At 53.7% G+C, this 70,606-nt stretch overlaps 1 protein-coding gene across 1 annotated transcript; it reads left to right on the forward strand.

The window, feature by feature from the left end:
- Positions 1 to 20,148: 20,148 nt before the first annotated feature.
- On the forward strand, positions 20,149 to 57,900 carry CFAP100 (cilia and flagella associated protein 100; the record flags this gene model as incomplete). The annotated part of the gene is made up of 16 exons (XM_082663548.1): positions 20,149 to 20,155; positions 21,475 to 21,588; positions 33,543 to 33,643; positions 35,423 to 35,609; positions 37,132 to 37,199; positions 37,272 to 37,435; positions 37,624 to 37,704; positions 38,086 to 38,267; positions 38,502 to 38,534; positions 38,611 to 38,734; positions 40,737 to 40,785; positions 40,863 to 41,014; positions 54,466 to 54,601; positions 55,720 to 55,925; positions 56,922 to 57,015; positions 57,787 to 57,900. 16 exons carry the CDS (start codon positions 20,149 to 20,151, stop codon positions 57,898 to 57,900), a joined length of 1,812 nt encoding a protein of 603 aa, XP_082519674.1.
- Between the last annotated feature and the right edge of the window lie 12,706 nt (positions 57,901 to 70,606).

Genomic DNA, 70,606 nt, shown 5'->3' on the forward strand with positions numbered 1-70,606 from the left:
GCGCTGCTAGTCTGCTTTCAGCGCAGCGGAGTCGGCTGTGCAATCGACGCACGGCCAGCGGGCCAAACCGTACGAAAGGCGTTCCGAGAAGAGCCGCTGTCCCCGACCAGCCACCCTCCCCATCGCCCTTCCCGAAGGCCAGTCCCAGGATATGCTGAGCAGAGAAGCACGTGCATTTTTAAAACACAAAACGGACTGTCACGCACACTCACTGGCTTCACAGTCTCTCCAGGCTTGTTCCAGCTGGGCCGGTGGGGATGTTCCCTGACCCATCAGTCAGCTCCACCCTGCGGGCCGTCATCCCTGCCAGCCCCTGCTCCTGGGCGTGCCCTCTGATGCCACGCCTGCAGCGGGTGCCCTGTGGGAGCAGAAAGTCTGGGCAGGTGCGGGTGGGGGATCAGGTCAAGGATATTTGCATTTTTAAAGTTGGATTAGTGGCAAGGAGTCCTTGATGCTTGACGGGAGACCCAAAGGCAGAGCCGGTTAACTGATGCCACACCCCGCGCACTGGAAGACCCGCTCCAGTCCTCGTGCAGGGGGGTAGGGGCTGAGGGGTGGGAATCATTGCCTCCCCCCTGCCAGGTGTGCTCCCCGCCCTGCTTGGGTAACTGCTGGTCCGGCGCCCAGTTCTTCCGATCTTCTTCTCTGGCCCAGCCCCAGCCAGCCTCAGGCCATGCTCCTTCCTCAAGACCAAGACCTCTTCAACCACCTGGAAATGGCCCTTTATCTGTCCCGGTCCTGGCTGGACTTTTTCCCATGCCTCTGGCCACGTTTTGCAAAAGCAAATGTTTCTCATACAGCATTGGGCAAGTTGCCACTGTTGGAAGGCCACGGAAATCCAGGGGCTTGGACAGCTAGGGCCTCAGAAGTCAGAGGTGGTCTGTGGTCTGGGCACCAGGGCGTGGGGATCTGGGGTGCAGGCCGCCCCCGTCAGTGCAGCGGCTGTCTAACATGTGCCTGCATCAGTCCCAGCTGGGCAGCAGGAGGTTAGCAAACCTCCTGAGTCTCAAGCCTCACCCCCAGAAAGGCTGGTTCGGGGCCTGGGAATCTGCATTTCAGGAGACACCCAGCTGGTTCTGAAATCCACAGCTCCGTCACCACTCCTCAGAGTCACCGCTGTGTGCCGGGTGGCGCCCTAGGCATTTGGGCCACAGCAGCAAACACACAGGCAAAGATTTCTGTCCTCAGGAAAGATGAAACAGACAGTGGAAAGGCTCAGGCAGTAGAGGAGAGGGCAGGTCAGAAGGGAGACAGGCTGTGGAGAAATGAGAGGTGGGGGCGAGTGTCTGCTGGGGGCCCAGCTGCAGGCGTGTGCTGCAGTTTGGAACCCGCAGCGGGAGCAGGCCCCGTTGAGAAGGTGACGGCAGCCTTGAAGGCAAGGAAGCAGGCAGTAGCAAGGTCCTGAGGCCGGCAGCCTGGAGAAGCTGAGAAGTCAGGGAGGCCAGTGCGGCCACAGCAGCAGCCCGGGGAGAGCCACCGGAGGGCAGGGGTGGGGAGGGAGGAGCCAGACCAGGTGGAGACTCTTAGGTCTGAGCAAAGCAGCACCGCAGGTGAATCTATAACAGACCCCTCAGCGGGCCGGGAGCACAGGCAGGGCCAGGTGCCTTCCGAGTGCTGAGCCAGTATTAACTCATCTAATGCTCACACAGCCTGGTCCCCTCGTGGTCCTTGTGTGGAGGAGACCGAGGCACAGAGAGGTGCAGTGACTCTCCCCAGGACACACAGCTCGAAGGCAGCTGAATCCTGATCTGATCCTTCAGGTCGTCTGAAGCCGGAGCCCATGCCCTTGACAAGCCACACTTTTCAGGTGGAAAAGTCACAATTCCCGCCCTGAGCGAAGACGTTCGTAAAGAAACTGGAACACTGGGGTCTCATCAGAGAGGTGGGCCAGCATGGGTCGGAGTGTCAGATAGGGAGCGGTCCGGGGTGGGAGCATGTTGCAGGCAGCTGGGCTGGAGATGGGGCCATGGGTGCGGGGAGCACAGCACTGGCCATGGAGGGATGCCCTGGAGGAGGTGGGCCTGCGCTCAGGGCCTCTGGGGGCTGGTGACCACTGGGAAGGCGGAGCGATGCCAGGACCCCCAGGCCTGGCTCAGAGCCTCCCCGGCTGTCTGGCCTTCACATGCTTTGACCTGTCTGGGCCTCAGTCCCTGTGAAACAGAGAAGAAAGTGCCGGCTCCCTGAGAGGAGCCTCCGGGCCAACGGGCTGGATCTCCACTGAGAGGTGCAGATCTGGGCAGCTCCCTGCCTTTGGCAGACAGGGACCTGCTCGCTGGTCGTGGAGTCGTTTGTCTCATTCTTCCCCCAGGACGTTTCTATCACTCTGAGGCTGGGTTTTGAGGGTCAATGTGTCTTTGAAAGTAATTTCTAATTCCCAGGAAGCTTTTAGGGTTTCAGTGTTTTATCTCGAAATACATAAAAAGGCCCCGCGTGTGTTTTCACCTTCATTTTAACCGGCGCACTGGGGGTGTTTTCCGATCCACGCAGCCCCTTCCTTCCTGACTCCTTTCTTCCAGGCTCGCTCTCACTACACACACCCAGCGCCCTCCCTGTTCTGCTCCCCGTGGCGGGGTCCCCTCTGCCTGGGGCTGTTGCTGCCACCCTTACCTCCTCAGGCCTCTGTCTCAAAGACAACTTCCGCTCGCTGACCAGTGTTCAAAGAACCACCCCCGTCCCCCGCCACCATCCCAGCGCCCGCCAGGCTTGCCTCGGACCCACTGCCCCTTCTCCTGGCCAGCGGCCCACTGGGCTGTTAGGCGCTGTCTCTCTCTCCAGAGAAGGTCAGCTCTTTGAGGGGAGGGACTCTTGCATCTTCTGTTCTTTGCTTCGTTCCCAGCATGCCCGGTGTGTGGGGGGTGACAATTCAGTAACTCTTTCTTGAACGATTGAAGGAATAATCTCACCCTGCTCAGGCTGCGGCCCACCCCTGGGAGGCAGTCCAAAGCCCCTTCTTCGGTGCCAGCACCAGCACCCGCTCGGACCCATGGCCGGGGCAGAAAAGGGCCCGTCTGGGCCCGGGCTTCCTGCGCCCCCTGCCTGGTTCCGGGCTGCTCCACACACTCCCCGGGTGACCTCGCCTTCCTGCTCCATCTGGGTCCCTGGCGACTCGGAGCGGCTCGTGGCCTCGGCACAGCGAGGGCCAGCACAGGCCTCACAGGGCTTTGCTCTCCAACTTCCCATCACCCAGGTCACCAGCCCAGTCTGGCAGAACGCGCCCAGAGAAGCAGACCCACCGCTGGTCTTCCAGCCTTCGGGAAGGCTGCCCGCTGCCACGTCAACGTACGCTGCTGTGAACAGGAACAAACGTCAGGCGCTGGGAACATGTGGGATGCCCACCCTCTGGTACAGTATCTTAAAATTTATTTAAATTGATTGACTAGATCATGTTCTCAGGCACAGGGCTCACCGTCATGTCTTCAAGTCTGCTTAGCCAGTAGCTGGCATGAAGAGGGGCGTTCCAGTCACACAGGCTACATAACAAATACCCCACAACTGACTGGCTCAAAACAATGGCAGCGGGGGCTTCCCTGGTGGTGCAATGGTTAAGAATCCACCTGCCAATGCAGAGGACACGGGTTCGAGCCCCGGTCCGGGAAGATCCCACGTGCCGTGGAGCAACCGAGCCCGTGTGCCACAACTACTGAGCCTGCGCTTTAGAGCCTACGAGCTACAACTCCTGAGCCCACGTGCCCCAACTACTGAAGCCTGCGCACCTAGAGTCTGTGCTCCGCAACAAGAGAAGCCACCGCAATGAGAAGCCCGCGCACCACAACGGAGAGTAGCCCCCGCTCGCCACAACTAGAGAAAGCCCGCGCGCAACAACGGAGACCCGACGCAGCCAAAAATAAATAAAGAAATAAATTTGTTAAAAAACAAAAAAACAATGACAATAGTTATTTTGCCCTTAAATCTTCAATCTAAGTAGGCTCAGTGTGGACAGTACGCTTCTGCTCCACTTGGCATCCGCTGGGTGATTTGAAGTCTGGAACCTGAAATTATCTGAAGCCTTGGTCACTCGAGTCTGGGATTGATGCTAATTCTTGGCTGACGCCTTAGCTGGGGTTCCCAGCCAGGACACCCACACGTGGCCTCTCCACGTGGCCAGGGCTTCCTCACAACAAGGAAGCTGATTTACAGGACTGAGAGTCCAGGAGCGAGAGTCCGGAGGAAGCCCTATCACGTTTCATGACCTAGCCTGGAAAGTCACACCACCTGACATCTGACGCCTTCTGTTCGTCAGGGCTGTCCGAGGACCTGCTGAGGCTCTAGGGTGTCCTGCTAAAGAGTAGCAAGGTTATGGATGCGCGTTCGGGCCTGGACATCCTGCTCTATTTTTGGAAGATATTATCTGTCAAAAGGCGCTGCAAAAGGCGTGCAACATGCCGGGAGAAAAATGACTCCTGCTTAGAATTCTGTGCCCAGCCCAACTGTCGAGCAGGTGACTGTCTGGAAATGCAAGTCTTCCTCCCGTGACTCTCTCAGAAAGCCACTAGAAGAATGCTTCACCAAGGCAAGAACGTAGACCCGGGAGCCGGAGGCGCCTTCTTGCAAGGAGGGAGGAAGGGAAGTCCTAACGTGACAACCAGCCAGGAGGCAAGAAATCAGGCAGTCAAGGTAAGAGTAGCAGGGCAGGCGGTCCCAGGAGGGATCTGTGCAAGAAAACACACACACCTGGGCTTCCCTGGTGGCGCAGCGGTTGAGAGTCCGCCTGCCGATGCAGGGGACGCGGGTTTGTGCCCCGGTCCGGGAAGATCCCACATGCCGCAGAGCGGCGGGGCCCGTGAGCCATGGCCGCTGAGCCTGCGCGTCCGGAGCCTGTGCTCCGCAACGGGAGAGGCCACGGCAGTGAGAGGCCCGCATACGGCAAAAAAAAAAAAAAAAAAAAAAAAGAAGTGATAGTTAGAGCTGTTGTAATGATGAGTGATCATGACATATAGAATCAAACAGAAGATAAAGGAACCAACGGAATAAAATGGGGCCTGGACACGGTATGTACAGATAGTTCATATATGGCCACGATCGAAGTGCAGATAGAGGAAAGGATAGACCTTAGTATATGGCACTGCAGTGATCCGCTAGCCAAACAGGGGAAAAGTGAAAGTGAGCCTCTGACTCACACTGTACGCAAAAGTAGTTTCCAGGTGGATTAAAGACAAATATGTGGCAAGCAAATCTATAAAGCCTCTAGAAAATGAAGATATTTGCGACACATATATCGGACCAGGGATGAGCGTCTAAGGGATGAGTACCGAAGGACTCCCGCAAACTGTCAGGGAAAAGACAGCAACTCCACAGGAAAATGAGCAACGACTTCCAGAGACGCTGCACAGAACAGGGAGGCCGAGCGCCAAGAAGCGTAGGGAAAGAGGTTTCACCCACCATCCTCGTCCACGGGGACATGCAAACTAAGAGCACACTGAGATGGGACTCCCATCAGACGGCAAAAACGACAATTCAGAGTGTTGGCAAGGCCGCAGATCACAGGGACCTTAGAATCCCTGTTGGTGGAGTGTGAACTGGTACCACCACTGTGGGAACATCTGGTGTTAGCCAGTAGAGCAGAACGAACACCCATCTGCGGACCAAGCAGCTCCACCCATACCTGTGCATCAGGTGGCGCGTACAAGATTGGTTTCTGGAGCATTGTTTGTACAAGAAAAAACTGTACAGAATCCCAATGCGATCGGCAGGGACTTCCCTGGCGGTCCAGTGGTTAAGCTTCCGCGCTTCCACTGTGGGGGGGCACAGGTTCGATCCCTGGTCGGGGAACTAAGATCCCGCATGCCCCGAGGCATGGCCCCAACAACAACAAAACACTAATGCCATCGGTAAGATAGATAAATAAATTGTGCTGTGTTCATGCGATGAAATGCGGCCACGTGGCAGTGGACGTGGGCGAGCCACAGGCACGTGGACATACCCCCTCCCAGTGCTGAAAAGGAAAGCTAATCCCCAAGAATAAGGACAAATGCTTCCATTTCCACAAAGTTCACCCACCATGTGCCAGGGAAGACTCAACAAACTCTCTCAGAATACAAAGGTGGAGGACAAACTACACAGCCGGGGGGAGCACAGCCCAAAAGCCGGGATGGGGCCCGACCAGGGATTTCTAAGGAACTGGCCACAGTCTGGCTCTTGACCTGGGTATTTGTTCCTTTGTAAAATTTTTATTCTTTGAATTGTACATATATTTTATACAGTCTTCTGTATAATTTATGTATTTCATAATTCAAAAAGTGGACAAATGAGGAAGGTGGAGGAAAATGGAGGATTTAATTTCAGGGAGAACAGACAAAAACGTAATGTCTCACAAGGGAACCACACTGATCTAGGCATCAATTGGAAAAGGCTGACTCCCCAACCCTGAAGCAACTGTGGGGACTCAACTGACACGTATCTGAAACTGATAGATTGAGAAATCAAAGCTTAAACAGGTTATTTAGGAATATGGAGAAATAAACCAGAGGAGGCAGCCCGAAGAGTGTGCAAAGTGGGCAAGGAAGTGCTGATTTTTATTATATGGTATAAAGGAATATTTGTTGAACACTTAATAAACAGTTGTTGGAGAGATTGCAGACAGGTCCTTGAGAAATGCATATTAAAATGATATTTGGGATTTTGCTTCCCATCAGATTGGCAAAAATGAAAAAGGCTGGTAACACTCAGTGTAGGTAAATATCGAAGAAGCTAACAGTTTCCAGCGACACTGGTGGCAGTGAGATTGGCACAGGCGAGAAAAGAACAGAACAAAAGGACACAACCAAAGGGCAACTCGGCAGCACCGATCTGGACTTGAAGTGAGCCCAGCACTCCTTACGCATTTCCGTACAGGGACAGCCCTTGCTGATAACAGAGGGGAAACCCGGAGGGGGTGCACGGATCTCCGGTGGGCCAGCCGTTCCACACAAACGCGAGTGGCCACCACGTGCCAGGCCAGGCACCTCGAATCGGCTGCCTGGCGACAACTTCGTCTGAAAAGCAAGTCCTGCGACAGTGGGGGTGGGAGGATCCCATTCCCCAAAGGATGGACGCCCCCTGCAAAGCCGAGGGTTCTGGAGAGATGGGAGTGCGGCAGACCCCTGACCATCCACGCCTGCCCCCCTTCATTGGTGTCACTGGGATTTTTACACCCATAACATATTTGTGCATTTCTTGTCTGTTTATCGAGTGCTTTAAAATGTCTGTGAGTCCAGGGTTGGGTTTGGAGTTGGTCACATCCGCGTTGGGTTAGGTTTCATTGCTGTTGGTAGATGGGGGTTTGGGGTTAGAAATGAGGTTTTCACTAAAAGGCCCAGCAGAGTTGGGGTAAAAACGCCTCGGGTTAGTGTTTGGGGAGGACGGGGTTGAAAACGTGAGCCTGAAAGAGGATTCCGAATCAATGAAGTTTCGGATGGCGCCCAGGCTGCGGCGGTGCTGGAGTTTGAGGTAGGCTGCAGATCTCCCAGCAAGGTTTAAACTGGCGGGGGAGGGTGTTCGCATGTGGGCGCAGGGGCTGCCCAGACCTTGATGTCCCCCGCACCCCCTCCGGCATCTGCCTGCGGCTGTCTGCAGCAATCCAGGAGGGTTGCCCGGAGGCGGCCGCGTCCTCGCCCGCGGGCGCGCAGGACGCCGAGCGGAACCCCCGCCCCACTCCCACCGCCAGCCCGAGAGCAGCGCCGCGGGACGCGCGCTCGCCCGCCGACAAGGTCTCCGTTTGCGCCTGACGCGGGCTCTCGGGGCAGCTTGTTTACCAGCCTGAGTCACCCGGGAACCTTTGACCGCTGCCTGGCACAAAAGGTTCTCCTCCTGTAAGTCCCCTTGGGCAGAAAGGGCATTCACCAGGGCCCGGGACTCAAACTGGTGCAGGGCGACACCCCGCGGTGGATTCGGACAGCGCGGCCTCGCCGCTCCGCCCGTTTCCTGCTTTGCCCACCTGGGCTCTAACCACCACTACGTGCATCGGCCTCCTTTCCTTGCAGCAAATCGGATCGTGCTTTGCCTTCTTTGTGTCCCTGGGGAGTGATGAAAGACCCCAGTCGCGGCAGGAGCAACATTCCAACCCTCCGTGACCTGGTGGGCTGCGGCCTACCTTCTCCTGGGGCCCCCGCCAGCCTCCGCTCTCCCGCCACTGCCTTTACCACCACACTCTCTGCACCCCAGCCTCAGAGGGTTACTGCAGCTGCCTGAGCTCCACAGTCTTCCCTGCTCCTCCAGTGCCCTATGTGGACCCTGTGCATCCTTTAACGAGCTCCCAGTGAAGTCACCCCGGGAGGCCTCCCCTGATGATTCAACTCCGGCCAGCTGATCTCACTCCGGGCTCCAAGACTTTCCTTACGGCTCACTTAACACTGTTTCTCTTGTACTGTAGCCAAATGTGGATGCCAGAAATCACCCCGCTTTCTCCCCAGACGCCAATCGAATTATCTGTCCATCTGAGCTGTCAGGAAAGCAGTCTGATGACAGTGACATAAAAAGCATGCCAGGCCAGGGCACCACAAGGGCACGTGAGGGCACTGGGGTGGGGAGGGGGCCCTGAGGGGAGGTGGGATACTGCTTCAGACTCACTTCCAGGACCTGGCAGCTTCCCCTGGTCCGGCAGACGGGAGTAGTGTAGACCACAGCCGGACTGGAGCTTAATGGCAGGTGAAGTGGAAGCAGCGCACGTGGGCCATATGGCCCACGAACACCCCGGCTCACCGCGGGGTAGACTTTCTCCGCACCCTGCAACCTCTGAGACTGAAGGAGGAAGAAAAGGAAATCCAGATGCAAGAGGCCTGGGCAGTCAGGCGTCTGACCGCCATGGCGCCCATCCAGTCCCGAGTGGGGGTCACCGAGAATCCCCCTGTGTTTCTGCTGGCTGCGTGGCTACTCCTTCCTGCTTCCACTGTAAGCCTACAGACACCCCAGGGGTATCAGTGGATGTGTCCCATGTGGTCTGCATCTGTTTACTGCAGGAGCTGTGCCACACCTGGGAGAGGGGTTCTGAGGGTCTAGGAGGCCCCCCGAGGCTGACAAGCACAGGTGGGGCTGGGGAGGGACGCTGCTTGGTTGGGTAACCCACAGAGTCCACCTCCAGCCGCAGGCCCCACGACCTGGCCCTCCCCAGCTGCCCGAGCACCGTCTCTCGCCAGGCAGGTGGGAAGAGGCTTGGGTGGCATTGACGGGCTGGGCTGTGGAGCCACACTGCCTGGGTTTGAATCCCAGTTCTGCCTCTTATGGGCTGTGGTCTTGGGCAAACAGCTTCAAGTCTCTGACCCTCAGCTTCCGCATGGAGATCTCGGCCACTCTGCTGGGATGCCCTGTAGACCTCTGCAGTCAGACTAACCCCTCAGGCCACACTATGATCCAGGCAGACTAGCATTTTTGAGGCCCAACTGGGTGCTGCTTCTGTGCTAACACACAACATCCCTCCAGGTCGTTGTTATTGTTCCCACTTTTTAGGTGGAGAATCTGAGACCCAGAGCACTAGAGTAACCTGCCCAAGGTCACACAGCCAGTGAGGGTCAGAGGTAGGATTTGGACCCAGCCTGGACTGATGCCACAGCCTGTCCCCTTGGCCAGCAAGGTCTCCTGCCCCTGTCAAATAGGTGTGACTCAGAAAACAGAAGCCCTCGGGGGTTTCATAGAGAGGGAATTTAATACAGGGAATTTGTCACACACACGATGGAAGTAACTAGATACCAAAATGGGGATGAATTGTGAGGGAGGGGACAGATGCTCTGGCTCCACTGCGTCTCTCGCCCCCCAGTCTCTCCCCCGCTGGACCCACCCAGGATCCAGAGGAGGCAGGGCTAGGACGTGTTGGCGGCTGGACCCGGAGGATGCAGGCCGTGACTGCACAGAGCAACAAAATGCTCTGTTCCAGGGATGCCTCCTAGGAGGCCAGCCCTGAACTGAGTCTTGAGAAATGTAGTGTCAGCGAGCAGGACCCTATAGGGCCTTCCTGGGACAACACCCCCCTCCCCACGTCCTCCACCTGCCTCTTGTCTGTAGAAAAACTTTACCCGAAGAATATATTTAATCAGAGAAATGAGAGAATGCGGAAAGGAAGGAAAACAGTCAAGCAAGACAAAACAATGATGGTTTAGCCATTAAACAAAGTCAAGGACCTTTAGTCCCTCCTCAAGGGCTATAGACACTATTCTGAGCCATGTCCCTTGGGCTGTTTTGCAGATACTGAAGCCCCCACCAGGTGGGAGAAGTTAACTGCCTGCTGCCCACTAGCATGTAGGCCCAGACTAGCTGGAACCAGAAGGTTGATGAGGCCGACTCCCTGTTACCTCACCACCAGCCAATCAGAAGGATGTCCACGAGCTGACCACGCCCCCACAGCCCTCTCCTCAGCACGGAACCCCTTCCTCTTTCCCCTATAGAATCTCCGAGCAAAACCTGGGGAGTGGGGAGCTGGTTCTTTGGGACGTGAGTCCACTGTCTCCCCAGGATTGCCGGCTTCCTCAGTAAAGCCACCTTTCCTTTTATGCAACACTTGTCTCTCAGTATTGGACGCTTGAGCAGCAAGCAGTGAACCTGGGTTTCGTAACACTAGGAGTTTGACAGGAGAATAAAGGTCATTCCAAAGAAAGGGGTGGATAGAAGCACAGGCACAGAGTCGGTTTTGCAGGAGTGACCTGAGACCTGGCGCCATGGAAACACACCAGCTCCTGTCCTCAGGCTGGACCACCTGTACCTCTGACACCCCTCCTGGGCTGGGGGCCCCATCTTAGGAGTCCCCACTTCCCACCTTAGAAGATCTCTCTCCCGCCTCTCTTGCAGTCAGGGCGGAGGTGGGACCCTTAGGCTCCTGCCTATGAGACATGAAGTGTGGGCAGGTGACCCAGGTTCTGAGGATGAAAATCACACATCAGGACCCCCATCACAGCCAAGGGGTCTCCTCCAGGACACACCTGCAGCCGGCTTTGGGCTCGCTCCTGGTCACACCATCTCTCAGCCTGGCTCCCACGCCCTGCAGATTCGGGGAGCCCCCCTGCCCCTTTCCCCTTTAACCGGCTACTGTTGATTTCTGTTTCTGTTCCCAAGAGCTCTGACTGCCACACCTTCTTCGAGGAAAATAAGCTCACGTGTTGTTAACAAGGGATTGGATTTTCTCCTTTCGGTTGCCTTTTTTCCAGATTCCTAAAGTCTCGTTAGAACAGGTGTTGCTTGAGATGAACCCTCTCAGAACTCTGTGCTCTCCCATCTCAGTCGCTGGTTCACAGAGCCTGTTGTGGCTTCTAGACCCCAAACTCAGTGCCCAGCTCTCTCTTCCGTGGCTCTGACAGCTAGCAAGGAGGCTGGGCTGCAGAGTCAGGCAGCGGCTGGATCAGTAGATTGTGAGAGTCCCGGGGGTGGGGGAGACACTTGTCTGCTCAGGGCACCCGACACCAGCTGCTGTAACATATACTCCCCCATACATACACGCGTGTGCACACACACACAAATCCCATGTGTGGCTTAACACAATAGAACTTCCTGCCTTGTACGAAGAACACCGTGGTTACTGCCTGTTGGGTCCCACCCCTCCAGGGGTGATTCAGGGATTCTCGCTCCTTCCACCCGCGGGTTTCCCCCCTCCCACTCGTGGAACTGGTCTCCCCACCCACTAATCCCGCCTTGGGCAGACCCAGGAGCTGCTGGGACTCCCACTGGCACTACAGTACTGGCCTGTCTGCAGACTGTCCAGAGGACCGCAGAGGGCCCTACATGCCCTTGTCAATCTATAAATCCCCGAGATGCGTGGGCAGAAATGGTGGCCACGGTCAAATCTCAAGGAGGGGCCTCCTGCTGTTTTGGGGGGAAAGGGGGCCCTCAGCCGGGAAGGCAGAGGGCAGGCCCTGGTGCCCGTGGCCACAACAGCTGGTGAATCTGGGCGATTTAACCGGGATCCCTCCCTCTTTTTACTGACAGATTTGTCACTCTGCCTTTATTTTATGTCTCATGCACCGTCTGGAGCGGTGGTTCTCCAACCTGAGCCAGCACCGCAGTCACCTCCTGGAGGGCTTGTTACAGCCCAGATCTCCGGGCCCCGCAGCCCCCATAGCTTCTGCTTCGGCCAGGCAGAACATCTGCTTTGCTAACGAGTTCCCAGCATGTGTGATGCTGCCGCCCGATACCACACTTTTAAGAGCCGCCCCTCTAGAAAGTGAGGTCCACTCCGCAGGAAGGACCAGGTATATTTTCGTACCACGAGCAACCTGGTGCCCGGTGAAAAAATGAATCAGAGAATGAAGGAAAATGAGCAGAAGGGGGGCGGAATGGTGAAGACCGAGAAAGGAAAGAAACCTGGGCCGGGCGCTTGCTCTGAGCTGCGCAGCCCCCCTGCGGCTCGTGGGCAGCAGGGCCCCCGGAGCCTTTGTGACGTCACAGCCCCGCCTGCCGGGAGAATGGTTGCCATGGCGACGTAAACCGAAGGCCCGGGCTCGGGGAGGCGAGTCCAGGTGCGCAGAGGCTTCGGAGCGAGCGCGGTCGTGCGGATCCCGTGAGTGCGCGCTGGACCCGGGCTGGGGGCGCGCGGGGTCGGGGCGTAGTGTGTGCGGGGCGGGGCCGCACACCTCGGGCGCCCTTCCAAGCCCCCGTTGCAACGCTCTCCCCCTTCTTTGCCCGTACTTTACTGGCCTTATCACATACCCAGCCATCTGGGCACCCTTCTTGCCTCTCGGCCCGGTCACCCTTGCCGTAGGCCCGACGGCCCACACAGGGGTGTGGGGGGACCCCGTCCTGCCCGAGTACACGGTTCCTTTCGTGGAGGCTGCAGCCGGAATGTGGCTGGAAGGGTGCAAGTTTTGGAGTCGAGGAACCTTGGACTGGAGTCCCAGCCTGGGCCCTTCCTGGCTGTGTGCCTTCGGACAGCTTGCCGCTTTGCCTCCGCCTCTGCAAAATGCAAACTCGTTCAGTACTTAAGAAGCGCCATGGCGGGGCCAGACGCTTGAGAAGGCACGAATCAGTGCCTCACCCCGTCCTCGTGGAGCTTACGTTCTAGGGGCAGACAGGCAATCAACCGATTGTCAAAGTGATAAATCAAGTATTGGTAATCGGTCAAATGGGAGTGGATGGGGTGTTGAGAAGATGCTTCTCCGGAGGGGTGACGCTTGAGCTCAGGTCTGGGTGTGGGGGAGGCCTGATCTGGGAACAGGAAGACTAGGTAGGGCGGCTGGAACCGAGCCGAGGAGGGGAGCGAGGTCGTACGGAACGCCAGGAACTGCAGGTGTGGGCCTCGTGGCGCGCCCTCAGGGAGCGCCGCTGTTCCCAGCCACCCCGCGCGTGGGCCGGTGGCTGGGGGCGGGCCCAGCTGGCTCAGGCCGCGTCTCTCTCCCCAGGTTGGAATCTGCTTTAGCCAATTGCAAGCTTATCGGTGAGCGCTCCCTCCTTCGCCCGGATGTCAAAGGTCCTGCCTCCTCTGGTCTCCAAGGGCATAAGTTTCAACAGTAAGTTCTGGGCTGGGGTGGGCTCTCTCAGCGTCAAAGGCAGCCTTGCGGGTCTGCACAGTGAGGTCTAGATGTAATCAAGGGCCACAGTGATTCTAAATCAGGCCGCGAACCAGAAATCCCAGGTTTGCCAGGTTCCCTAGAAACTGCATGTTTTGCTTCCTAGGGCCACTGTGACAAAGCCCCGCCCCAGGCCTGGCGCTTAAATAACAGAAGTGTGTCTTTTCACAGTTCTGGGGCCCAGAGGTCCACAATCGAGGTGTCGTGGTCAGGGCTGGTTCCTTTCTGCGGCCGCGAGGGGGGTACTCTGTCCTATGCTCTCTCGCAGCTTCTGGGGGTTTGCTGGCGGTCTTTGGGGTTCTTGGGCGTGTGGAAGCATCAGCTCAGTGTGTACCTTCGTCTTCACGTGGCGTTCTACGTGTGTGTGCTCCAAATAGCCCCTTTTTCTTGAGGACAGGAGGCATATGGTATTAGGCAACCACAGTAGCCCAGCATGACCTCGTCTTAGTTACATCTGCAGCCACCCTGTTTCTGGACAGGCTCACATTCTGAAGTCCTGGGAGTTAGGATTTCAGATATTCAAAAGCATTCGTTTTGGGGGGGACAGAATGCACCCCAAACAGGCTTTGAGGAAAGCGCCGCCGCGGAGGTGGGGCTCAGCTTTGCGCGGACCCGCCCCCGTGCGAAGCTCCTCCCCCTCTGGAGGCACACGTGCGCGGCCAGGTGCTCCCGCTGCGTGGCACGTGAGAGGCCGCTGGGGCTGAGGGGGCGGGAGGGGCACAACGTCCGCTGTCTGCACGCTGTGCATTTCTTCAGCTTTTGGTTTAATTTTCCTGTGGTTCGGATTCAAAAGTGTGTCGATAGCCGCCCTTGTGAAAAGCCCTACCTGCCTCCCAACGTGGCGGCTGCTATGTCTCCGTCTCCCTCCACGCGTGACACCCGCCACGCTCACGCCTTGTGCACGTACAAGCAAATGCGCAGAGGCGGCCTGTCCTTTCTCGCACAAACGGCCACACAGCAGCGACGCTTCCCGGGCCTTGCTTCCCGTTGACCCAGACGTGGTGGAGACAGCTCTTTATGACCACGTCGAGCTCCCTTACACCCTTAGTGCTTGCGGCAAAGAGCGACCCCCGTGTGCAGGTAGCAGAATTCTTTAACCAGTTCGCTGTTGGTGGGCTGCTCTCAGCAGCGGTCGCGCGTTTACACCGTGTGCTCTGCCTCTCACTTACTCTGCTCCCTAGTAAATTGAAAAACGAAGGCTGAAATGGGGTTACCAAAAAGAGAAAAAAAAAGATAGCTCTGCAATGTTGACAGATAACAAATCAACTCTAAATGCGCACCCAAAACAATGCAGCACAGGTGCGCTCACAAGACAGTTGAGAGCTTTATAAACGATGCCGATCGACTCTATGGTCCCAGGGGCTGGTTAGATGGAGGGCATCCTGTGGCCCTCAAGATTCTGTGATCATACCCGTGGAGGTGACAAGCAAGCAGGAGGCGTCCCTGAGCTGGGTTGAGGGTCTGTGCATTAGGGAGGAAACCAGGCCAGGCCGGCACGGCCAAGCCGACAGACCCAGGGCATTGGCAGGCTGGGCTGGGCGCGGGAGCTGAGCAAGGCCGGTGAGGGAAGTCGACCTGGGTGAGGGTGTGTCGACTGGGGCTCGAGCCAGGAAGACTGCTGAGCCTGGCATCCTGGGTTCGGCCACAGGGGCTGGCGACCACGGTGGGGGCCAGGAACAGTCTGAGCCCTCTGGAGGGGAGGGGCTTGGGGACACTGAACTCCGAGTCTGGGCCAGGTGCGGACAGGGCGTCTGGACCCCAGCCGCAGACAGAGGCCGCGGGCAGGGGCACTGGCGTCAGACACACCTAGTTGCTCAGGTCGCCTCGGTCAGCCTCAGCTGCCCCATCTGTGGAGGAGGAACAGCCTGTCTTCCGAGGGCTGCCGTGGGGCGGGAGGGCTGGGCACACGTGCAGCTCTGCCAACCGTAGGCGCATCCATGTTGCTGGTGCAGTGTCTGCACCGTTGCTGTTAGCACGCCCACCGCCTGTCTCCAGGGCCTGGGCTGCGTCTGCATGCGTGGGGCCAGAGTTGGACGAGATGCTGCAGGATGAGGGGTGGCTGGGGGTGTGGGCAAGGACTTAGCTGGGATGGAACACGGGAGGAGTGGGCTCTGGGTTTGTTCCTCATTTGCACGTGCTTAGTTAGTGCCGGTGTGTGTGGGCATGGGTCCTAGGCCCTGGGGACTCAGGTGAGTAGCGCTGATGGAGTTGCCCGTCCTGGGACTTAGGTTGGGGCGAGGGACGCAGACGCTGGGAATCCAGCGATCGTTCTGTATCTGCTGCAGCCCAGGGGGCGGGGAGGCCTCTGGGAGGAAGCGACATTCGACACCTGTGGGTCACTGTCCTGAAAGATGAACGCGTGGACGGGTGTCCTAGGCAGTGGGCGAGGCCAGCGGAGGCCCTGATGTGGGAATGGGCATGAGGGCTGGCGGAAGAGACAGAAGGCCAGTGTGGACCAGCGTGCAGGGCCTTGTGGGCGTAGGGGGACCGCTGGGCTCCGTGGGGATGACGGAGAGGGTTTGAGCAGGACACAGCCCGGTGTCTGGGTTTTATGACTCTGTGGCTGGGGTGCCATTCCGTCCCCCTTGGGCAGGGGGCCACTGGCCGCGGCTCCTTCGAGACCCTGGGCAAGGCCTGGCCCTGGCACAGAGGGCAGAGCATGCCTGGTGGGACCTTGGCCTGGCAGAGCGGCTGGCAACGCCAGAGTGGGCCCCAGGTTCCCCAGTCGGGGCTGGCGGGGGCAGGGCTGCAGGACCCCAGTGCAGAGCCCCGTCCGGGAGACCTGGCCTGCAGCTGGTCCCCGCATCTCTGGGGCTCCTCGCGGGGCCGGGGCCTGGGGGCCATCCCTTGAGCGGCCGAGTGTATTTCCCCGTGTGGGTGGGGGGCAGGGGATGCTGGGAGGGGTCCTCCCTGCTGAGGCCTGGCTGTCGGCCTGCGTGCTCCACCAGCGCGTGTGCACGTGCCTTCCCGCGCCGCTGCTGACCCTGGGCATGGGGGCCGGGTTCAGTCGTTGACTTTGGTGGTTTAGGAGCCCTGTTTTTTTTGTTTTTTTTTAAAATATCTTTGTTGGGGTATAATTGCTTTACAATGGTGTGTTAGTTTCTGCTTTATAACAAACTGAAGCAGTTATACATATACATATGTTCCTGTATCTCTCCCCTCTTGCGTCTCCCTCCCTCCCACCCTCCCTCCCCTCCAGGCGGTCACAAAGCACCGAGCTGATCTCCCTGTGCTATGCGGCTGCTTCCCACTAGCTATCTACCTTACGTTTGGTAGTGTATATATGTCCATGCCTCTCTCTCGCTTTGTCACAGCTTACCCTTCCCCCTCCCCATATCCTCAAGTCCATTCTCTAATAGGTCTGTGTCTTTAATCCTGTCTTACCCCTAGGTTCTTCATGACATTTTTTTTCTTAAATTCCATATATATGTGTTAGCATACGGTATTTGTCTTTCTCTTTCTGACTTACTTCACTCTGCATGACAGACTCTAGGTCTATCCACCTCATTACAAATAGCTCAATTTCGTTTCTTTTTATGGCTGAGTAATATTCCATTGTATATATGTGCCACATCTTCTTTACCCATTCATCCGATGATGGGCACTTAGGTTGTTTCCATCTCCGGGCTATTGTAAATAGAGCTGCAATGAACATTGTGGTACATGACTCTTTTTGAATTATGGTTTTCTCAGGGTATGTGCCCAGTAGTGGGATTGCTGGGTCATATGGTAGTTCTATTTGTAGTTTTTTAAGGAACCTCCATACTGTTCTCCACAGTGGCTGTACCAATTCACATTCCCACCAGCAGTGCAAGAGTGTTCCCTTTTCTCCACACCCTCTCCAGCATTTATTGTTTCTAGATTTTTTGATGATGGCCATTCTGACTGGTGTGAGATGATATCTCATTGTAGTTTTGACTTGCATTTCTCTAATGATTAATGATGTTGAGCATTCTTTCATGTGTTTGTTGGCAGTCTGTATATCTTCTTTGGAGAAATGTCTATTTAGGTCTTCTGCCCATTTGTGGATTGGGTTGATTGTTTTTTTGTTATTGAGCTGCATGAGCTGCTTGTAAATCTTGGAGATCAATCCTTTGTCAGTTGCTTCATTTGCAAATATTTTCTCCCATTCTGAGGGTTGTCTTTTGGTCTTGTTTATAGTTTCCTTTGCTGTGCAAAAGCTTTGAAGTTTCATTAGGTCCCATTTGTTTATTTTTGTTTTTATTTCCATTTCTCTAGGAGGTGGGTCAGAAAGGATCTTGCTGTGATTTATGTCATAGAGTGTTCTGCCTATGTTTTCCTCTAAGAGTTAGATGGTTTCTGGCCTTACATTTAGGTCTTTAATCCATTTTGAGCGTATTTTTGTGTATGGTGTTAGGGAGTGCTCTAATCTCATACTTTTACATGTAGCTGTCCAGTTTCCCCAGCACCACTTATTGAAGAGGCTGTCCTTTCTCCACTGTACATTCCTGCCTAGGAGCCCTGGTTTTAAGTGACCCAACCTTCATCTGGGGAGCTGCAAGATCGGGCCGGGCATGAGCACAGCTGCTCTGTGCCGGGCTGGGGTGCAGAGGTCGAGGACACGGAGGCGTCGCCCGCTTTCGGAGAGTTTTGGGGGAGGGTGATAGGCAGCTGTCCTCTCTGTGCTCGTCCCGTTCGCGCCACTGGCCGCCTGTGCTGCTGGGACAGACCTGCAGGGTCCCCTGCCCAGAAGGCCCTCCCCCTGAGGCTCCGTCCCCCTCACTCCCTTCAGGAGTTTATTCAGCGTGAGGCCCCGCAGTGAGCCCCGCGTGCAGTTCAGTCACGGGGCGGCCGCACCTTCCCCGCGCTCCTCCTCGCTGTGCCCGGCTTTGTTCCCTCCTTAGCACGTCCCCGACCTGCCTGGCCTTTCCCTACTTACCTTGTTTCTCTCTCTCCCCAGTAGAGTGTCGGCTCCATGAGGGCAGGGGCTGCTCTGTACCTCTTACGCTGCTGCGTCTCCGGAACCCGGCACCTAAAAAGCCTTCAGTACAATTCTGTTAGGCTGCAAGGTTTCCCCAAAGACCAGGCGCTTTCATCAGTGCCTTTCAACACCGTGCTGAGGTTCACCAGGGCATTCAGACAAGGAAGGGAAGTAAAAGGGCTTCAGATGGGGACGGAAGAGGGGAGACTCTGCTCACAGATCCTATATGTAGAGAATGCCCAGGAATCCCCAAGAAAGCTACCTGTGCTAATACATGAATTTAGCAACATTGCAGGGTACAAGGTCAGCACTCAGGAATTAGTTGTGTTTCTATACACCAGCAGTGCACCATCCGACATGGAAATTAAGGGGCAGTTCCGTCCACACTGGCGTCTAGAAGAACAAAATATCTGTGAATGGGGTGACGTCACGGGAGGCGACCCAGCAGGAAGACCTGGGAGTCACTCTCTCCACACAAACGAGCATTGAGCAGGCAGGAACTGTCAGAACCCCGGACGAGCTCCGCGGCTTCCAGGAGAGAACTAAATGGAGAGGCTGGGAGATCCTGGTGACCTTTGGCATTTGGTGGAGGGGCTGCCGGTCCCCAGTCTCCGGTCCCGGAGCAGTGGGGAGGGTGGCCTGAGTTCCCGCCGTGGCTTGTGGGTGCCAGGGTGGGCAGCAAGGACCTCGTCGTCCCAGATGGGGGCTGTGTGTTTCATTGCTGAGGGGCCGCGCAGAGGCTGGTCATTATTTCAGCCCCACAGCTGCCATAACTTCCCAGCCATGTCTGTCGGGGGATTTAGGAACGGGGCCCCTTCCCCGGCTTTGGGAGCCAGACACTTAAGGAAAGCTTTGATGAGAGGTTAATATCCGAAATACACGGAGAGCCCTGAAACTCAACAACGAGTAAAAACAGACAACCCAGTTAGAGAGTGGGCAAAGAGCTTAATAGACGTTTCTCCACAGAAGAGGCGCAGGTGGCCAACGAGCACACAGCAGGCAGAGACACGTCGCTGGCAGGGGCTCCCCGCTCCCTTCCTCTTGGGCTGTGGGCGTGGCTGCTTTGGCGCTCCCCGTGCCCCACTGAGCCCAGGCTGGCAGGGGAGCTGGTGGCCGGTGTACAGTTGCCTGCAGGGGAAGGGTGGGCATCCCAGGAGCTAAAGGCTTGTGACTTCCCTGTACCCGAGGGCTGTGAGGGAACACTCACACCCCTGCACGTTCTCCTTCGTTTGTGCCAGTTCCTCAACTGCTTCCACTGGGTACCAGGACGGCTGTGGGCCGAACCAGCCTCGTGAGGTTGGGATTCAGGGGTGGAAGGCAGAAGGAAGCAACAGGTGACTCGGGTGATTTCAGAGAGGAAGACAGGAGCTGGGAGAGAAGGAAATTCACACTGTCCGGTGTGGCGGGAGTCGGGGAGGCCCTCTGTGCAAAGGCCCTGGGGCAGGAACCATTCGTCCTGTGTGAGGGGCCCAGGGAGGCTGGGTGGCTGAAGTGCGGGGGGCAGGGGACGAGGCAGAGCGGCTCAGCGAGCACCCCCCGGGGCTTGATCTGGGCAGCCGCCCTCCACGTGCACATCCATTTAACCGTCCACATCCACGCCCTGTGCCCACGGAATGACACACCAGCATCCACCACACCTCCTCTACTGAGGGCTAATTCCCTTCCCAGTGTTCGCTTTTTCCTCCGGCGCGGCAGTTGACACCTGTGCGTGATTCCCACGTGTCTCTGGGATAAACTAGAAGGGGGATGGCGGGTCAGAGGGCCAGGCACAGGACCCAGGCTGGCCGCTCGGAACAGCACCCAGGAAGCAGAGCTCAGGGCGGCGCTGGGGGTGGCGGGAGGACGCCTGGAACGCACCCCTCGTTCTCTGGTTCTGCCAGAGGGGAGAGTGGAGCTGGGGGCCACCGGGCAGCACCCGCTATCTCGAGGGTCTCGCCCTGATCCCTGCGGAGCCCCAGCCCAAGGATGGGGAGGGCCTGATCCCATTCACAGCCCCGTCGGGAAGCACAGATCCACGCCTTTCTCTCGTGGCACCGGGGCCACGGGCGTTTCCAGAGGGCAGCACTGCCCAGGGGGTCGGGGCCGGCAGGCGTCGGGCCTGTGACGTCCCCGCTCGGCCTCGGGTGACACCCAACTCTCGCGTCTTGTCTCCTCGGTTCCTGAGGAGCAGCACGGGTGTCCCGAGCTTTGTGGGGACTGGACGTGGCGACCGATCTGGGGCTGAGCCTGGGGAGGCGCCGGGCGGTGTGAGCTGCCGTCGTCCCACGGGAGAGAGGGCGGCCGGACGCCGGGAAGAAGCCGGGCGGGGGCAGGACGTGGGAAGGGCGGGCGTGTGGGCGCGGGCCCCGGTGGCGGGAAAGGCACGTCGAGGATGAGCGCTGGGCCTCGGGGGTCAAGCAGGGCCTGGGGGGCAGCGGAGGCTGGTGAGGGGCAGGTGCTGAGGGGAGTAGGAGGGGGCCCGGGGGCACGTCTGGGGGAAGCTTGGGGCACCGCTTTTGCTGAGATGCAGGCATCTGCAGGACCTTCTGGGGATGCCTGGCGAGCAGAGGAGCTCTGGGGGATTCAGTGCTGATGTGGGAGCGTCATCCCAACAGACCAGCAGGTCCCTCTCCCCCTCGTCATCCCCTTGGCTCCAGCAGTCCCTTTGCTGCCTGCCTGCCGCTGGTGCTGTGGTGTCAGCGGACAAGAGAGCAGTGGGCAGGGGGACTCCGCGTCTTCCGCTGCAGCCCTCGGAAGCCCTGGGAGGCTTGCGGCCCAAGGGCTGGCTGGGTGGGCATCAAAGGCTTACGGGCCGTGGCCTCCATGAAAAACAGTCCCGCTCTGCCCTTAGGAGCAAAGAGAGGGGTGCCGAAAGGGACGCACAAGACGCCTTCTGTGCGCCAGGCACGTGTGCTAGGAATTTTTGTGGCCATTCTCTTGCACAATTCTCACAGCCTCCTGGCAAAGTCAGCATAATCCTCTCCAATGTGGAAACTGAGGGTCAGCTGGTAGGGGAGACCGTGGGACTGGAGTCCTAGTATCTGGGGTCTCCCCAGCCTCACACTGTGTTCACAGCTGTACCAAGCCGATGAGTCATTTGCTGTGGCCCTTACTTTTGTGTCTCCCCAGAGAAGAGCCCGGAATCCGTGGACAATAGTTCTTCTTCAGTCATTGAAGAAAAAAAGAAACATGGGGAAAAAACCAAAGGTAATTCTGCAGCTGGGAGTTGAGGTCCCAGTTGGTGGGAGGCAGACTCCCTCAGCACCCAGATGCCTTCAGACCTAGTTTTCAGTGTGACAGACAGAGAGAAATGCTTCTGTTTCCATTCGGAATTGGGTTACTGAAACGTGAAATGATAGGAACATAAACCACAAAGTAGGGTTTATTTTTCCTCCTGTAATGAGAAACGTGGGAGGCAGACCAGGGCTCCATGGAGCTCCACCAATGGCAGTTCTACAAAATCTTCCAGGTCACCAGGTCCCAAGTCTTTCTGATCCACCATCTTTATTTTCAGGCCTTTCAACCACAAGGTTGTCACATGGTCACAAAATGGCTGTGGCAGCTCCAGCCATCATATCTGATTCCAGGCAGGGAGAAGGAGCAAAGGGAAGGGCAAAATTGCCCACCTGCTAACTCAGATCTTGGAAGACCTCTTCCCCAGAAGCCCCACCCAGCAGTTTCTGCCTACACTCCATTGGTTATGGGCCCATCAGTATCTGCAAGGGAGTCTCAGAAGTGTAGCTTTTCAATGAGGCATGTGATTGCCACCTGTTAGGAGAAGGAAGAGGAGGCAGCTGGCTGCATGTGCCTCATCCTCTGAGCCCCTGCTGTGTCCTCCACGCCTTGGCTTCCTGGCCTCCCTCCTGGTTCCTTTGCTGTCCCCACCCCCAACCCGGCCTTACAGGCCAGTCTGATCCTTCTGCAGAGATGTGCAGATGTGAGCATTTTCCCCGAGCCTGCCCTTCCCAGGCCGAGCTCCCACCCTGGGGCCAAGCTTCCCAGTCCACCCTGCCCCAACCCCAATTCCTCTTCGTTTTAGTTACCAAAATCCAAACCTGCCCAGAAGTAGAGACTGAAGTCCATGAACTTGTGTGCTCATTGCCAGGTTGGAGGCAGACAAGGTTTTGCCACATTTGCTTCATCTGTCCTTTTTCTCTGTTTTTTTGGTCTTTGCCAGAATATTTTACTTTTTTTTAATTTATTTTTTTATTGAAGTATGGTTGATTTACAGTGTTGTGTTAATTCCTGCTGTGCAGCAAAGGACCCAGTTATACACATATATACATTCTTTTTTATATTCTTTTCCACTGTGGCTTATCCCAGGATATGGAATACAGTTCCCTGTGCTATACAGTAGGACCTTTGGTTTATCCATTCTATATGTAATAGTTTGCATCTACTAAGCCCAAACTCCCAGTCCGTCCCTCCCCCATACTCCCTCCCCCTTGGCAACCACAAGTCTGTTCTCTATGTCTGTGAGTCTGTTTCGGTTTCATAGAGAGGTTCATTTGTGTCACATTTTAGATTCCACATATAAGTGATATCATATGGTATTTGCCTTTCTCTTTCTGACTTCACTTATGTGATAATCTCTAGATGCATCCACATTGCTGCAGATTTTGCCACAATATTTTAAAGTAAATTCCAGATACGTCATTTCATCCCTACAGTGTGCCTTTTTCAAATGTAGGGATCTTTTCTTACAAGCCCGTAAGCAGTTAACCAGGCCATCGTCAGATTTACCCAATTGTCTCAAAAACGTCTTCCCATAGAACACTTACTCCAATCGGGAGTCAGATGAGACCTGAGCATCTTCGGTCTCTTTGAATCAAGCTGAGCCCCTTTCCACGTCTTTTCATTTTCTGTGCTTGTAGAGAAATGGCGTTAATTATCCTATAGAACGTCCCCGAGACAAACGTGTCTGTTCGCTTCCTGATGGTGTCACTGAAGCTGTTTCTCTGGGCCCCCCATTTCCTTTGGCTGGACATTAACCCAGGATGATTGATAGGATCCGTGTTCCCCTGTGTCTGCAGACTCCTTCCTGGGTGGGCTCTGTGCTTTCAGCTGTCTCGTGGTGGACCACCCAGTGACCTGCGGGTTCAGGTGTGACAGCCTGACCCTGCATCGCACATCCCACCAGCCATCCACCTGACAGTTTCTTCTACCTGTGATGTTTGCACTGAACTGAACGTTACGTTAAGGGTCAGGGGTGCACACTGTGGTCTGTCTGTGTTTCTTCACTGAGGTATCGTTCATTACAGTGAAATGCACAAATCTCAAGGCTACAGTTTGATAAGTTTTGATAAATGTGTACAATTTTGTGTCCAGCCTCCACCCCATATTCACCATCTAGAACTTTTCCGCCCATTCCCCCCAGGACAGCCCATGTTCTGCTCTCACCATGGAATCCTCTTATCTGCTCCTGACCCTTGTGCAAGTGAAATCACACCCTGTGCTCTTTTGCCTCCGGCTTCTTTCTCAGCATCACATCGGACATGCGCGTAGCAGGAGTCCTTCGCTGTTGTGGTGCGTATTCTGCTGTGTACCTACGCCAACAATGTGTGTATTCTTTTACAGGTGAACATTTAGGCTGCTTCCAGTTATTAGCTACTCCAAATAATACTGCTGCGGACATTCAGTGTTTTAAAAATTTTTTACTGGAGTATAGTTGATTTACAATTGTTGTGTTAGTTTTAGGTGTACAGAAAAGTGAATCAGTTATACATAAACATACATCCACTCTTTTAGATTCTTTTCCCATACAGGCCATTACAGAGTATTGAGTATAGTTCCCTGCGCTATACAGTAGGTCCTTATTAGTTATGTATTTTATATGTAGTAGTGTGTATATGTGAATCCCAATCTCCCAATGTATCCCTCCCCCCACCTTACCCACTGGTAGCCATATGTTTTGTTTTCTGCATCTGTAGCTCTATTTCTGTTTTGTAGATAAGTTCATTTGTACCCTTTTTTTAGATTCCACATATAAGCAATATATATTTGCCTTTTTCTTTCTGACTTACTTCACTCAGTATGACAATCTCTAGTTGCATCCATGTTGCTGCAAATGGCATTATTTCATTCCTTCTTATGGTTGAGTAATATTCCATTGTATATATGTACCACATCTTCTTTACCCGTTCCTCTGTTAATGGACATTTAGGTTGTTTCCATGTCCTGGGTATTGTAAATAGTGCTGCAATGAACATTGGAGTGCACATATCTTTTAGAATTATGGTTTTCTCTGGATATATGCCCAGGCATGGGATTGCCTGGGATTGTTTTTTAAGGAACCTCCATGCTGTTCTCCATAGTGGCTGCACCAATTTATTGATACGTTCCCACCGACAGTGTAGGAGGGTTCTGTTTTCTCCACACCCGCTCCAGCGTTCATTGTTTGTAGAGTTTTTGATGATGCCCATTCTGACCAGTGTGAGGCGATACCTCATTGTAGTTTTGATTTGCATTTCTCTAATGATTAGTGATGTTGAGCATCTTTTCATGTGCTTGTTGGCCATCTGTGTGTCTTCTTTGGAGAAATGTGTATTTAGATCTTCCGTCCATTTTTTTGATTGGGTTTTTTTTTTTGATATTGTGCTGCATGAGCTGTTTGTATATTTTAGAGATTAATCCCTTGTCGGTTGCTTCATTTGCAAATATTTTCTCCCGTTCTGAGGGTTGTTTTTTCGTTTTGTTTATGGTTTCCTTTGCTGTGCAGAAGCTTTTAATTAGGTCCCATTAATTTATTTTTGTTTTAATTTTTATTACTCTAGGAGGTGGATCGAAAAAGATATTGCTGTCATTTATGTCAAAGAGTGTTCTGCCTGTGTTTTCCTCTAAGAGTTTATAGTATCTGGCCTTACCTTTAGGTCTTTAATCCATTTTGAGTTTATTTTTGTGTATGGTGTTGGGGAGTGTTCTAATTTCATTCTTTTACATGCAGCTGTCCAGTTTTCCCAGCACCACTTATTGAAGAGGCTGTCTTTTCTCTATTGTATATTCTTGCCTCCTCTGTCATAGTTTAGGTGACCATATGTGTGTGGGTTTATCTCTGGGCTTTCTATCCTGTTCCAATGATCTATAATTCTGTTTTTGTGCCAGTACCATACGGTTTTCATGCATGTAGCTTTGTAGCTACATTCAAATTTAGGGAGCCTGCTTCCTCCAGCTCCATTTTTCTTTCTCAAAATTGCTTTGGATATTCGTGGTCTTTTGTGTTTCCATACGAATTATAAAATTTTTTGTTCTAATTCTGTGAAAAACGCTATTAGTAATTTGATAGGGATTGCATCGAATCTGTAGATTGCTTTGGGTAGTATAGTCATTTTCGCAGTATTGATTCTTCCAATCCCAGAACATGGTATAGCTTTCCATCTGTTTGTGTAATCTTTTATTTCTTTCATCAGTATCTTATAGTTTTCTGAGTACAGGTCTTTTGCCTCTGTAGGTAGGTTTATTTGTAGGTATTTTATTCTTTTTGATGTGATGGTAAATGGGACTGTTTTCTTGATTTCTCTTCTGATCTTTCGTTGTTAGTGTATAGGAATGCAAGAGATTTCTGTGTGTTAATTTTGTATCCTGAAACTTTACCAAATTCATTGATGAGCTCCACTATTTTTCTGGTAGCATCTTTAGGATTTTCTATGTATACCATCATGTCATCTGCAAACAGTGACAGTTTTACTCCTTCTTTTCCAATTTGGATTCCTTTTATTTCTTTTTCTTCTCTGATTGCCATGGCTAGGCCTTCCAAAACTATGTGGAATAATAGTGGCGAGAGTGGACATCCTTGTCTTGTTCCTGATCTTAGAGGAAGTACTTTCAGTTTTTCACCATCGAGTATGATGTTATCTGTGGGTTTGTCATATATGGCCTTTATTATGTTGAGGTAGGTTCCCTGTATTTGCACTCTCTGTAGAGTTTTTATCATAAATTGGTGTTGAATTTTGTCAAAAGCTTTTTCTACATCTATTGAGATGATCGTATGATTTTTATTCTTCAATTTGTTAACATGGTGTATCACACTGATTGATTTGCATATATTGAAAAAATCCTTGCATCTCTGGGATAAACCCCACTTGATCATGGTGTATGATCCTTTTAAAGTGTTGTTGGATTCAGTTTGCTAGTATTTTGTTGAGGATTTTTGTGTCATGTTCACCAGTGATATTGGCCTGTAATTTTCTTTTCTTGTGACATCTTTGTCTGGTTTTGGTATCAGGGTGATGGTGGCCTCGTGGAATGATCTTGGGAGTGTTCCTTCCTCTGCAATTTTTTGAAAGAGTTTCAGAAAGATAGGTGTTAACTTTTCTCTAGATGTTTGATAGAATTCTCCTGTGAAGACATCTGGTCCTGGACTTCGTTTTTTGGAAGATTTTATATCACAATTTCAATTTCATTACTTGTGATTGGCCTGTTCATATGTTTGATTTCTTCCTCGTGCAGTCTTGGAAGGTTGTACCTTTCTAAGAATTTGTCCGTTTCTTCCAGCTTGTCCATTTTATTGGCATAGAGTTGCTTGTAGTAGTTTTTTATGACCCTTTGTATTTCTGTGGTGTCCATTGTAACGTCTCCTTTTTCATTGCTAATTTCATTGATTTGAGTCTTCTCCCTTTTTTTTCTTGATGAGTCTGGCTAAAGTTTTATCAATTTTGTAAATCTTCTCAAAGAACCAGCTTTTAGTTTCATTGATTGTTGCTATTGTTTTCTTTGTCTCTATTTCATTTATGTTTGTTCTGATCTTTATGATTTCTTTCCTTCTAGTAACTTTGGGTTTTGTTTGTTCTTCTTTCTCTAGTTGCTTTAGGTGTAAGTTTAGGTTGTTTGTTTGAGATTTTTCTTGTTTTCTTAAGGTAAGATTGTATTGCTGTAATACTTCCCTTTAGATCCTGCTTTTGCTGCATCCCATATGTTTCGGATTGTTGTGTTTTCTTTGTCATTTGTCTCTAGGTATTTTTAAATCTCCTCTTTGATTTCTTTAGTGATCCATTGGTTATTTAGTAACATATTGTTTAGCCTCCAGGTGTTTGTGTTTTTTACAATTTTTTTTTCTGTAATTGATTTCTAATCTCACAATGTTGTGGTCAGAAAAGAGGCTTGATATGATTTCAGTTTTCTTAAATTTACCGAGGTTTGATTTGTGACCCAAGATGTGATCTATCCTGGAGAATGTTCTGTGTGCACTTGAGAAGAAAGTGTAATCTGCTGCTTTTGGATGGAATGTCCTGGAAATATCAATTAAGTGTATCTGGTCTAATGTGTCATTTAAGGCTTGTGTTTCCTTATTAATTTTCTGTCCAGCTGATCTGTCCATTGGTGTAAGTGGGCTGTTAAAGTCACACTATTATTGTGTTACTGTCGATTTCCCCTTTTATGGCTGTTAGCATTTGCCTTACATATTGAGGTGCTCCTATGCTGGGTGCATATATGTTTACAGTTTTTATGTCTTCTTCTTGGATTGATCCCTTGATCATTATGTAGTGTCCTTCCTCGTCTCTTATCACAGTCTTTATTTTAAAGTCTATTTTATTTGATATGATTATTGCTACTCCAGCTTTTTTTTGATTCCCATTTGCATGGAATATCTTTTTCCATCCCCTCACTTTCAGTCTCTGTGTGTCTCTCCAGATCTGAAGTGGGTCTCTTGTAGACAGCATTTATACGGGTCTTGTTTTTGTATCCATTCAGCGAGCCTGTGTCTTTCGGTTGGAGCATTTAATCCATTTACATTGAAGGTAATTATCGATACGTATGTTCCTATTGCCATGTTCTTAATTGTTTTGGGTTTGTTTTTGTAGGTCTTTTTTCTTCCCTTCCTCTTTTGTTCTCTTGTGGTTTGATGACCATCTTTAGTGTTGTGTTTGGGTTGCTTTTTCTTTCTTTTTTTAAAAAATAAATTTATTTATTTATTTATATTTGGCTGCATTGGGTCTTCGTTGCTGCACGTGGGGGTTTCTCTAGTTGCGGCGAGCAGGGGCTACTCATTGCGGTGGCTTCTCTTGTGGAGCATGGACTCTAGGCGTGTAGGCTTCAGTAGTTGCAGCACGTGCTCAGTAGTTGTGGCACACAGGCTTTAGAGTGCAGGCTCGGTAGTTGTGGTGCGCGGGCTTAGTTGCTCCACGGCATGTGTGATCTTCCTGGACCAGGGATCAAACCCATGTTCCCTGCATTGGCGGGCGGATTCTTAACCACTGTGCCACCAGGGAAGTCCCTGCTTTTCCTTTTTTTGTGTGTATCTATTGTAGTTTTTTGGCTTGCATTTCCCATGAGCAGTGTATTATATACAAGGTTGTTTTAAGTTGCTGGTCTCTTAATTTCAAATGCAATTCCCATTTCCTGCATTTGTGCTCTCCTCTCTCATGGTTGCTGGTTTTGATATCATACTTGTGTATGGATGATTTCCTGCCTTTACTGTATGTTTGCCTTTACCAGTGAGCTTTCCCATTTGTTCTTTTCTTGTTTCTACTTGTGGCCTCTTTTTTTTTTTCCCCTCCTGCCTAGAGAAGTTCCTTTAGCATTTGTTGTAAAGCTGGTTTGGTGTGCTGAATTCTCTTAGCTTTTGCTTGTCTGTGAAGCTTTTGATTTCTCTGTTGAATCTGAATGAGCGCCTTGCTGGGTAGAGTAATCTTGGTTGTAAGTTTTTTCCCTTTCATCACTTTAAATATATCCTGCCACTCCCTTCTGGCCTGCAGAGTTTACGCTGAAAAATCAGCTGATAACCTTATGGGGATTCTCTTGTATGTTATTTGTTGCTTTTCCCGTGTTGCTTTTAATACTTTTCTTGGTATTTAATTTTTATTAGTTTGATTAATATGTATCTTGGCTTGTTCCTCCTTGGGTTTATCCTGTATGGGACTCTATGCTTCCTGGACTTGGGTGACTATTTCCTTTCCCATGTTAGGGAAGTTTTTGACTATAATCTCTTCAAGTATTTTCTCGGGCCCTTTCTCTTTTCTTCTTCTTCTGGGACCACTATAATTCGAATGTTGGTGCATTTAATGTTGTCCCAGAGGTCTCTGAGACTGTCCTCATTTCTTTTCTTTCTTTTTTTTAAAATGTATTATTTATTTATTTATTTATTTTTGGCTGCATTGGGTCTTTGTTGCTGGGCATGGGCTTTCTCTAGTTGTGGCGAGCGGGGGCTACACTTCGTTGTGGTGCACGGGCTTCTCACTGGGGTGGCTTCTCTTGTTGCAGAGCACAGGCTCTAGGCGTGCAGGCTTCAGTAGTTGTGGCACGCGGGCTCTAGGCGTGCAGGCTTCAGTAGTTGTGGCATGCGGGCTCTAGAGTACAGGCTCAGTAGTGTGGCACACGGGCTTAGTTGCTCCGCGGCATGTGGGATCTTCCTGGACCAGGACTCGAACCCGTGTCCCCTGCATTGGCAGGTGGATTCTCAACCCCTGTGCCACCAGAGAGGCCCCGTAGATGTATTCTTGATGCGTTTCTGGGGAGAGGTGAACTCCACGTTGTCCTACCCCTCTGCCATCTCGAGGGCCCCCCGCTGTGAACATTCTTGTGTGTGCCATTCTGGGGCTGTTTCCCCTGGGTGTGAAGGGAGGAGTGGAATTGCTGGCTGGATGCTAAACTTTCGTAGTTGCTGCTGAACAATCTTCCAGAGTGACTGTAGCAGTTCACAGCCCACCAACAGGTGTGAGGGTTCCAGTTGCTCCACACCTCTCCAACACCAGGCACACATACTTCCTTTCTGTATTACCTGATCCTTTGGGTGTGCATTAGTATCTCACATTCCCTGTGACCAGCGAGGGGTATTACTTATGTTTATGGGGCATTGATGACTCTGTGCTGTGAAGCACCTGTTCCTCCTGTTTCGGCCCACTTTTCTATTGGGTTGTCTGTCTCCTTATTTTAATGATTCCTAGGAGCTCTTTACATATTCTGATTACAAATCATTCGCCAGTTCTGAGTATTGCAGATACCTCCCCCTGCTGTGTGGGTTGCCTTCCCTCTCTTGGTGGTGCCTTTTAATAAACAAAAGTTTCTACTTTTGTAGTTCAATTTACCAGTCACTTCCTTATGGTTAGTACTTTTCAAGTCCTGTTTTAAAACTCTTTGCTGACCCCCAGGGTCATGAAGACATAGGTTGATTGTATCTTCTCTGCATTCTTTTTTCATTTCACAAGAAGATCTGCAAACCATCTCTAATTGATCGAACTGTATCCATTTTGTTTGTAGGTGTTTTGGATTTTCTACCCTACTCCATCACCTTTCTTTCCAATCCTTACACCTTTTATTCGTTTTCTCGCCTGTGGCATCCTGAGGACCCTCATTACAACACTGCTAAGATAGGCATCCGTGCCTTGTGTCCAATGTTGGGGGGAAGTATTTTACCTAGCGGTTTCTTGTGGCTACACGGATCGGTTTCCCATTGCTGCTGTAACAAATTACCACAGACTCCGTGGTTTAAAACACACACGTTTATTAGGGTTCTAGAAATCAGAAGTCCAAAATGAATGTTACAGGGCTGGAATCAAGGCGCCTCCAGAGCTGGCTCCTTCTGGGGCTCCAGGGGAGAATCTGTTTCCCGCCTTCTCCAGCTTCTAGAGGCGCCTGCGCTCCTCCACCCCCGAGAGCAGCCTCTTCCCGTCTCCGTGGCGTCTCCCCAGCTCTGCTTCTGCTGCCACTCTGCCTGCTGCTGTTCCAGACCTCCGTCCTGTAGGGCCCCTTGTGATTACATTGGGCCCATGTGGATAATCCAGGACCATCTTCCTGTCTCAAGGTCTGTGATCACATGTGCAAACCCCCTTTCTATATAAGGGAACACAGTCACAGGCTGCAGACTAGGGCACGGACGTCTTTGGGGACCATGAGTCAGCTCACCATTCTTCCTTTGATCAGATCAGGGGTGTCTGCTTCTGTTCCTAGGTTGCTAAGACTTTTATTCAAAGTAAGTTTTGAATCTTAAAAAACACTTTTCCTGCCATCTATTGAAATGATCATATAATTTTCTTCCTCATTCTGTTAATGGGGTGTAGTACGTTGCTTGATGTGTAAATGTTAAACCGACTGAGTTTCTGGAACAGTCTGCCTGGAATGATCACCATTCTGGGTTTGGGGCTCGTCTTCACATCACCCATTGATTCCCTTCGCGTTAGTGCTAAACATTCCCTCTTCCCCGAATGCAGTTGCAGTTTCTGCTTCGGAAGCTGGTCTCGGAGTAGCTACTTACGGCTGCGTGGCCTTGGGGAGCTTCTAACCTCTCGGTGCCTCTGTTTCCTCACAGGGGTCGCAGTGTTTCCCACCTCATTGGGTCGTTACGAACATTAGTCCTTGCTAACTACTGCAGTTAACCTCTTCCACAGAGGCGGGCTGCGCTGCCAGAAAGCAGGGTGGAACTGACACAGCCCCTGCTGACTCCCTCCCATGGGCTGGGGCCAGGAGCAGATAAGTTTTCTCTATTCTTCTCAGCCTGAGCACAACTCAGTTTTTAAAACTCTTTTCTGATAGGAGCTAATTCTTACAGAAAAGCTGAAAAAAGATTTTGTAGCGTGCCCGTATTTAGGCTTCTCTGACCCCTCCTCATGAGGGATGCACGTCCTGGGTACGTCCGGGGTCAGCATGCAGACTCCTCTCACCCGGGCTGGTGTGGAGGCTGCCAGGCTTCTCCACTGCAAGCTCGTTGCGCTGTGGGAACTGACACACGTCTTGTGTGGAGGTGCTTGGAGACTCTTAGGGCATAACTTCATGTCCCTTTAACGGCATCCTCTTTCTGGGGGTGAGGGCGTAAAATGGGACCGACCTCCAGGAAGGCAGGTCGACCTAAGTCTCTGAAGCCTGGAAACTGCTCACAGCCCTCTAGCCTCCCTTCGGAAAGTCACTCCGAGGGCCAGTCAGCAATGGCGCAGTGGAGGACTCAGGACGTCCAGGGCGGTGCCGTGGGGCCCGCATTTGCCATGTGAGTGTGCCGCGTGAAGAAGTGAGTTACGGTAGCCCTTAATATTTCCTTATGCTGTCCACAAAGAGTTAGTAACTTTAAAGTGTTTCGGTTTTTTTTTAAGGAAGATATAGAATTATCAAAAATGTGTATTGAAAAGTATTAGGAAAAAAATACCCCCAGAAATGTTATCAGCAGTTGTTTAAAATGGAGGAGTTCTTTTTTATATATGATATTTTCTTTTACTTTCGAATTTTTTTTTTTTTTTTTTTTGCGGTACGCGGGCCTCTCACTGTTGGGGCCTCTCCCGTGGCGGAGCACAGGCTCCGGAAGCGCAGGCTCAGCGGCCATGGCTCACGGGCCCAGCCGCTCCACGGCATGTGGGATCTTCCCAGACCGGGGCACGAACCCGTGTCCCCTGCATCGGCAGGCGGACTCCCAACCACTGCGCCACCAGGGAAGCCCGAGATTTCCTTTTTTTTAACAATGAACCCTGTTTCTTCTAAATCAAGGGTAGTGGGGGAGGAAGCAACATAGTTTTACGCCCTTAGTTTGGTGCCCTGGGTTCCATCTTCTCTGACACCGGGAGCTGTGCTGCGGGAATCTCCCCCTTACTACCGGGTCCCAACCTCTCTGACACCGGGAGCTGTGCTGCGGGAATCTCCCCCGGTGAGCTGTGCTGTGGGAATCTCCCCCTTACTACTGGACGGAGGCAGCAGGATTGGAATCCTTGGCAGCCCTCACGTCCCAGATTCCTGCCCTGCCCTCCCAGACTTCAGGCACTCTGCCCTCACCAGCTCCCAATCTCAGCCTTCCCCTGGGAGGCTCAGGGAGACCCCTGCAAGGACAAAGCGCAGGGCTCCCCCTGCCCCCTGCAGGCAGGTGCCTCAGCTCCAGGGTCAGCTGCTTCCATCACTTACAAAGGGCAGGTGGAGCTTCTCTCCCCTATGGACTGGGGGTTCCTGAGACTTTAAGCGAGAGAGGACAGAGGGCCAGGAACACAGCACAGGTCTGAGACACAGGAAGGTCTGTGTTCACAAGGTCTCTTTCAGATGGCAGGGACAGAAGCCCGAGTCCAAACAGGTTAAACCAGAGCTGGAAGGTCCAGGGGTGGACTTCAGGCACAGCTGGATCTAAGAGAACATGCGCTGCTCGCTTGTGCTTTCGTGGAACTCCCTTGCTGGGCTGGGAGGGTGCCGGGACCCCAGAGGCCCAGATCACCGGCTGGAAGAGCTGGCTTGTTTCTCCAGCGAGGCATCTCCCTCCCCAGGGTCTGCGATTGTTCCCGACCAGTCAGCTAATCCTTTCCATGTGTCTGGGGACCTGGATGTCTTCTTGCTCAGACACCAGGAGCGGAATAAGTCTCTATCAGTGAGTATCTGTCGAGGAGTAGCCTGCCCGCAGCTCCTTCCTCCCTCACACGGCAGCAGCCACACTGCCCTTTGCTCAGGTCACTCTCTCACTCTGGAATAGTCAATGGCTCACCACTTGCGATGAAAACCACTCGCAACTGCCTGGCCCCAGGTCTCTTGTCCCACTGTCTTACCAGCTTCATCACCACTGTTCCTGGGCTGTTGTCAGGGTGGGGGAGTTTCTGTGGCTACAGCCTCAGCCAACATGCCTTAACTTCTGCTGTCCCCTGCATGAGGCGCTGTCCCCTCCTGAGACTCTCCCTGACCTTCAAGGCCCTAGGAACCCTCCCGCATGCTCTAACCTTGCACAGTCCCCCTCACTGGAATTCTGGGAGGCCAGACACACACACACACACACACACACACACACGCACACGCCCCAGGCCGTGTTTCTGGGACACACTCTCACACGCACAGGCAAGGCCTGCGTCCCGGGCTCCCTCATGGGCTGACTGTGTCCACCCCGACTCAGGGCTCAGCATGTGAGATTCCTTAGAGCAGTGGCTCCCTCTGTGACCCCGAGCAGGACCAAGGACACACAGGGACATGCGGGTCCTCCAGCCCCGCCCCTGTGCCTAGGATCCAGGCGGTGCCGTCGGTGTTCCCCACCTCCTGCCTGGAAGGCGGAGCGACAGAGGCACAGAGCCACTCTGAGCGGCACTCATGGCAACACGCGCACACAGGACTTCCCCTTTCTCCACCAGTGCCAGCACAGCCTGGACGTTCTTCTCCCAGCCTGACGCAGCCTCAGGGAGCCTCTGCCTTCCTTCCAAAGCCCCTGTCGCCACCTCACACTCCTCCGCCCAGCACAGCCCCGACCTCCTCACACTGACCCCAAGCAGCTGCCCCGTGTCTTTAAATTGCAGACCTTCTGCCACTGGAATTCTAGCGCGTGACATTTTCCCACCTTCATTGTACACGGACGTGCAAAGTAGGGTCCCGCCACAGACTAGAGGTGGAATAGGTGTTGAACGCGGCAGGGCCAGCAGGAAGCCAAATGAAGACCCACGCGAGGGCTTATCTGATCGGGCAGCAAGATGCCCAGGACTTGGACAGCAGGAGGGGCTGGGCACGAGGCCTCAGAAGAGTCCCTCGCCCCACCCTATCCCGAGACCCCCCCCAGTGAAGGGCTGGGGCCGGATGCAGTCCTGGGGGTGGCTGGCCAGAGGCCAGGCAGGGTGGAGAATAGGCAGGGAGGTGCAGAGCCCCGCGTGTGACCACGGGCTGCCCACAGTGAGTAGGGAGCTTGCAGATCAAACTTGGGATTTCCAGTTGCTTTTGGAAGCTCCGAGGATCTAGTTTCCCTCAACGTCGGTTTGTCAAGATTTAGCAAATCACAATACAGGACACTCAGTTTAAGTGTGAACTTCAGACAAACGAGGATCATGTCTAGTGAGTGTGTCCCTGCACCACTGATCTAGAATGCGTATCTGAGCTGGCATCCTGTGGTTCATCTGGCGCCCCGCCTCCCTGTCAACCGCTGGGTAGCTGTGCTCAGGTACCCAGAGCAGTTCCCGCAGGCTCACAGCCCCAGGGTCTTCTCCGCAAGTCACTCCGCACGTGCGCGCCGCCACACCGGCCAAGTGCGCGCCTCCGCGCCGTGCGCGCTTCCGAAGCCCCCGCCGCCCCCGCTGCCCCGGACGGGGAGCCGAGGAGAGGACTGGTGGGCGGGAGAGGGGTGGGTGGCTGGCCCCGCCCGACCCCGCCCGACCTCGTTGCCCTACACGGCCCACCCCAGGATCGGGAGCAGAAGAAGAAGCAGCGGGTGCACGAGAAGATGACCTACTCGTCCAACGTGGCGGCCAAGCACGCCAGCCTGCGGCGCGAGCTGCAGCTGGAGGACGAGGTGGCGGAGCAGGGGGCGCGTGCAGAGCAGCTACGCATCTTCCACGAGCAAACGGCCTGGAAGCTCTCCATGACCCGAGGTGTGCCCCTCCCCCCGCCCGCAGCCCTGACGCCCCAGAGTCCCCTCTTCGCCCTTGCGGTCTGAGCAGTGCGTTTAAAGGGCTCGGGAGATGCGGGGCTGTGGTGCAGTGTGCGTGTGTGGCCGGGGTCTTCTCTGTGCCTGACCTCTGCCTCCTGGGGTACAAGGATGAATTCCACATGGATTGCTGCTCTAAAAGCCTTTGCATCCCAGCATTGCACGCACTCCGAATGCTGACCTGCAGTGAACGCAGGCGGGACAATGTATAAAACGTAGGCGCTTCCCTTGGCGGCGAGCATCTGAGCTTCAGCATCGAGTGGCTTCTCTGTCCCGCAGCTTCCGCTCCTGGCTGGTAACAGCACCAGACTCATGGGTGGTCGGGTTCAGCGTCTTCAGACACTGCAGGTAGTGAGAGGAAGCTGTGTGTGTGGCCTGTTATTATTTTGGGGACCCTGTAGGAAACCTCAAGTACTAAAAGTGCACTAATACTCTGCCAGTGAGACATAAACCGGTAAACTAGGAAGAAGCAATTGAGACCAGAGAGCCCTGGGCCCCATGGGCTACAGGGGCCCTGAATGGCAATTTGAGCGTGGAGAGACCGCCAGCCTCTACCCCTGACGCCCGGGGCTGCTTGTTCTGGGTAGGAGGCCCTGAGCTTGCTTGCACGTTCTGTGTGTGGAGCTCTGCACCAGGGAAGCAGCGCTGCGTGTGTTTTGTCTCTGCCTCACTGTCCGTTTCTGAGGCGTGGGAGCGGCAAGGGGCACCTGGGTGGGGAAAGCTGGACCCAGCAGGTCTGACCTCCCGTGAGGAGCCCGGGGAGGCCAGGCCAGACCTCAAGACTGAAAACGGAACTTGTGTACACACCGGCTCCTTCGGGAAAGGAGAGGAGTTGAGGGAAAAGGCCGAGAGCCCCGCGGTTCCATCCACAGCTGGAGGCCTTCCTCTCCAGAAAGGCAGGGAAGGAGGCCCGCATGGGCCTTGAGCCCAGCTGCGATGCCTCCCTACTTGTACTCCGGAAGGTACACGTAACTTCCGCCTGGCTGAAACCCTGCCAGGGTAGACTTAGCTGCTGCCCACATTGTGTGCTTAGGGAACCCCAAGGAGAGATCACGCTGCCCCACCTTTCTCTCACCGCCCCCATTCTCTCGCTGTCCTGGCCCATAGACCTTTTATTATTAAGTCCAGCCCGGTAAAACTTCCAGGGTGGGCGTGTCCAGAGCTTCATTCCAGGTGAGAAGGGTGCTACAGCAAGAGAGACTCGAGTCAGACATACGGAAGGACTTCCCACCTGGCCAGTCTCTAGCCATGGAGGCTGTACTATGTCAGCAGAGCCTGCTTTCCGTTTGCTGGAGCCAGAGCTGGCTCTCTCGCAAACCCTGTAGTAATCTGGGCCTCACAGCCAGGTGTAGCACCAGGCCGGCAGGCCGGCTCCGCACTGCCTGGCTGTGCCCACCCAAGGCTGCAGGCTTGGGTCTCTCTCCCACTTCCTGCCCGCCCCAGATGCCTCGTGCCTCTTGTTGCAGAAAGGAAGATGGAACCTGATGACATACACAGCTACATCACCCAGAAGCGGCAAACATTCCTCCTCCAGGTAGGCTGGCTGCCCCGCGGGCCCAGCGGGCTGTCCCTGTGCGGAGCGTGACTCCCGCTTCGGTGCCCTCAGTACGCCCTGGATATGAAGCGGAACGAGATCCAGCGGCTGGAGAGGCTGGCGGCCAAGGAGGAGGCCAAGCTGGAGCGGGCGGAGAAGTTTCTGGAGAAGGACGCTGCTCGATTTGAAGAGTTCCTCAGGGAAAACGACCGCAGCTCCCTGCAGGCCCTGAGAGCGTGAGCTGCCCGGACCCCAGCCTGTGCACACCCACCGCCCACCCAGCCCGACCCCAGCCTGGCACACCCACCACCCAGCCAGCCAGGCCCCTCCTTGGCAGCTCCCCCGCCTCCCGCCTTAACTGAAGGCAGAGTGCACGCCCCTCCTGCACACCCTGTGATTGGCTCCCTCCCCGCCCCACCCCCAGGGCTGAGAAGGAGACCAGAGCGAAGATGGAGACGATCCTGGAGATCCGCGATCTGACCAACCAGATCACGATCGTCAAGAGGTGAGGTCAGGCGCCAAGCTGGCCCTGCGCCCTCCGGGCCAGCACACCTCCGGGAGCCGGAGGAGCCCCACACAACACACACCTCTGAGCCTCGGCTCTCTAGGGACCCCAAGCCCTGTGGGGCTTTTCAGATGAGGTGACCGAGGCCAGGAGAGAGTCGGGGGCCTTCCTGAGGCCACACCACCGGGCAGGGCTCGCTCCACCCTGAGAGCGGCTGCAACTCGGGGTGTGAGCCGCGCTGGTCCCGGCAGGGCGGCCTCCTTCCCCGCACACGGAGTTCCGGCGCCTGTCCTTCGGGAGGCCTGGGAGCTCTGGGCCCGGCCTCCCCTCCTAGGGGCCCAGGGACGGAGCCTGACTTTGCCTGTCCCCTCCCGGGTCTAGTGAAATCTCCAAATTTGAAGACACTCTGCAGCGTTACAAGATCTACAAGGATTTCCTGTACAAGCTGTCGCCCAAGGAGTGGCTGGAGGGACAGGAGAGAAAGCGCTCATCTCTCACAAGCACCAGGGAGGCGGTCGAGGCCTCCGAGGAGAACGTGCTGTTCTCTACACTCGGGGACAAAGGTAGCAGGAGAGAGAGGGCGTGCCGGGTGCTCCTAGAGCCTGTGTCCAGCTGGCTCCAGGCCCCTTCCCCTGCTCGCAGAGCCCCCCCCCCCCCGGGCTCAGCCCACACACTCCTGGGAGAATCGCCGACTGTCAAAGCAAACCTTCCTCCTGCCGCTGAGGGGGACCTCGGGGAGGGTCCTGGGGAACTCTGTGCCCCTGAGCCATCTGAGAGTCCTCCTGTGCTTCCTGTAGGACCAGAGATCAAGGGCCAGACAGATCTCAGAGGTATGTGGCTGCCCCAGGTTGGAGGGGCCCTGCTCCGGGCTGGGGCAGATGGACAGCCCTCCTCTGCTTCCTCCAGAGGAGCAGGGCCCAGAGAAGGCCACCAAGCTCCTGCAGGTGCCGCAGCTGAGGCAGGTCCGGCCCAGCACTGTCAGCCACCAGGGGGGCCCCCGGCCCAGTGGGCCTGGCAGGCTGGGCCCCAGGTGAGTGGGCTTGGTGGGGGGCGGGTGATGGAGGTGACTGGCCTGCTGCGGAGCGGCCCCCAGTGGCTCCGGCCAGAGGCACCCCAGCCGGGGTGAGAGGGTCAGGAGGGGCTGTTTCTAGCCTGGACGGTCTGGAGTCAGACTTAAGCCTGAAAAGCGAGATGTTTCCCAAGCAAAGCTTTCTTTTTGTCTGATTTGGTGAACTTGAGTTGGGGTGGCCCAGTTGGGCGCTGGTGGGACAGTCAAAGGTACACAGATGAAGCAGCTAGGTGGCCGCCTGGGACAGGACGCACCTGCCCACGCCCTCTGTGGCAGGAGTGCCGGCTGGCGGCTGGCAGAGCCTCCGAGCCTTTCAAGAGAATCAGGAAGTCTGGATTTTCATATGGAAGTCCCAAATTTTAACTGTGACAGTTACTTTTAAGTCTTTAAAAAAACATGGTAAGGGACAAGCAAATCAAACAGATCCAGACCCGGTGACTTGCCCCGTGGTCCCTCCGACACCCACCTCTAGGACCCCCAAGCCCCCCGGGCTCTCCTGGGTCCCTTCCTGCAGTGCCTCTCCACCCCGCCTCCATGCCCGCTGTTCTCCAGCTGTGACAGGTGACAATGGGACAGACCTCCTGCCCCACTCCCTCCTCCGTGTCCCCTCGCTCCTCCAGCCCAGCCACCCCAAACCCCGGCCCCTCCTGCAGTGCTGCCCACGCAGCGGAGAGGGGACTGGGGCCTTGAGCAGCCAGGCGAAGCTGGAGCCCTGGCTCCGCTTCCAGCACCTGCCCTCGGGGCCAGGGCTGCAGAGTCCAGGAAGTTTCAGCAAAGCACGGCCATGATTGCACTTGGGTCTCCTGCTACTTCCTTCTCTGATGCTGTAGTGTTGTGGACATATCACCAACTGCACAAGCCAGGCAGCAGGTTGACTCTGGTCCCAGGAACCCCTGTCGGGGGTGCTGTTTCCAGCTGAAGAGGTTACGTGTGTGTGCTTCCTCGCCCTACGTTGCCCTCAGCCCTGGAGCTCCCAGCAGCAGGCTTCTGTCGGGACAGACCCTGAGAACAGAGGTCTGGGCCCCGCCCTCTACTAGCCATGTGACCAGGGCCACTGAGCACGTGTGGGCAGGTTGTGGGCTGCACGAGGCACTCGGCCGAGAGGGCAAGTGGGGGCTAAAGTCCAGCCCAGCCCCAGGCTCTGTCCTCCTGGAAGGAGGATTCTTAGAAGGGCACCTTCTGGGCCAAGGGTGTCCTAGCGGTGACCTCGGCAGGTGACTGGCTCTCTGAGGAGCGTGTTTCTCATTTGCCGAATGGGCAACAATGTGCAGACGGGGTGGGGCGCAGGCCTGGGAGTGTGTTAGCTGTCGGCGTGGGCCCTGCGCTGTCATCTCCGTACTTCACGATGGTTGGGGCCTGGAGTCTCTCAGGCCTCGGCCCAGCTCTCCCCGGCTGCAAGCCCCCCTCGCCAGCTCCGGGGCCAGCAGAACCTGCGTGTCTGCATAGGGTGCAGGCTGGAGCAGGCCAGGAGGGGTGACGAAAGCGGGTTTGAGGTCGGTCCAGGGCCCCCTGCAGTGTTGCGGCCCAAGCAGCCTTTCCTGTGGCCTCTGGGCCCGCCCAGCATGGTCCCTGCCCCGTGGCATGCGTGTCACAACAGCTGTGCGTGGGACCAGCAAGGACACGTGGCACGGCCGAATCTGACAGAGGAGGTGGGCAGAAAAGGCGCACGGTGAATGGGGAGCCGCAGGTGCACAGCTGCTGAGCACCCGGAGTGCGGGAAGGAGCCGGTGGGGAGGGGCAGAGCTGCCTCGGGATGGGGGCTCACAGGCCCCGAGGGCGCGAGCTGTAGTCTGGCCAGAATGAGAGGAGCTAGTTGGGTGCTGACCCTCTCCCCCTGGCTGCCGTGTGACAGCTGGGGGCCGAGAGGAGCCCGGCGCCACCTTCTCGGCAACTTGAGGGACAGAGGAGGGGGCGAGGGGCGGGCGTCACGCCCTCAGGCCTCCCCGACCCCGTGTCTCCGCAGGGCCTGTTCCACCCTCCCCGTGCAGGAGGACCCAGACAGCGACGGGGAGGTCAGTGCCCGCTCTGGGCGGGGGCCGCAGGAGCCGGGCCCGCGCCGTCCAGCAGCTCCACATGGCTCTGGTTGCAGGAGCTGCAGCTGTACTTCACGGAGCCCCAGCAGCTCCTGGATGTCTTCGTGAACCTGGAAGAGCAGAACCTCTTACTGGTCCAGAACACCCAGGAGATGGAGGAGGCCTTGGAAGAGCTGAGCTTCACCCTGAAAAACACCCAGATCCGCATGTAGGTCTCACGCCGCCGGGCGCCCGGGCAGCGAGGGGGCTCTGTCACTGGCTTTCCTCCTGGGACCTCCCACAGCAACTGGGAGCTGGGCTGTGCACTCCCCGCCCTGTGCATGGCTTCAGTTTTCTGGAAAGCTCCATTTGCAGACTTAAGGCCTGGCTCTGGGAAGAGGGTGTGTCTTCTTGGGCGGGGGGCTGGGGTTGGGAGCGGGTCAGGCCCCTCCCCACCCTGGAGCAGCCTGTACGCAGAGGGGGAGATCTCCAAGACCCTCTCGCGCAGGGCCTTATTGCTGACACTAGGCCCCCCAGAGCTGGTCTGGGCAGGGTCAGGCCGGGGCACCACGTGAGGCCTGCTGGGAGCCAGGAATCATCCGTTTATTCCCAGACAGTGGCTGAGCGCCTGTTCTGGGTCAGGCTGGGGTCTAGGCTCTCCAGGGATAAGGTAAGGCCCTGCCTCGTGAGCTGACAGCCCGTGGGAGCAGACTTAGAGGCTCACAGATTTGACTTGTAGGTAGTAACACATGCTAGGAGGAAAAGAAAGAGTGACGTAAGAAGAAGGCCGAAGTGGAGGGTCGCAGCAGATGGGAGAGGGGAGGGGAGGCTTCCAGGGGAAGGCGTCCTTTAAGCCAGGCACTTCCTGAGCAGCGGGAAGCCACGTGGGGATCTCGGGGGAAGAGGGCTGCACGCCAGGGGAAGGCACGTGTAAAAGCCCTGAGGCGGGAGCCGGCCCGAGGCTGTGAAGTCCCGGGGGAACCATGTTCTTCAGGGCTCAGTCTTGCTGGGCTGCATCTACCCTGGAGAATTTCCTCCTGAGGGGCTCCAGAATCATACAGAAACGTAGGCTCTCAGGAAGGACTGTTTCCTGGAACCTGGGAAGTGGCAGAGATACAAAGCGAGATGAGCTGGGGAGAGGCAGGCGGCCTCCCAGACTCCAAGAACCTGCTAGAGGACATACACATGCACCCATAGGCCTCACGGCAGAATCCTGGAGGGGCTGTCTGGTAGCTGGTCTTCAGCCAGCTGAGCCACCCCCAAGATCACCAACAGTTTATTTCCAGAGGAGTCACAGCCCATATGCATTTAACTTACATGAACTCAACCATCGTTTCTAAAATAAAATAAGGAAGAAAGAAAAAAGAAAAAGAAAACTTCGGGACTTCCTTGGTGGTCCAGTGGTTAAGACCTCGCCTTCCAATGCAGGGAGTGTGGCTTCGATCCCTGGTCAGGGAGCTAAGATCCCGCATGCCTCACAGCCAAAAAACCAGAAACTTAAAGCAGAAGCAATATTGTAACAAATTCAGTAAAGACTTTAAAAATGGCCCACATCAAAAAAATCTTTAAAAAAAACTTTAAAAATACAACAAATAAACAATCTGAGTAGGCCTGTCTTTTAAGGAAATTGTACTAATAATTAATAACCTTCCATGGGCTTCCCTGGTGGCGCAGGGTTTGAGAGTCTGCCTGCCGGTGCAGGGGACACAGGTTTGAGCCCTGGTCTGGGAAGATCCCACATGCCGCAGAGCAACTGAGCCTGTGTGCCACAACTGTTGAGCCTGTGCTGTAGAGCCTGCGAGCCACAGCTACTGAGCCCGCATGCCACAACTACTGAGCCTGTGTGCCACAACTGCTGAGGCCCACACGTCTAGAGCCCATGCTCCACAACAAGGGAAGCCACCACGATGAGAAGCCTGTGCACTGCAACAAAGAGTGGCCCCCACTCGCTGCAACTAGAGAAAGCCAATGTGCAGCAACAAAGACCCAACACAACCAAAAATAAATAAATAAAAATTTAAAAAAACAAAAAAACCTTCCAAAACACAAGTTACCGGGGCCAGATGGATTTACTGGTGAATTCTACCAAACATTTAAGGAAGAGATAACAGTTTTCTACAGTCTCTTCCAGATGATAGAAACAGAGGGAACACTTCCTAACTCCTTCTCTAAGACCAGCATTCAGCGTTAACCTACCTAGTAACAAAACCAGACAAAGACATTACAAGAAAAGTACAGTATCTCTCGTGAACAGAGAGATGTAAAAATCCTCAACAAAATGTTAGCAAATTGAATTCAACAACGTATAAAAAGAATTATACACCACGATGAAGTGAGATTTTTCCCAGGTATGCAAGGCTAGTTTAACATTTGAAAATCAATTAATGTAATCCACCACATCAATAAGCTAAATAAGAAAAAAGCACATGATCATATCAATGGATGCAGAAAAAGCATTTGAGAAAATCTAATACTCATTCATCATAAAAACCCTCAATAAACTAGGAATAGAGGAGAATTTCCTAAACTTGGTATAAGATGTCTGCAAAAGCCCTACAGCTAACGTCATACTTAAAGCTTTCTTGCTAAGATTAGGAACAAGGCAAGGATGTCCTGTGTCACCACTCCTTTTCAACATCGTACTAGAAGTCCTAGCTAATGCAACAAGGCAAGAAAAGGAAGGAAGAGGTATACAGGCTGGGAAGGAAGAAATAAAACTTTCTTTGTTCACGGAACACATGGTCATCTGTGTAGAAGAAATGAAAGAATCAACAAAAAAAACCTCCTGGAACTAGTAAACTATTATAGCAAGGTTACAGAATACAAGGTTCATATACAAAAGTCAATCACCTTCCTATACATTCGCAATGAACAAGTGGAATTTGAAACTGAAGATGTATTAGCGTCCCCCCAAATGAAATGCTTATGTAGCTAACAAAATATGTACAAGATCTATATGAGGAAAGCCATGTTTATGGGTAGGAAGACTCAGATATGTCAAAGTATCGGTGCTTCCCAGCTTGCTTTACAGATTCAGTGCACTCTCCACCGAGATCTCAGCAAGTTTTTTTTATGGATATTGAAAAACTGATTCTAAAATTTATGTGGAGGCAAACGACCTAGAAGAGCCGACTCAGTATTGAAGGAGAAGATCGAAGTTAGAGGAATGACACTACCTGACTCCAAGACTTAATTGGCAAGAGAAAAGACATAGAGAGCAATGGAACAGAATAGAGAACCCAGAAATAAACCCACGTAAATGTGATCAACTGATTTTTCCCAGAGGGGCAAAGGTCGTACGATGGAACAAACAGTCTTTTCAACAAATGCTGCTGGAACAGCTGGATGTCCACATGCAAAAAAAAAATAGGAATCTAGACACAGACTTTACACCCTTCACAAAAACTAACTCAAAAATGGATCACAGACGCACATCTAAAATGCAAAACTATAAAACTAGAAGAAAATATAGGAGAAAACCTAGATGACCTTGGGTACGGTGATGACTTTTCAGACACAACGCCAAAGAAGACGGTCTGTGAAAGAAAGAATTGATAAGGTGGACTTCATTAAAAATATAAAATTCAGCTTTATGAAAAGCAATGTCAAGAGAATGAGAAGATAAGCCAGAGACTGGGAGAAGATATGTACAAAATGTATGATAAAGGGCTGTTGTCCAAAATATACATTGTTAAAAATTTAATATTGTTAAAAAATTGTTAAAATTTTAATATTGTTAAAATTTCACAATAAGGAATAAGCAACCTGATTAAAAAAATGGGCCAAAGATCTGAACTGTCACCTCATCAAAAAAATAGTCAGATGGCAAAAAAGCACATGAAAAGGTGCTCGGCGTCATAGGTCCTCAGGGAAATGCAGATTAAGACAACAACGAGAGGGAATTCCATGGCGGTCCAGTGGTTAAGACTCCGAGCTTTCACTGCCGAGGGCTGGAGTTCTATCCCTGCTCAGCGAACTAGGATCCCACAAGCTGTGAGGCGTGGCCAAAAACAAACAAACAAAAAAACAAAAAAATCCCGAACTACCATTACACACCCATCAGAATGACCAAACTCAGAGCACTGACAGCAGCAGGTGCTGGTGAGGTTGTGGAGCAACGGGAACGCTCGTCATTGATGGAGGTGCAGCCACTTTGGAGGACAGTTGGGCAGTTTCTAACGAAACCAAACGTACTCTTACCTTAGGATTCAGCAGCCATACGCCTTGGTGTTTATCCAAGGCGTTAAGATCCTAGGTCTACATCAAAACCTGCACATAGATGCTTATAGCAGCTGTAGTCATAATTTATTCAAAACCCGAGAGCAACCAAGATGGCCTTCAGGAGATACAACCAGACGGTGGAATGTTATTTGGTGTTAAAAAGAAATGAACTGTTGAGCCGTGAAAAGACATGGAAGAAACTCAACTGCATATGACGAAGTGAGAGAAGCCAATCTGAAGAGGCTACAAAACCGTATGATTCCAACTGTATGACAGTCCGGAAAAGGCAAAACTATGGAGACAGTGAAAAGATCAGTGGTTGGGCTTCCCTGGTGGTGCAGTGGTTGAGAGTCCGCCTGCCGATGCAGGGGGCGCGGGTTCGTGCCCTGGTCTGGGAAGATCCCACATGCCGCGGAGCGGCTGGGCCCGTGAGCCATGGCTGCTGAGCCTGCGCGTCTGGAGCCTGTGCTCCGCAACGGGAGAGGCCACAACAGTGAGAGGCCCGCGTACCGCACACACACAAAAAAAGATCAGTGGTTGCCAGGAGTTGGGGGGCGGAGGGATGAATAGGGAGAACCCAGGATTTTTAGGGCAGTGACGATACTGTATGTGACACCACAATGATGGGTAAAGCCCACATCCATAGAATGTACACCACCAAGAGTGAACCCCAGTGTTAACTGTGGATTCTGGGTGATAATGATGGGCCCATGTGCGTTCATCAGTTGTGGTAAGCGGACCACCCTGGCGCGGAATGTCAATAGTGGGGGAGGTGGGGGGCAGGGGAAATTCGGGAAATCTCTGTACCTTGCACTCGGTTTTGCTGTGAACCTAAAACTGCTCTAAAATATGAAGTCTGTATTCAAAAAATATATACAACAGCAAATGAGCAGTGTATTCCCACAGTGGAAGCAAGAGTGGCCGTGTTAGAGACAGTGTCCTGAAACTCTCAGGAGTGCCACAGTGGAGCCAGGCAGAGCCGCCAGGGCTGGGCTCACGCCATGTCACCAGCAGGCGAGCGGATGGACAGTGCGGCCTGCCCACAGCACTCTCGTTGGGTGTCCACCGCTGCTGTGACAAATTAGTGCAAACTGAGGGGCTTAGAGCAACCAGAGCTATCCTCTTACAGTTCTGGAGGCCAGAATCGCGACACGGGTCTTGCTGGGTTAAAATCAGGGTGTCGGCAGAGGCCCTGAGGCAGAGCCCTTTTCCAGCTTCCAGAGGCCACCTTGCCCTTGCATTTGGAAGCCAGCAGTGCCAGCGGAGGCCTCCTCCCCTCACATTGCTTGACTCTCTTTCCTGCCCCTGTCTTCCGTTGACAAGGACCCTTGTGATTACAATGCGTCCAACCAGATAATCCAGGACCATCTCTCCATCTCAGGGTTAGCTGGCTAACAGCCCTAATTCCATCTGCAGCCCTGGTTCCCCCTTGCCAGGTAATGTAACGTATTCACAGGTTCGTGGGATTAGGGCACCGACATGTAAAGGGGGCCGTTACACGCCGTACAAATCTACTGAGCAGTAAGAAGGAACAGACTATCACGCCAGCCAGTGATGCGGGTGAGGGAGAGAAGCCAGGCACCAGAGAACACCTACTGTCTTATTAATCGGGAGGCTAGAACCAACTGTGTGTGTGATCCATTGCTGCGTCGCAAATTACCCCAAAACCCGGTGGCTCAGTCTAACACACATGTATTATGTCAGGCTTTCTCTGGGTCAGGGACCTGTGCACGGCTGGGCTGGCTTCTCTGCTCCGGGGCCTCACGGGGACTGCTGTCCAGGTGGAGGCTGGGCTGCAGTCGTCCCAAGGCTCTGAGCTCCGAGCTCGTGCACGCGGCTGTTGTCAGGATTTGGGTCCTGGCTGGTTCTAGGCCAGAGGCCACCCTCAGTCCCTGCCACGTGGGCTCCTGGATAGGGCAGCTTGTGTGCAAGCCGGAAAGCCAGTGGAGAGAGTCTCCTAGCAAGACGGAAGTCAGGATCCTCTGTAACCTGGTCACAGAAGGGACGTGCTGCCCGCGTTGCACTGGTGAGAGCAAGTCGATGAGTTCAGCCTGCGTTCAGGGTGTGAGCATCTTTGAGAAGCCAAAGTGAATGGAGACTTCAGCCCATCAGGTGCCTTTGGTGGGGGAAGGGGAGGGAGGAGACCGAGGGGCACGAGGAAGTTTGGGGGTGTGAAAAGGCCCTGTGCCTCGATTATGCTGGTCCTTACACAGCGTGTACGTTTGTCTAGCCCCGCCGTATACACAAAATGGTACATTTCTGATACGTAAATTAAACCGCAACCACAAAATATTATTTGGTGAATTCAGGACTTTTTAAGGCTGACTTGGCCAGTCGCCCCTGTACATTGACTGGGCGCCTAAGGTTGCAGGACGAGCCGACAGGGCATCATATATTCTCTGTCAAGGGCACCGCATGTGAGGAGTCGCATGTGACCCTGAGGGCGAACACCTCCTTGAATTGCACGCTGGCTCCCTGGCTCCCTCCCTCAGGTCCCAGCCCTTTCCCTGCTGTGAGTTGCTTGAGACGCTCACTCCCTGGGCCCTCCATTCAGGGTCAAAGAGAGCCCAGACCAGGAAGATGGGCCTGAGACACACAAGAGACACAGGACAGGCTGAGGTAAGGACAGAGCCTGAGCGCCAGGGTCAGTTCTGTGTCTCCAGACAGGGCAGAGGTGATGGGACCAGAGAGGAGCCAAGCGGAGGTGCTCAAGCCAGAGGGAACCCGAGCCCCTCCCAGCTGTGCCATAGTGACCACAGGAGCAGGAAAGAGAAAGCCTCCGTCCCTTCCTGGAAACCGTGCAAACCTGCCTCCAAGAAGGACCAGCCCAACCAGGAAGTCAGAGAATGTGCAGGAAGGAATCCAGCAGAACCCCAGACACCATCGCTGGAGGTGAGGGTCAGCCCTGCAGTAGCTGGGGCCACCGGGCCAAGGCCAGCCACACCCAGCAGGAAGTACTGGCCCGTGCCGGCCTCAGCTGAGGCCACACGCTGTGTAGGCTGAGTCTTGGCAGCCACGCGAGGCACCTGCAGCCCACGACTGCCGCTCAGTCATGGAAACGAGCCTCCACGGCCCGGTGGACACCAGCCCGCACGTCAGCCTCCAGCCCAGGCTCCATCCCGACACTCGATTAAAGCGACACAACTCACCTTAGGTCCCGGGACTGGACTTGCACTGACTCCCAGCTCTACAGAGAAGCCAACAAAAACTGTCATCGGAAACAGGAGAGAAAACATTCACGAAGGGGATGAGTTTGAGAAATCCTAGTAAACGTAGACGCTGTGAGAATTAGGAGAATGTCTTAACTCCTCTCTGGAGAGGCTTCACCCCGCCGGGGAAAGAACCATCGGGGCACAGGAAAGCCCACCGGGGTTAAGGGCATGATAAGGACTGAACACGGCCGGCAATCAGGCGGGCAAAGTGGGCAGTAGGCTGGGACAGCTACCAGAGCTCCAAGAAGAACAAGGTGGCACTGCAGGAGAAAGGGCAGGGCCCAGGGCTACGCCTGCAGGTGACGAGTGGGAGGAATTCCAGGTGCCAACAGACGGAAGGCAGGAGAGGCAAAAGCCAGTGCGCTGGCAGGTGAAAACCGCCCTGGACTGAACCCAAGGCCCAGGTGCAGGGACAGGAGCTCACACTGGACACCTCCACAGGGATAAGACCGAGAAGAAAAAGCTACGATGCTGGAGCAGACGAGGAAGACAAACAAAACCCAGGTCCTATAAAGGAACCAGAGCCAAGCGTGTGTCATTCGTTTCCTCCAGAATCCTAATGCCAGGGTCTAGGTGAGCACGGCTCTCAAGTTTGAGGGGTGAGAAGGATCTCTTCTTCTTTTTTTTTTTTTTAGCAAGCCTCTGTTACCGTAATACTGGCTTTTGTACTTGCTGATGTATTTACCTTTATTGAGATTTTTATTTGTCCACGTGGCTTCAAGTTACTATCAGTAACCTTTCCTTTCACCTGGCAGGACTCCTCTGGGCCTTTCTTGCAGGACAGCTCTAGTGGTCACCAAGTTCCTCAGCGTTTGTTCATCTGGGAATGTCTTGATTTCTCCACTTTTAAAGGACCCTTTTGCCAGATGTAGGATTCATGGTTGACTCTTTTGTTTTTTTCCTTTGAACACTTTGAATATATTGGCCTCTGTCTTCTGGCCTGCACAGTTTCTAATGAGAAATGTGCTGAAAAGCTTATTGAAGGTCCTTTGGATGTGGGGATTCGCTTCTCTCTTGCTGCTTTCAAGATTCTTTGGCTTTCGATTACCCTGTGATCGTTTGTTATAATGTGTCTCAGTGTAGGTCTCTTTGACTTCCTCATACTTGGAGTTCCTTGAGTTTCCTGGATGTATATATTCATCCAGTCTGCAAACTTTTCAGCCATTATTTCTTCAGATACATTCTCCGCCGCTTTCTCTCTCTTCTCGCCCACAATGCGTATATTGGTCCTCTTGATGTTGTCCTACAGGTTCCTTAGGCTTTGTTTGCTTTTCTTCAGTCTTTTCTTTTCTGTTCCTCAGCCTCCATCGTTTCCATTGTCCTCTTTTCAAGATCACTGATTGTTTTTTCTCCCTGCTCAAGTTTGCCTTTCAATCCCTCTAGTGAATTATTTATTTCAATGATTGTGTTTTTTAGCTCCAGGTTTTCTTTTCTGATTTCTTGTTAAGTTTTCTACTTCTTTGTGCGTATTTCCATTTTGTTCACACATCATTTTCTCGACCTTCTCCACATCTTCTTTTAGTTCTTTGAGCATCTTTTTTTTTTTTTTTTTTTGTGGTACGCGGGCCTCTCACTGTTGTGGCCTCTCCTGTTGTGGAGCACGGGCTCTGGAAGTGCAGGCTCAGTGGGCATGGCTCATGGGACTAGCCGCTCCGCGGCATGTGGGATCTTCCCGGACCGGGGCACGAACCCGTGTCCCCTGCATCGGCAGGCGGACGCTCAACCACAGCGCCACCAGGGAAGCCCCTCTTTGAGCATCTTTTAACACAGTTTTTTAAAAGTCTTGGTAGTATACCTGCCATCATGTTTTTTTAAGGAACAGTTTGTTTGTTTTTCCTGTCAATGGGCCATACTTTCTCATTTCTATGTGTGCCTTGTGAATTTTTGGTAAACCCTGAATATTTGAGTTTAATAATGTGTTAACTCTGGAAATCACATTCTGTCTCTTCCCCAGGGTTTTCTGTTTATTGTTGCCATTGTTTGTTGGTTTTGGTTGTTTTGATTGTTGTACGCTATCTTTGTGCTGAGAATCAGCCTGAGGTGTAAACTTAAGGTCTCAGGTCTTTTCTGAGACTTTCCCTTGTGGATGCTGCCACAGGGATGGAGGTGGGGGATAGGTAGCTGTTACTGTGCTCAGTGCTGAAATGGACAGAAATGAACACAGTTTTACATCAGAGTCTTCCCTTAGAAACTGCAAGCCTCAACAGACTCCAGAGTTACAGAAGAGCTCCATCACAGTTCTGCCAGTGCAACAGTGGTCTGGATGGGGAGGTAGACTCCTGGGGCTTCCTACTCTACCATCTTCCCCGACTTCAAAATATGTTATTTTTGTTCTTTTTGCTGCTATTTCTGCAGGAAAATGGTAACTCCTTCTCTTTTGCTTGGTCTTTGAATGACCTTTATTCACATTTGGTTCTGCTTGCTTTTCTCTCTCTCTCTCTGTCTCTTTAATACCAGTTCAGCAAACTTTCTGAGTATATGTCCCCAGGTATTTATGAAGGGATTCTCTTTCTTGTTACTGTCTAAAAAACCTATTATAACTTCTCCAGTTCAGCCCAGTGGCTCTAAGAAAATTTCAAACACATAAACATATACAAAAGTAGAGAGGTGGGACTTCCCTGGAGGTCCAGTGGTTGAGACTTCGCCTTCTAGTGCAGGGGGTGTGGGTTCGATCCCCGGTCAGGGAATTAAGATCCCACACGCCTCGGGGCCAAAAAACCAAAACGTAAAACAGAAGCGATATTTTAACAAATTCAATAAAGACTTTAAAAGTGGTCCACATCAAAAAAAAAAAAAATCTTCAGAAGTAGAGAGGATGGTATAATGAGTCTCCAGGATCCCATCACCAGCTTCACCAGTGATCAACTTGTAGCCAATCTCCCTTCACCTAGAACCCACCCACTTCCCTATGTCCCATATTATTTTTATAAATTTATTTATATATTTATTTTTGGCTCTATTAGGTCTTCGTTGCTGCGTGCAGGCTTTCTCTAGTTGCAGTGAGCAGGGGTTACTCTTTATTGTGGTGCATGGGCTTCTCATTGGGGTGCGTGGGCTTCTCATTGCGGTGGCTTCTCGTTGCGGAGCATGGGCTCTAGGCGTGTGGGCTTCAGTAGTTGTGGCACGCGGGCTCAGTAGTTGTGGCTCGCGGGCTCTGGAGTGCAGGTGCAGTAGTTGTGGTGCATGGGCTTAGTTGCTCCACGGCATGTGGGATCTTCCCAGACCAGGGCTCAAACCCATGTCCCCTGCATCGGCAGACAGATTCTTAACCACTGTGCCACCAGGGAAGTCCCTCCCATATTATTTTGAAGCAAATTCCAGGCATTGTATCATTTAATCTTTAACTGTTTCAATAGGTACTTCTAAAAAGATGAGGCCTCTTCAAATTAACCACAATACCATCATAGCATTAAAAAAAGAAATCCTTAATATTGAATATTCAAAATCCATAAACGGAGTTTTTCAATCATTAATTTGAATTAGAATCCAAATGAGACCAATACTCTGCAATCAGTTGTATCTTTAAGTCCCTTTCAACCCATAGGTTCCCTCCCTGTGTGATCACTTTTCCGGTGGCAAAATGCTCCTCAGGTGCTGTGCGTTGGATTCCCCGAGGGATCTTGCTTTTTTTTTTTTTAATTTTAGTATTTTTTTAAATTGAAGTATAGTTGATTTACAATGTTGTGTTAATTTCTGCTTCACAGCAAGGTGATTCTGGCACACAAACATATATATATATATATATATTTTTTTTTTTAAATATTTCTTTCCATTATGGCTTATCACAGGATACTGAACATAGTTCCCTGTGCTCTACAGCAGGACCTTGTTGTTTATCCATTCTGTATATAATAGCTTAGATCCGCTAACCCCACACTCCCACTCCATCCCTCCCTCAACCTCCTCCCCCTTGACAACCACAAGTCTTTTATCTCTGTCTGTCGTCTGTTTCTGTTTCATAGATACGATCATTTGTGTCATATTTTAGATTGCACATATAAATGATGTCATATATTTGTCTTTCTCTTTCTGACTTACTGTACTTTGTTGGACAATCTCTAGTTGCATCCATGTTGCTGCAAATGGCATTCTTTTATTCTTTTTTTTTTTTTTTTTTTTTTACTTTCTGGCTGCACCCTGTGGCATGTGGGATCTTCGTTCCCCAACCAGGGGTTGAACCCGTGCCCCCTGCATTGGAAGCACGGAGTCTTAACCACTGGACCGCCAGGGAAGTCCTATTACATTCTTTTTTATGGCCGAGTAGTATTCTCTTGTATATATGCAACACATCTTCTTTATCCATTCGTCTGTCCATGGACACTTAGGTTGTTTCCATGTCTTGGCTGTTGTGAGCAGTGCTGCTCTGAAAATGGGGATGCGTGTGTCTCTTTGGATTAGACTGTTGTCTGGATATATGCCCAGGAGTGGGACTGCTGGATCCTAGGGTAGCGCTATTTTAGCTTTCTGAGGAGCCTCCACACTGCTCTCCACAGTGGCTGCAGAAGCTTGCATTCCCTCCCACACTGTAGGAGGGTTCCCGGGGATCTTGGTAAGTGAAGTCTCTAGTTGGGCAGGTCCTAGGTGGAGCCCGGACCCTGCGTTTCTGACAGATGTGCCGGTGATGTGCACGCTGGTCTGAAAGGACCGACACTGAGCAGTGTGTCCCTCATGCCCTGCATTTCCTGAGACTTTTCTCCTTTACCAGTGGGATCTGGTGGAAGAGAAAAGCCTGTGACCCAACAACTTGACGTTTAAAGAGAACCAGTGGGGAAAAGGTACCTTTTTATCCCAATTACCTGGAGAAGAAATAGGACATCAAAATTACCCCCGGCCCCCAACCTGGTCCACGTAGCAGAGGTGCCGGCTCTAGGGTCACTCATGGGTCCAGGCGCTGGACGTGGAGGAAGCTTTACAAAACAGGCTAGAACCCAGTGCAATCACGTACCCTTAGGAGATGCACCACTGACCCCGAACGCACCCGCCCTTTTGGTGGGCACTCAGGGTTGGAGGGGTGTCCGGCCTCTGTTGTTGTCCCGGGCAAGCTGCGTGCACCCCACAAGGGCCCGGGGGGAGGGTATGTGGGAGCTGCGTGGGGCCTGTCAGACCATCTGCCTCTGAGAGCCCAGGAGAGCTGGCCAGACCAGGTCAGGATCCCTCATGCTCAGGCTTCTGGCCTCAGCCCCACAGCCATGGGGCTGCAGCCCGGGGGGGCACCGGGTGGCTGAGGCCCGTAACCCTGTGGCGGTGCGTGTGACGGACCGGTGGCCCCCAGTGGGCAAAGGAGCAGCAGCCCGTGGCACTTGGCCTGTAAAGGAGAAAATGTCAGTAGGTTCCATCAACCAATGTGCAGAGCCACAAAATCACCGTAGGGGTAAGGGACACCTCTAGGCCTCCCGGCACTGCTGGCTGAGGGGCCGATGTCCTGCTTACCCTGGCCAGGACTTGCATGCGGCTGCCCGTACAGGACGGCCCCACGACCACCCTGAGAGCCAGGATTCCTGCTCCAGAAACCCCAACATACAATGGTCAGTGTCTGCCATGATTGTGAAAGATTTAAAAAACTTCTCAGTATATTATTGCATGTAAGAGTTGATTGTTGCTGTCCTATTCCTAAGAGAATTGAAAACGTGTCCTCACCAAGCCCTGTCCTGTCAATGTCCATAGCAGCATTATCCCCAAGAGCCTAAAGGTGGGCAGTACCCAGGTGTCCAGTGGTGAAGAAGCCATCAGCAAAGTGTGGGCTCTGCACACAGCGCACTACTGCAGAGTCATAGATGGACCACAGCGGTCACAGGAAGGAGTGAAGCTCTGGTACGCGCTACAACACGGACAGACCTGAAAACATGGTTCTGAACGAAAGAGCCAGACACAGAGGGACAAATGTCGTGTGGCTCCACGTTACTGAGATATCCAGGAGGCAAAGTAGGGGGGACGGAAGAGTGGGAGTGACCGCCTGGGTTTCTCCCCAGGTGGTGAAAATGTTCTAAAATTAGATTATGGTGACGGTTGTACGCCTTTGCAACTCTACTAAAAACAACTGAATTGTGCACTTGTGAAGAATTTTATGGTGAATTACCTACCTCAGTGAGGCTGGTTTTTGCTTTCTTTGTTTTTTTTTAGTGTGGATTGTTAAAGATCTTACATTTTCCTCCTGCATCTCACCAGCGCCTCTGACCCTGGGCCTCACCCAGCCCTCAGCATGCGGCAGAGGCCAGCAGGCTCAGAGAGGTGCTGGTCCCCCATCCAGGGAGCGGGAGGTCAGCCAACTGAAGCAGTGGATCAGCACGCTGATGATGTCCGTCGCCAGGGAGGAGGAGACAGCCGCGGAGCTGGAGCTCAAAGCTCGCATATTCCATTTCGGCGAGTACAAGGGTGATCAGGAGGTAGGGCCTCTGGATGGACAGATGGCTGCCCGTGGCGGTGGTGGGCAGAGGGCATGTGGCCACAGGCCAGGGTGGGAGGGTGGGGGCGTTCATGGGCACCTGCTGGGACGGGGCCCAGTGCTCAGAGCTCGGATGGTGGGAGAGCGAAGCCCCGGGGACGCGGTGCTCTGGGGCTGCCGTGGCCCCTTGCCAGCGTCCAGGCTCTGGCCTGACCCAGGGGCACCACTGGACAAGGCCGTTGGCCTCAAAGCAGAACCAGCCATGTATTCACGCCCTGTGAACAGGCAGCTCCCCGACATACCTCCTCTACCCCTTGCTTCCTTCAGTGACTACATCAGCTTCTCAAACACACACAGTGTGTCTGGAAGTGACCCTGCCAGGAGCAGGGCAGGCACGTCCCCAGCCAGGCTTGGCGGGGGGGAGAGTTCTGAGGGCACAGAGGCCAGGGATGTGTCCTGGGACCGGGCACACCCCTCCTGACAGCATGCCCGGGGCCCAGGGTGTGCACCTGACTTCCTAGTTCATTCAAATTCCCGTTGAATGCCTACTGTGCGCCAGGCACCGGGCCAGGTACCTGGGATGCCCCGAGAGCAGGCCAGGCGTCCGTGCCTCCTGCAGACTAGTGGGCGCTGGCTGTGCCCTGTGCCTGGCCTGTGCCTGCTGCTCCTCTTGTAACCACCCCGTGGGACAGCGGTCGTTGAGTTTTCTGAATGCCAGGACAGGCTGAGAGAGGGGAGTCCACCTGCCCAGGGCTACACAGAAAGTAGGTCACAGAACATGGTCCTGGGGGGAGCTGAGGTCAGCACGGGGCCAGGACAAGGCGGGCTCCTGGAATAGGGGCTGGGCCTCAGTGGGCACCCCGAGGCCCAGACGTGAGCCCCAGTAGGTGCCGGGACCCAGGATCTGGCTGACCACAAGAGGGCCAAGGGGTCAGGCACTCTGGCCAAGAGAAGTCCAGGCGTCCAGTTGTGCCCCCCCACCCACTTCCCGAGCGCCACTGCCTGCTGGGCAGGACCCTGGGAGGTCAAAGAAGCTGCAGTGAGAGGTCTGGCAGGCTGGGGCAAGGGGCCGGCCCAGGCCCGCGTGGCCACACTGGAGGGAGGCCTCCCACCTCGCAGGACAAGCTGCTGGAGAGCCTGAACCGCAAGGTGCTGGACGTGTACCAGCACTGTGTCGGCAGCCAGCAGGAGTCCAGCCTGGGCACCGTGAAGATGCTGGCCACCATCGAGCACCAGCTGAACGAGCTGCTCGAGAACCTGGAGCGGGTGCCCCAGGTGAGGGTCGAGCAGGCCGAGAAAGCCAAGGAGAAGGAGCGCCATTTGAGGTGAGGTGCCGCTGGTCGTGCAGCTGTCTCTCAGCGGGAGGGCCCGGGGGCGAGGGACCCTCACACCCCTGCCCCGGCTCTGGGCTGGCACTGAGGACAGAGGTCGGATGCGGCCCTGCCCGCGGAGCTCCCGAACCAGCGGCAGGACCTGGTGCTGCATGCTGAGGGAGGGGAGCCGGGATCTGCGGGCGTCTGGGGGCGTCTGGGGGTCCAGACGGGACGGCACACTCAGCCCGACGGAGAAAGTCCCTGTTTGGGAGTGGGGCGTGTGGTGGCGTCAGGGAGCCTGGGAGCCAAAGTGAGGGTGCGGCCAGCCGGCCTCGCCTCCGGAGACAAGGGATGGTGGCAGGCACTGTGCTGGCTGGACTGGAGGGGGAGAGGCGCTGCACTGCCAGAGCCCGGGGTGGGGGGCGGTGGAGGGGGAAGGCGCCCGCTCGGGAGCAGCTGAAGGGAGCCTAGGTCAGCAGGGGACGCCCGGCTCCAAAGGGAGGCCCGTGGAGCTCCCCACAGGCCCAGTGGGGTGCAGGCCAGTCCCTGGCCACCTGGTTCATTCGGTCCTAGCAGAGCCCCGAGACACGGTCACCTGCAAGCAGCCATGTCTCTGCCACATGCACAAGGGCTCTTCTTGTGTGTCCGTGGGCCCTGCTGGAGCGGGCACTGGACAGAGGTTTGACGGCCACAAGTACAGAGGACGACACGGGACCCTAGAGCTTGCTGGGGCCTGGGCCTTCAAGGGCGGTGATGGGGGAGTGGATCGGTGACCAGGGATGACGAGCTAGGAAGTCGGGTCTCCCGGGGGCATGAGCCCAGTGCCGCGACCTGCACGGAGCAAGGGTCAGAAGCCAGGCCCTGCCCCCTGGCAGGGAGGTGGAGAGGAGTGGACAGTTTTCTCAGAAGATGGAGGGCTGTGGCCTGAGGGCCGTGTGGGAGGGAGCTGGTGACTCGGTGGCCTTCCCTGGGCCTCTGGTCATGAACCCCTCTCTTCCTGCCCCCGAGACTCCGGGAAGAGAAGCTAATGCTGCAGAAGCAACTGCAGGAGGAACGTGTACAGCGGGCCCGGGCCCGGGCCCAGGCCGAGGTCAAGAAGAAGGTGGGCGAGGTGGCCCTGGGGAGGCGCCGGGGCCCGGGAGGGGTGATGGCCTGCAGCCCCCCCGGCTCGCCCCCTTTTGCAGATGCTCTTGCTGAGGTCCTCGGGGGCAGATGGGCCAGCAGAGCGGGGTCAAGGTGGAGCAAGTTCTCCCGTTCCAGGCCCGCCGCCCCACCTGCCCCTCGGGACCTGCTTCCTCTGGGTGCCCTCCCAGCCCTGCCCGGCTGCGGGCCCTCCGCCCAGAGCGCTGGCGCCCACAGCTCAGCCCCCACCCCAGGGTCCCACCTATGTTTCAGCCACACCACAGGCCAAGGTCATCATCCCTCAGTAAGGGCCCCCCAACAGCTGCGTCCTCCACCACAGCAAGTGGGCTGGAGTGGCCTCTGGCCTCCGGCCCCGGCGTCAGGATGCGTGGTCCCTAAAGCAGGCCTGAGCATCCACACGGCCCCAAGGACAAACGAGGACACTGCGGGGTCTCCCGTAATCCTCGCGGCAGGAGAGACGGGCCCTTCAGCCTGGCGTTTCCCCTGAGTTTCCAGGTTTCCCCCCTTCTCTCCCGACGCCTGGCTCATCCCGGGGGGCAGGTCCGGTCCAGGCTGGTTAGACTTCCTCCCCCGCAGCGCTCACAGTGGCCCCGGCCCGCCTGCTGACCACGAGTGACCAGAGAGGCTGGCATGGGCCCTGGGCTCCTGGTGCACTCGGGCCAGGTGTCCAGACCTCAGCGCTGGGGCTCTGCGGTCAGGGCGCAGGCTCACGGCGTGCCCGTCCCCACAGAGGGGCAGGAGGCTGGTGTGCCGCTCGCGGCCACCTGCCCTGCAGAGCAAGGAGGCGCCCAGGCACGAGCTGGTGGACAAGGACCAGGTGGAATGGCTGTTCTTCTTCACATAGCCCACGGGCCACCTGCTGCCTAAGGAGAAGCAGAGGCGGCGGGGCTGACGCCCCAGGACACGCCAGCACTGGCACCATGCCCCCCGCTCCCACGCTGTCCCTTCAGTCTCATGCGAAATAAAAGCTATGTCGCTCTGGTACCTCAAGGCCTGTTTCAGGAGGCAGACGCTCTAGCAAAATGTCAGTCTCCCCTCGTTCGTCATCTAAATCAGCAAATGAGAGAGGAGCCCATTTTGCATGTCAATTCAATTAGCTGCTGAGACAGAGAGTTCCTTCCTAAGGTGAGGGCTGGGATAAACCCCAGCTGCATCCTGAGACGAGGTGTAGGATCCAACCCGGTTCCACCCTGAGGTGAGGTGTGGGATCAGTCCCCTCTCTCTGTGAGGTGAGGTATGGGATCCACCCCGTTTCTCCCCTGATATGAGACGTAGGATCACCCCCAGCTGCACCCTGTTTGACGTGTGGAACCAACCCCAGTTCCACACTGATATGAGGTGTCAATCAACCCTAGCTCCCCACTGAATGAGGTGTTGAGTCAACCCAGATTCCACCCTGCGGGGAGCTGCAGCGCTGCCACGTGGTGCGGTGTGGGATTAACTCCAGCTCACTTGGAGGTGAGGTTTTGCATCAACCCCAGCACCATCTGGAGTTGAGGTGTGAAATCAACCCCAGTTCCACCTGAGGCGAGATGTGAGGTCAACCAGAGTTCTCCGTGGGGTGAGATGAGTTAAACCTCAGTTCTACCTGAGGTGAGGTGTGGAATCAACTGCAGTTCCACCTTCACTTGAGGTGTGGGGTGGACCCCAGTTCTACCCTGGGGAGAGGTGTCGCATCAGCCCCAGCTCCACCTGCAGGTGATACGTGGGACAAGCCCAGTTCCCCCTTGACGTGAGGTCTGTGGTCAGTCCAGTTTCACTCTGGGTGAGGTGTGGGATCACCCCAGGTCCATCTGTATGTGAGACATGGTCGATTGGCCCAGAGTGATCGGGCAAGACCTGTCTGCTGGATGCAGTGGAATGCATATACATGGAGTATTTACTGCAGACATTGAGTGTGCCTGGATTGAATGTTGAATTAAAAAGTTTTCTTTCTAAAGAGTAAAAATTGGATTTTGCAGAATGAGTGTATCTGAGAAGTTGGTTATTTGCACACATCCTCTGTAAAGCGATTTTTAAATGCACACGGTGAGGGTGCACGTAGGCATACCTGAATGGTATCGAGTGAGTCATAAGGCGTGAAGGCTGGCTTGCGCAGAGCGTGGGTGCAAACAGTGGCTGTTGAATAAGTCCTGAGACTCCCTCTGGCAGCCTGTCCTCATTGGGTGGGGATGGGTGGGGAACATGAAGACACGGGGGCGGGTCAGATCTTAGAGGAGCAGCCAAACAGCTCTGTCCCTGTCCCTTCCCTGTCCAGGAAAGGGAAACCCCAGAACATTGAGAGGAGAATCAGGAGGGAAGAGGGCTCTGGGTCACAAATGGGACGCTTGTATGTTGTTATTTTAGGGTCCATTTTGTGAATGTGTGTTTTCGCTAAGAAATCACCAGTTTCCTCTAGATCTTTAGTCTGATGCAATATGTTTCTCTTATTCTACAGAATTGTCACATTTAGTGAACAAACACTGATACTTTATTATGAGCGGAAATCCATATTTTATTCAGTTTCCCTTTATTCTACCTTTTCCGTTCCAGTATCCCATCCAGGGCACCACGTGACATGTAGTCGTCATGTCTGTTTAGTCTCTTCTGGGCTTTGACAGTTTCTCAGGCTCACCTTGTTTCTGTGACCTTGACAGTGTGGAGGAAGACTGATCAGGTTGGTGTTTTCTTGTGATCAGACTGGGGTTATGTGTCTTGAGGAGGCAGGTCACAGAGGTCAGGTGCTTTCTCATCACTTTATATGAAGGGAATAGGCCTCAAGGCAGCTTGTCACTGTTCGTCTTACTTGGACTCCTGGCTAAGTTATTATGCGTCAGCGTTTCCCACAGTGAAGTCACTTGCTTCCCTGTGTCCATACTGTGTGTCTTCTCTTGGGTGAACTTAGTTTGGGCAACCCACACTTCTGCAGAAGGGAGTTACCTTCACCTCCTTGGCGGATGGCTGAGTGTCTGCATCAAATACGTGGATTCCTCTGCACAGGAGATTTTTATTCAATCTGATTTTAAAGAAGAAACCTATGCAATCACTTATTTCTCCCAGTGTGGACACCTGGGTAGGTATTTTAAGCTCTTGGTTATAACCCAGCACTCTATAGTTTTTGGTTGCTGTTTATTCCTGTTTTGGCCATTGATCCTTTCCCTTTGGGTCCTGTTTCATTTGAAATCCTTCCATCTCCTTGCGGGAATGGTAATTTTTTTTTTTTTTTTTGCCTGCTTTGACTACTTCTTGGGCCCCATTTCTATGAGACCTCTGTGTGCAGGAATTAAATTTGTTTCTTTTTCTCCTGTTGACCTGTCTTGTGTCAATTTTATTATTAGTCCAACCACAGGAACTCAGGGGGGAGAGAGGGAAAAAGGTCCCCCTCCCCAGCAGTATTACCGTCAGCACAGTCATTCAAATTCTGTAGAGAGTTTCCTATTTGTCCTCATTTAAAAATGTTAAATATAGAAGTTGAGTTGAATGTTATCTGCCTTTTCTTAAATCTAAACAACAGTATACACACCTAATTATAAAGATTTCTGTGTGGAACTGTCTGTCCCCATAGTAAACGAAAGGTGAGTTTATAATAATACCTCCAACATGATCCATTCTTACATGGATACTATACATCTTCCCTTGTGATCCCGAAACCTGTTCTCTGTGCACCAATGCTGAACTGAATTTTGGAGACCGAGTTTTGGGTGAACTAGAAGTACAGGGAACTATACTCAGTACTCTGTAGCCAAGTTACGACGTCTTGCATTTACGGGGCCTTAACGATCTAATGTCCTAGAAAGAGGGGACTGCACCAGGGTTCCTCTGCGTGTGAGGGGCTCCAGGCCGGCCAGTTTCAGGGGCAGCTGCAAAGTGACCCCTTCCAAACCGTGCACTCTCCTGCGCCCTGGACGCGGGGGCACATGTCCCTGTTTGGGAGCCTCTGGTGTCAGCTGGGTTCTCCCCGGCACACGTGGAATTGTGCTTTTGTGGTCGACACAAAGGTTGGGGTTCTCGGGCACATTGTAGGGGTGCCCTGAGCTTCCAGGCCTCCTGCAGGAAGGGCTGCCCTGTGCCCCCCGCCCTTCCTGGGAAGGACCTGCCTGTGATTTTCTGAGCCAAGAATCTGACTCTGTTCTACTTGACACACAGGTTATTTCTGTGGGTCTTTAAGATAGGCTAAATTTTGCAGGAATAAAATAATGAAGTGATTCTAGCGAACCTTGTTCTCATAGTTATTCAGAACTTTACCAAGAATTCTCTGACAGTTTGGAAAATCAAATCTCCTGGTAAAGGGGCTCAGAGTTTCTGAATTGCCAGTAAATACACCAGGATTGCTGTCAGCACAGTCATTCAAATTCTGTAGAGTTTCCTATTTGTCCTCATTTAAAAATGTTAAATATAAAAGTTGAGTTGAATGTTATCTGCCTTTTCTTAAATCTAAACTGAAGAAAACTTTAAGCAAGCATCTGATTACTTAGTGTAGTTGAAGCCAAACACTCACCTATTAAATTACGTATTATTTTATTTAAATGTATTTATCTTGAATTCTCCTCTCTGTTGTAACTATAGCTGCATACATACACAATATACATAATTATACTTAAATTATATGTGTAGAGAGATTATGTTACCTCTGCATCTGATTTCAGAAGGTGAGGGGAGTGTCCCAAAGTACTTGATATAAAAGGGGTGAGGGTCTGACGGGCTGACAGAACCCTCATGACAAAGCATTTCATTCCCACTAAGGTGCTAGAATCGAAAAGACAGACGATAACAAGGGGAGAAAGTGGAAGCTTCAGACAGCACTGGGGGGAATGTGAAATGGTGCCACCAGGCTGGCAGTTCCTCAGCGTCAAACACGGAGTCACCGCGTGACCCAGCAATTCCACTCCTACGTATAAACCCAAGAGAAAGGGAAACACGTCCACACGAACACCTGTGCACGCATCTTCATAGCAGCATGATTCACAACACCTAAAAGATGGAAACCACCCAAACGACCATCAACAGGTAACAGACCATCAACAGGAGAACAGATACACACAATGTGGTCCATCCACACAATGGAATATTACTCAGCCACGAAAAGGAGTGAGGCACTGACACTCACTACAATGCCGATGAGCCTTGAAACATGATGCTCAGGGAGAGAAGCCAGGCACAGAAGGACACTCTCTTAGTCTGCTCGGGCTGCCATAGCAAAACACCAGGCTGGGGGCTTCCACAACAGAAACGTATTTCCTACAGCTCTGGAGGACAGAAATCTGAGATCAGGGTGTCGGGATGGCCAGGTTCTGGCGAAGCTCATTCTCGGCTGCAGACGGTGACTTCTCACTGTGTCCTCACGTGGAGGAAGGGCAGAGGGAGCTCTCTGGGGCCTCTTTTATAAGAACACTAATTCTGGACTTCCCTGGTGGCGCAGTGGTTAAGAATCCGCCTGCCAGTGCAGGGGACACGGGTTCGAGCCCTGGTCCGGGAAGATCCCACGTGCCGCGGAGCAACTAAGCCCGTGCGCCACAACTACTGAGCCTGCTCTCTAGAGCCCGTGAGCCACAACTACTGAAGCCCTCATGCCACGACTACTGAGCCCGTGCGCCTAGAGCCTGTGCTCCGCAACAAGAGAAGTCGCTGCGATGAGAAGCTCGCGCGCTGCAACAAAGAGTAGCCCCCGCTCACTGCACAGCAACGAAGACCCAGTGCAGCCAAAAATAAATAAAAAGTAAATAAATTTATTAAAACCCCCCACTAATTCCATTCATGGGGTCTCCACTCTCATGACCTTATCACCTCCTCAAGGCACCATCTCCTGATACCATCACCTTGGGGGTTAGGATTTCAACATGTGAATTTTGGAGGGACACAAACGCAGCCTAGAACAACCACAAACTGTATGATTCCATTTATAGGAAACGCCCAGAACAGGCAAATCCACAGAGACAGAAAGTGGGCTAGTGGTGCCGGGTGCTGGGGGAGGGGAAGAGAAGTGGGAGGTGACTGCTCATGGGGAGGGGGAGGGGTTCTCCTTTGGGGGGCTGAGAAGGCTTCTTACCACAATTTAAAAAACCCCATCGTTCATCACATCGACAACTTGACGTCACAGGGGACTCGCATGTCTGCTGAAAGATCCCGCCTGCTTGCCCACGTGGTTCCCGGGTGACCATGTGGGTCCCGTGGAGTGTAAAGGAGGGCGTGAACGACCCCACGCCGGGACGGTCCAGAGGCGGACCCAGGGCTCAGCCCACGTGTACACGCATCCCCAGCGGCGCAGGACAGAATCCACTGGGAGGGCTGGCCGGCTTTATCATCAAGTGTAAACAGCCTCGTGAGGCCGGTGGCCGTGCACTGGTGACTGACTGACCGCAGCCCTGGACGCCGGGGCCTGTGGCCTGACTCCTCTCAGCCCGAGGCTGGGGCCTACCAGGGACGGCGCTGCCGTCAGTCCGTGGTCGCTGCTGGAACACGGGCGCGGCTGCAGAGGGAGACCGGAGCACCTCCAGTTCCTTGAGAACCTCATGGTAGAAGCGTGAGTTTTACATAACGCACAGGAGCCGTGATAGGGTATTTTCTTAGGCGAGCTGATAACACTGCCCCGTCCACGTGGGACACCCGCTGCCCTGCTCACTTTCCCCACGGTGGTTGGAGTTGAGCCCTTCCGTCCTCCCCCAACAGATTTGGCCTCCAAGGCCTCCTGAGGTTCCTCCCGAGCCCTGAGGATGTGTCCTGCCTGAGACTCCTGACACAACGTGCTCCCGCTGAGGTCGGCCTGCAGAGGTCACGCAGAGGTCACGCAGAGGTCACACAGAGGTCACGCAGGGGTCTGAGCAGTCAGGTCCCAAAGCAGCCGCCTGCCTCGGTTTTCGGGCTCACGGTGCCCTGTCAGTTCGGTGGGCACTCCTTGTTCCCTCCATCCTCTAACACCTCACCCGCTGCTGTGGGTTCAGTAGTGTCCCCCCCACCCAAACTTATATCCATTCTGACCCCAGAATCAGGCCTTGTTTCTGAAACAGGGTCTTTGCAGATGTGGTTAAGATGAGGTCATGCTGGATTAGGGAGAGCCCTAAATCCAGCAGGTGGTGTCCTTATAAGAAGAGGGAAATCTGGACACAGACACAGAGGAGAAGCCACGTGACGATGGAGGCAGAGATGGGGATGATGCAGCCCAAGTCCAGGGGCGCCAAAGATTTCTGGAGACCAGAGAAGCCTGGAGAGGCCAGGGCAGATTCCCTGAATTTCCAGAAGGAACCAACCACACCTTCATTGTGTATTTCCAGCGTCCAGAGCTGCGAGAGAAAAATCTCTGCTGTTGTGACCCCCCCGGCTTGCGGCATGTTGTCACGGTCACCCCAGGACCCCCACACCTGCCAGATGACGAGACACGAGGCATCGGAGGAGAGAGCCCCTCGGTATCTGCACGAGCATCTCCACACACACGTCTGGGTGCTGAGATGGAGGACACGCAGCCGCCTCCCCACCCGAGCTGGGCGTCGGGCTGCCTTGCTGTCCCGCTCGCTCCTGTCGTATGTCCGGTGGATGACCCGCCTCTGTTGATGCAGGTGCCCCGTTTCACAGGGCAGGTCCTCGTGCCGAGTCCCTGGAGGGGGTGTCAAGCAGGCGTGAACGAGGCCTGGGAACATGTGGGCCAGAGAGGTCCTCCCCAGGAGCCCAGGGCGTGGGCATCCCTCCCCTCCTGTACCCCATGGAGTGAGGATAAAGCCCCAGTGACCCCCAAGAAGAGACAAGACACCCAGAGGACTAGACCATCCACAGACCGGGGACTGAGTGTCCACCTCATTTCCCCGGAGAGAACAATGTCTTCACCGGGACTGCAGACGGGCCCATGTGCCCACAGACACCCAGCTTCAGTGAGCCAGCCACACAGCAAACCCCCTTCCAGGGTCCCCTGTGTTAATAGACCCAGCCTGTGGGGGAGAGGGGCCGGCCCGAGGGAGGATGGACGTGCTGCAACAACGGACACTCACTGGTCCTCGACACATGCCTTGTCCTACATAGTCTGAGGTCCCACGTAGCCTGAGGTCCCATGTGGCTGTCCTTTCACCCACCGTGTTGGGGGAAGATGAACCAGAATGTCCGGCCCTGTGTGTCTGACATGCCCCCGCTGGTCCCCCTGGATCTGGGACTCCTGATGGGAGAAAGCACAGCCCCTCAAGTCCTTCTCTTTGGTCTCAGGTGCAGCGACCAGCCCTCTGCGGCCGGATGCCTTGGTGAAAGCATGAACTGGCAGGGGTGCCACCACTGAAGCAGCAGAAGAGGAAGGTCGCCGTCACCACGGAGGTGACCCTCTTCAAGAAGTACTTGCCCAGGGGAAGTACTCTGAGCGGGTACAGCCACTGCGCAGTTGCGGACGTAGGAGCTGCTGGGGCACGTGGTGGGGGAGGGATGCTCCACACCAGGCAGGGTCTGTGGCTCGAGCCCGTGGCAGCACTGCAGCCCTGTGGTGCCCTGCCCGCTAAGACGCCACGCGAACCTGATCACGTGAGTGTGCACCGCACCTGATCTCAGACATGTGTGCTCACTGCTGACCCATCACGTGTGCCTGATGTCACACACGCAGATGAGCTCACCTGCTCACTGCAGGCCCGTCACATACACTTCATCACACGCCCACTCACTGCTGCCTGTCGCCCCCAGTCCACGTGGGTCGAGTCCTCTAAGGAGCTCGGGGTTGCCCTGCTGGACCTCATCAGCTGGTCCAGCGCTGCCGCTGTGAAGGGGAGCCTCACACGGGTGCTTCCTGGTGTCCTTCACACTTGGGTCCTGAGCCACACTCTCCTGCCCAGTCAGTTTCCAAGAGACCAGGCGGGCTCAGACCTCTTCGAGGCGCTGGCTTAGGTAAGGGGCTTGCTTGTTTCCTGGGCAACATTACTGTTGCCTCAGACTGAAGGGGGATTGTGTACCCCCCAGGGAAAGAGACGTCCATGCCCTGACCCCAGGGGCTCAGGCCAGGACCTCATTTGGAAGTAGGGCCTGGTCATGTAACTAGGTGAGACAGGGGCCTTAGGGTGGTCCCAATCCTGTGTAACTGCGTCCTTATAAGATGAGCGGAGACACAGACACAGAGGGGAAGCCCCATGAAGATGAAGGCGGAGATGAGAGGGATGCAGCCATAAGCCCAGGGATGCCTGGAGCCCCAAGAAGCTGGAAGAAGCAGGAAGGACCCTCCCCTGGAGCCTCAGCACTTTCCAACTAGACAGTTAGTAGGAGTGGGTCTGAACTGAAGGCAGCACCGTGGTCCCTGACCAGTCTGTCTTGCCCGCTTGGCACGGTGGGCAGCAGCTCTCACGAGACGCTGACGAGTGAGTTGGTTTCCCATGAGACCGTAGGACACTGGTCCTGTAAACAGGCAGGCCCATCTCACCCTTCCTCCTGGGCTCTGGTCACACACGGCGACCGTGCACCGTGTGGGGCTGGGCTGTCAGCCTCTGCACAAGATCCCTTGGTGTTGGTTCAAAGTTCAGCTTACAGCCCAAGAATGATGGAAGGTGAAATCCTCATCAGCCCTGTGTGGTGCAGGCAGGGCGACACAATTAATTATAGAGTTAAAAGCAGAGAGGCTAAGGGTGACTCAGCCACAGAAAAGGAGTGAAGCACTGACACAGGCTATGATGAGGATGAACCTCGAAAACATGACGCTCAGTGAGAGAGGCCAGACAGGAAAAGACAATTAGGGATTCCACGTACATGAGACATCCAGCACAGGCAAGCCCACAGAGACAGAACGTGGACCGGGGATGCCGGGGCTGTGGGAAATGAGGGGTGACCTCTGAAGAGTGGGGGTTGGGGAGATGATGGAAATGTTGTCAAATGCATTGTGCTGGTGGCTGCACAGCCCTGTGAATATGCAAAGCACCACTGAGCTTAATACTTAAGGTGGGTGAACTAACTGTGTGGTAAAGAAATTCAGTCTCAATAAAGCTGTTACCAAAAGCGAAAACCTGGAGGCTTGCAGGCCCACCTCCAGAATGTGACCCCAGAGGTGCGGGGTCGGACAGGACCTGCGTGTCTGAAAGCCCCGTGTGTCCAACCAGGTGGTTTGAGGGCACCTTGTGAAATTCTCCCTGTGGCATCAGAAGTGGGCGGCGCTAGTGTGGCCAGGCCTCAGGCAGAGAGGCTGGATTCCGTGGCCTTGCTGTCCTCTCTTAGGGACTGTGGCATCATCTCCGTAGAAGGAGGTGGGGCATCTTGAAGCCCGGTTCCCTCCTCTGCACGTTCTTCTTTCTCTCCCAGCGATGGTGCCGGCCGAGCTGTGCCAGAGCAACCAAGGCAAAAGGGTCGCGCACAGAATGACTGAGAACTCTGACCAGGTGCCGTGGGCTCCTCAGAGGCAGTGACCCAGGATTGAGGCCCCAGAGCCTCCTTCTGAGTGTCGTGGCCGCGGTGCCCCTCTCACGGGAGTTGCTGTCAGGCTTGATGGTTGAAGCAGCCATGGTATCGAGATTTCACTGGTAGAAACTATTCCTTTTCTTCCCTGGGAGAAGCAGGTGTCCTTCTACTTTGTTGGGGAGACCCCTCTTTTAATAAACCAAAATGATAAGCTGTAAGTACGTATTAAGGATTAGGTTATATACACGTAAAAGATAATCATAAAGATCAAGAAACAGAACCTGATGAGTGGACACCCAGGAGTGCCCTTCCCTCGTCCCAGCCTCCCCCCGCCGTGAGGTAGCTGCTCTCCCGATGTAGTGTCAGTGACTTGTCCTCATAGCTTACGCCCAAGCACGCGTCCCTAAACAACGCAGCCCAGCTTCGCCTAGTTCCAAAGTCCGTAAGTGGGTGGACCGTGCTCGCTGCTTTATTGCTCTTCATGGCTCAGCATTGTGGCCATGAGATTCTTTCATCTTGGGAATATAGTTTTTTTAAAAATAACTTTTATAGTTTTACTAACTTTAAACACAATGTACTCCATTGCTGTGGAATATTCCTTCCTAGGAGCGTGCATGGCTCACTTCTGCATCCGCCTGTGATGGCCTCCAGGTGCTTTCAGGTTTGCCTCCTGTGGCTGTGGAGTCCATGTCCGTGTGTCCTGGTGCAGGGCTGGGGGGTTTGTGTTCAGCTGGGAGGAACACTGTGGGTCTGTGTGCACGGAGTGCGCTCTCTGAGGCCCGATTGTTTCAGAAGTGGTTGCACACCCCGCTGCGCACCAGGTTTTCCATTGCTCCACGTCCTGCTGATATTTGATGCTGTGTCTTCATGTCTGCCATTCTGGTAGGTGTGTGCACAGTAGTTTTCTTATGGTTTTAATCCCTCGGTTGTTAGTGAAGTTGTGCATCTTGTGGTATTCATGGACTACTTCCTGTTGTTTTTAAAAAAGTTAAAAAAATTGTGGTCAAATACACAAAGCATAAGCTTTCCTACCTTAGCCATGTTTAAGTGCACATTTCAGGGTCAAGAAGTAATTCGCACTGTTGTACAAACCTGACCACCATCCTCCTCCAGAACTTTTTCATCTTGCAAAACTGAGAACAGTCCCCATTAAACACTCACTCCCCATGGTCCCTCCCTCAGCCCCTGGCACCCACCACCCTACTTTCTGTCTCTGTTTCCGACTGCTCTAGGGGTCTTGTATGAGTGGGTCAAGCACTGTTTGTTTTTTTGTGTCTCGCTTACATCACTGAGCATAATGCCCTCAAGGTTCATCCCTGCTGCAGCCTGTGTCAGAGTTGCCTTCCTTTTTAGGCTGAATAACATTCCCTTTTATGGATGGACCGTGTTTTTCTTCTCCGTTCATCCGTTAATGGACACATGTAATATCTACATTCATTTCTCATGTCCTAATATTTGTGGAATAACGTCAGAAAGTCCTATGAATCAAAAGTCATTTGCCATTAACTTTTTTCTTAAACTTTTTATCGTGAAAAACATCAAAGCTAAGAAAAAGGGAAGAATACATGTCAGCCTCACTTGTGTTCAGGAATTAATGCTTTACGGTATTCACGTTATTCCCTGTGTGTGCGCTATGCGTGTGCATGTGCCTGTTTGCACACATGTGCATAGGTACGTGCACTTGCACACGTTAGTGTGTGCATGGGCATATGCGTGCGTGTGTGTTCATATGCTAGCGTGTGAATATATTTGTGCTGTGCACCTGCATATGTTTGTGCTGTGCTTGCCTGTGCGCACACTGTGTGTTTGCTGGAACCACTTGCAAGCTGGTTGCAGACTGAATTGTGCCCCAGATATGTCCGCACGCACCTGCTCTAACAATCCTGTGTAGCCACGTAAAGGTCACAGATCTCAGGGATTTAAATGGATGGAGCAGGACATCCTGACACAGAGTCTGTCTTCCAATGACTGTCACTGTCTCAGTAACATCCTTCACACCTTCTTTAAGCCCCATTCAGGGTGCAGTTTAGACCCCCATCACATTCAGTCACCTGCCCCAGGTCCCCTAAAGCTACAATGTCACAGTTGGAGAGCCCGGCCAGGGCCTGGGGTGTCCCTCCTGTTGGCCTGGCCTCCAGTCCCTGCACTTGGCTCCTGTGTTCCCATCTCTCAGCCAGGCCCCGACTTGGATGGGGCCGCCATTCCTCACAGGGTCCCATCGCCCAGTCAAGGGGGTTCATTCTCCCAAACTCAGCATCAGGAGGGGGGTGACTGCCCCCACTGGGTCTCCTTCATGTGAGACCCTGTGCTTTTGAAAGAGCAGGTGCCCTGCCCTCGGGAGTGGGGGCTGGGGGATGACATGCGGCCCACGATGGGCAGGCGGGTCCCCGGGTGGGGCGAGCCAGTGTGCAAGGAGTTCCGCGGTGGGTTCTCCTCTCCAAAGGCTTCTGTGCCCCTACCTCTCCCCGTGCCTCCCCTCAAAGACAGCGCGGTGCCCCGGACGGGAGCCATGGGAGCCGTCAGCCACCGCCCCCTCTACACACACACACACACACGTACACACACACACACACACACGCACACGCTGCAGGGAAGCAGGACCTGAGTGCCGCGCCCTCAGTGGCCCTGAGCGCCCCGCCCGGAATCGGCCAGCGGAATAGACAGACCGGATCTCCCGGCCCGGACCATGCAGGACTGTCCTGCCTGGGCTTCCAGTGCGGCCGCCTCCTTCTGGAAGCCTGGGAGGCTGGAATCAGGCCCCTTCTTGTCTGTCCTGGCAGCAGACTGAGCTGCACTCCAAGAAGTTCGTGGCTCACCCGTGGATCCTGACCATCAGGTGGCCAGAGATATTGGTAACATTTCTGTTTTGCCTGTTGAAATGTTTAATGACAAAGATTTTGTTCAGTTTCCTGATGTGGGTGTCCAAAGATGAGAGACCCATGTGTGTGACCTGTACCTCCTGTGAGATCAGCCCTAAGTTAGTTTAAACATGATCAAGTCCTGTCTACACGGTAGATTTAGACCTCTGCCTGTCCTGTCTACTGCTTATGTTTAGAGCTGACCATGTGTTGTCTATAATAAGAAGATTTAGACCTGACCATGTTCTGTGTACGCTAGGACTATGGGGACCTGGGTAGAAACCCGGCCTGGCCTCAGTACTGGGAAGCTCCATGCCTGCATCTGAAGGTCAGTGCTTAGATGTCTGGGGTCTGGAGCTGAGGTGGGCTTGTCTA

Source organism: Grampus griseus (genome assembly GCF_964374135.1).
Source record: "Grampus griseus genome assembly, chromosome: 10".
NCBI classification, from domain to species: domain Eukaryota; kingdom Metazoa; phylum Chordata; class Mammalia; order Artiodactyla; family Delphinidae; genus Grampus; species Grampus griseus.